Below are 72089 nucleotides of genomic sequence, written 5' to 3' on the forward strand. Positions count from 1 at the left end.
AAAATATGTGAAAAAATATTTGCTAACTACAAATAGGAGAGAAATTCTTAATATCTTTAATTGATGCATTTGGGACAGTGTAAATAGCTGATTGTATCTTGATATAGTAACGAAGTGGTGGTCTTGAAAATTGATTGAATTTTTTGTTGCTTTCTTTTTGACTTTGTTTCATTTTTATTGTTCATAAATTAGGCGAGACAAGTGGTTTCACTTATCGCCTTCTTCTGCTTTATCCGGAACTCTGATTATAGATATAAATTTTTTTTGTAATACAATGTAATAGTCCGAATAAAGTTATTATTATTATTATTATTATAAAATTTCCCTTTAAAGTGAGGGTTTCAAATCTCTGATGGAAATATCCAATGATATAATATCTATCCTCGCCTTATAGCCACCATAAGAATGCCATTTCTTTTAATCGTTGCCCCAGAAGGAAAATCCGTACAAAGGGAACAATAACATACGAAATGGTAAAAAAAAACTGATTTGTTCGAACTCGGTCTGCGTGCGAGTTAAGCGAATATACGCTAAATAAACATAATTCACACATACACTACTCATCAATAAATTGAAAGGGGAAAAGGAGCGTAACAACCCCCCACTTGCCAAAAAAAAAAAAAAATTGTTCATAAAAAGGAACAAAATAAAATGGTCCAAAAATCGGACGATCACACTATAGGTAATTTTTTTTTTCGCTGACATAATTAAAACATTTTAACTATTCATGACATTCCACATTCGACACCGGTTTCAAATCCTTAACATTCCACGTTCCCTGGTACTCATCATTGTCATCGCTCAATTCATATGTCCATGGAGAAACTTTTTTTCTAATTTTGAAGGGACCTAAATATTTAGGAGCAAACTTAGCGGTGAAATACTGTAAAGCGTCGGACAAAACATAGTTCTTTCGATAGACATACTGTCCAACGGCGTAGCCAATATCACGTCTCCGTAAATTATAATATTTCGAACTTCGTTCGGAAGATCGATTCATGTACTCTCGAATGTCTTTAAACAATTTTGAAAATTCTTGAACACGTGATAGCAATTTATCGGGAATCTTAATTTCCACCTGGGTACCGGATTCCGGAGAGAAGCAATGACTTTCCCCATTCAGGTGCATTTCCGAACCAAAATTCACGAAGTATGGGGAATTTTTAATGGTTTCATGGGGAGACGAACGAATAGCGCATGCAGCTTTCTGGAGGTAATTATCCCAGTTCCTATGATTATCGTTAACGTAACAGGATATTATGTTTTTCATTACTTTATTCACGCTTTCTGTATGGTTAGCTTGAGGGTGGTAATGAGAAGTATATTTAATTTGAACTCCGTACGACGAAATGAACTCGGAAAACTTTCTACTCTTGAATTGTGGTCCGTTGTCCACTACCAGAGATTTTGGGACGCCAAACAACATGAAAACTTGGTTTTCTATTCTCTCCATTATATTCTCCGTAGTAGTGGTCCTGAGAGGAAAGAACAAAGGAAATTTTGAAAAATAATCACAGACCACCAGTACAAACTTATACCCACGAAGTGATCTAGGTAATGGCCCAACAATATCCGCAGAAATTAGTTCCCAAGGTTTATTCACATAATTCCTAGTGACCATCAAACCCGCAGGCGCCTTCTGAATACCTTTATATTTCTGACAAACCTGACATGCTCTTATATAAGAAGACACGTCTGCTCGCAATTTTGGCCACTAAAATCTTTGTTATTTTTCCTTCAGTTTTATTCAAACCCAAATGACCAGATTCGGTATCATCATGATACAAGGATATGATTTTCCTACGGTCATATTTCGGAACGACCATCTTCCAATATTCACTATCATCGTAAGTCAACTGTGGATATTTTACCTTGCAATATTTGAACAATTTTTTATCGAATACCTTCCAGCTAGGATAACAAGAAGCTTTAAGTTCGACACGAGATATCATACTAGCGTACCATTTGTCGAGTGTACTACTTCCGATAGTTTTCGTCTCAGCATTTTCCGTAGACAATGTATCTACTAATGGTCTTACATTTCCACGAAATAGTACACTACTGATATCCTTTTCTACAGCCCTACTTAAAAAATCCGGAACAACATTCTCTTCACCAGGCCTATGAACTATTTCAAACTCATATTGAGTAAGGGCAACAGCCCACCTTGCTAAACGACCTCTCGGATCTTTGAGATTATGAAGCCACAAAAGACTACTATGATCAGTAATTACCGTCACTTTTGAACCCTCGATATAAGGTCTAAATTTATCAACGCTAAAACAAACTGCCAAACACTCTAATTCTGTGGTAGTAAAAATTCTTTCATTGCGTGAAAAAGATCTCGATTGAAATTTATTCTGGGGGGATTTTGCATCTCTTCATAAACTTTTTAGGGTTTTCACTCCCAATCTCTGAAACAAAATCAATTAAAAATGAAATCAACGATTTGCTCCTGCGTAAATTCTTGCACTAATTTGCTCCTGACAAATTTGTGCACCCTAAAAAGTTTATGAAGAGATGCAAAATCCGAAACGTTACAAAGAATTATGTATAATTTCAACGTTATTTATTTTGAGTTCATTGTCAGGCAACAATTTTTTCTAGTTAATTTGCTCCTGACAAATTAGTGCAAGAATTTACGCAGGAGCAAATCGTTGATTTCATCTTTAATTGATTTTGTTTCAGAGATTGGGAGTGAAAACCCTAAAAAGTTTATGAAGAGTGACAAAGATCTGCTGGCGTAAGCTATTACCCTATCGCCGTCAGGATATTTTTGACTTAAAACGCCACCCAAACCAAAACATGAAGCATCGCATTGAACGACGAACGGTTAATCAAAATTCGGACAAGCTAATATAGGGGCAGTTACAAGGGCATGTTTGATGACCTGAAATGAGCTTTCGCACTCTTCAGTCCACTTGAATATACTATTTTTCTTGAGGAGATTATTCAAAGGAGCAGATATATGGGCAAAATTTGGTATAAAGCGGCGATACCAACTCAGCATTCCCAATAAACTACGGAGCTCTTTAACTGAAATCGGTCGGGAAATATTTACTATAGCTGAAACCTTCTCAGGGTCATCTCGCATACCGTTTCTGTTCACTATATAACCCAAATATTTTATCTCAAACTTACAAAATTCACATTTGGAGTGATTTATCGACAAACCCGCCTGTAATATCCTAGATAAGCAGATTCAGAATCCTGAGATGTTCTTCGAAACTTTCAGTAAAGATAACAATGTCATCGAGATAAGGAAAACAATATTCAGTTAATTCCCCGGTTATTATTTTGTCAATGATTATCTGCCACGTTGCAGGGCTGTTACAAAGACCAAAAGGAAGGCGATTAAAATGAAATAGTCCCCTATTAGGTACGGTAAAGGCTGTATATTTTTTTGAAGTGGATTCCATCGGTATATTCCAGAAAGCGCTTTTTATATCAATTGTTGAGAGATAATTTGCATTTCTCAATTTATCGAGTATTGTAGTGATTCTGGGCAAGGGGTATGCATCTTTTACGGTGACTCTATTTAGGCGTCTATAATCAACGCAAAATCTATAGCTGTTATCCGATTTCTTTACAAGAATGATTGGGGAAGATCAAGGGCTGTCTGAAGGTTCAACTATATTATCTTTTAGCATTTGATCTAATTCGGAATCGATCTGCTTCTGTACTGGAGGGGATACGGGGTAGTATCTTTGTTTAATGTGCGTTTCATCAGTTAGACGAATCCTATGGTGAACCAGATTCGTTAAGCCGATTTCCGATCTAGTATGACTGAATACCTTCTCCAGCATTTCATCGAGTCTTACTCGTTCATCCTCAGAGAGAGAGGTTTGAGTCAATATATTATCTACGCATATATCTGATGCAAAATTCCATTCTTTAGATCGTAAGTTAGGAACAATTCCCATTTTCCGCCAAAAATCAGCTCCAAGAATGAGCAAATGGGTAAGCGATGGTACTACTAAAATATCTACCAGAACTGTGCGATCACAAACCTGAATAGGCACCGATACATAACCTAACACATGACACTGGGTGCCATTAGTGACAGTACAATGATTTCCCGAATATTTATTTATTTATTTTATTTATTTATTTATTAACGGTACATGACCTTTCAGTTAAGAAAAAAAAATTCAAATCAATCCATCAAAACACAAAAGAGAATTGACGTAGAGTAAATTCAAGTATACATACATATAAATATATACATCAAAACAGAAAGAAGACAATAGAGCAACAACTCAAATGTATCCAAAATATCACAGTCTTATCAGGTACTTCAAATCTCTTCTCAACCTCGAAATGGAATCATGAAATATATCAACTCCTAAGGAGTCCACGACATTAGCGTTTCTCATCATCCTCGAAACCGGAGAATTTAAACAATAATTATTCCTCGACTGTGCGAGTCGAAACAAATCAAACCTTCGGATGGGTCTAGGAGGAACATACAGACTGAATTGCGATAACAAGTCAGGGGAGTACAAAATACCTTGAAAGAGCTTAGCAATTAATATCACATTCGCATGAAACCTCCTCGTTCTCAAAGAGGACAGTCCAAGACGGTCGCGCATTCGACTAGCTGAGAAAGTATAGACCTAGAAAGTACCCATTCTAACAGCAGCACACCTGACAAACCTGTTCTGAACCCTCTCCAGCAAAGAAACATCGATCGATAAGTATGGAGACCACACGACAGAAGAGAACTCCAACATAGGTCTAACTAAAGATATATAAAGATGTTGCAGAGTCTCGACGTTGAATTCCCTAGCATTTCTAATAACGAATCCCAAAGTCCTGAGAGATGACGCAGAAATGGCCTGAATATGTGCCCTAAAAGACAATGTGCTATCATATGAAACACCCAGATCCTTGAAAACAAACACTCTATCTATATTTTTACCACCTATACAATAATCGACCATGATGGGGCGCTCCAGGCGGGATATTGTCATGAACTTACATTTATCGACGTTGATGGCCAGACAATTGGCAGCACACCAATCCTCAACTGCCTTTAAGTCCGATCTCAATCTCTCAACGTCGGATAACTATTTTACTGAAAAGAAAAGCTTCAAATCATCCGCAAAGAGCAAGAACTTAACAAATCGGATGATAAGACTTAGGTCATTGATAAAAATAAAAAATAACAATGGGCCTAGGAGACTACCCTGGGGGACTCCCGAAGTTACCGGTATCGAAAATGATCATGTTCCGCCTACTTTAACGGTTTGGTATCTGCCTGAGAGATAAGACATCAACCACCGACATAAGTTATCATGGAGACCAAACATCCTAAGCTTTCTACCAAGAATTTTATGGGACACACTATCGAACGCCTTCGCTAGATCAGTGTAAACAACTTCGACCTGTCCATGATCCTCCAAAGCCTCAAGAACAAACTGAGTGAAAACCAGAAGATTTGTCTCAACGCTTCTACCCCGGAAAAAACCATGCTGTTCAGGAATAATTCTATCATATATTCTCGATTTTATTTGCTCATGAATTATTGATTCAAATAACTTAGGGATCTCGCTGAGTATCGTTATTGGTCTATAATTGGAAACATCCTCCTTGGATCCCGATTTAAAAATAGGCTTGATAAATCCAGTCTTCCAAATATCCGGAAAAACGCCATCATTTAAGGACTTATTGAACAATATTTGAAGTGGGAGAGCAATGAATTCCTTCTACTTCTTTAAAAACAAAACCGGAATGTTATCAGGTCCGGGACCCTTGTTTACGTCAAGAGATTCGATACCGCGCAACACCTGTTCAACATCGTGTTATCCTTATCACGAAATGCATCAGTGGCGTCGCAGGAGATGATGTCGTTATGCTGTTTATAAGTAGATTGGAAAAATCTTGCGAAAGCATCAACTATCTCGCTCTCATTACGACATTCGTCGCCCTCGTACAACATAACATTGGGTAAACAATTATCCCTTTTTCTGGCATTCACAAAATTCCAGAATTTTTTAGGATCTCTTTTAATAGATATTTCGGTTTCCCTGATGAAACTGCTATAACATTCATTAGTCATCATTGCACACTGTGACCTGAGGCTACTAAATTGAAGATAATCATCCCAGGCATTAGATATTTTATAAATTTTGTGAGCAATTTTTTTTTCTGAAAACAAGATCTTTCAGTTCCCTCGAAAACCATTTGGGAAAATATGACTTCAGAGGTAAAATAAGCCTCTTCAAGATTTCCCAACCCGGGCCGCCTACTATCGTAGAGGATGCTCCAGAATCTAGTAAACCTAAAAACTTTATATCATAAATCGATACCTCCAAATATGGTCTCTCATCACTCCCAGCACTTTCCAGTATATAATCTAATATAAGGGACGTCTTATCCGAGTCAGAAGCCGCTAGTCGACCATCTAGTGCTCCGGCCTGGCGTTTCCCCGAAACTTTGAACGATCCCTTGAACAGGAAGGACATGTGAGAACAGTATAGTCAGGCTTATTACAACGATAACATCTCTTTCTTTTAGGAGCTTTGCAAACATTCGCCCTGTGACCTATTTGTCCGCAATTATAACATTTGAGCTGTGATTCCACAGAGTCCACATATGATCTAGAAAGGTTATTCGAAAATGAAGTAAACGGTTCGCTATATTCCGCTTCTACCGCTGTTAAATCTGGCTCTAACAAATGAGAAACCCTACGTGAGGGAGGGGGCTTGAACGACTCTACAGACGCTTTACACGATTTCAGTTTTCTACCATACTTAAGTAATTCATCTATAGAATTTATATCCATTAAACCCAACTGGGTCTGGTAAAAGGGTGCTATGTTACTTAATAATACTTTTAGACGCAATTGCTCCGAAAGAGGAACTGTCAGGCGATTGAACAAATTTGTCATGACAGCTACATACATTCCTATAGTCTCATCAGGAGATTGAGTGCGGTTTTTGATCTCGTCAAACAACTTGTCATTATAATCAACTGGTTGAAATTCCTCACGCAATAATTTCACCAAAGCAGACCAGCCTTTGACACGACTTCTCGAAGCACGATACCAAACTAAAACTTTACCCGAAAACAAGTCTATAGCAGAGTTGAACAATTCTTCATGAGTCACATTTCTCACTATCCTCAAATCCTCAACACGTTTCAAAAAAGCACTAAGAGAATATGAGCCTCTCTCTCCAGTGAACTTCAAATTCCACTGAGAAACTGGAATCTTTTTGATTTTCCCTGTACTGACGACATTTGAAGAATGTGAAAGGTTATGTGGAAGAGCATCGACATCTGATTCAGTATCGGATGAAAACACCTCCGAATTACTACTTGAAAGTGAAACTTGAGCGATTCCCAGACCTAAACTATGTTCTGATATCAAGAGTGAACGGTTATACTGTTTAACTTTCTTGACTTAACTTTTGATTCATCATTTGAGGCTAGTTTCATATTATTCAGTCTTTCGAGAGCAAAATTTATCTTTTTTTCTTAATTGAATCATCATTTCCATTGAAAGAATCCAGCAAAGTGTCAATATCTGATACCGTTGACTCTAAAGCTATCTTATCTGTTTCGAAGGAATAGGGATATTCTGGATATTTTACTGAAACATCGGATTTTCGTTCCAACCTGAAAAGATTTCGTAATGTCTGTCTCATTAATTTGACCGTCTCGACATCTGTTAACCCCTTAAAGCAAGCAAATACTGTAGCCGAAAGACGATTTATCTCCAATTTGGGTGGAGCCATGATAAATAAAACGTATATCTATGTGAATTTATATGACAAAAACAAGTTGAGCAAAAAAAAAAGAAATGTGTATGGACTTAGATCTGATCGCAGATGAGTTCGAACAATATCAGCAAAAAAAAAATAAAACGTATAAATCGAGAGAAAGAAAACGAGTAATAATATAAAAGTACCTTAAGAGAAATCCCAAATTCCTAACTCTAACATTTGATTAATCCAAATAATCAATATTTACACCTCCACGATATCATATAAATACAATGTTCAGATATTGTTTAAAGAGCAACATTCAATTATTTAAGCAACAGAAAAAAATTTCCTTCATGAAAATTCAATACACCTTTGTGAAAATCTAATTTCTCAATATAACAAGAAAATTTGAAAAAGAGGGCCCCACGTTGGGCGCCAAATTTTGTTACGTAAAAAAAAAAAATTACTTAATTAATTTTGGATCGATGTAACTTATCCAACCCAATTTTCGTTGAGGTGTATAACACGATGATCCTCTGCTTTAATTACGGCCAATCAATAATAAAATAGCAGGATTTGGAATTAGGAGTACAAAAGAAAAAACCCTAAAATATAATACAAAAACAATAATTAGAATATTCCTTCTGGAGAATGATATTTGTCTTACCCTTGTTGGTGAGTGGGGTTGACGTAAAGGTAACGGGAAATTTATATCAAAAATCCTCGATTAACGAGTTCAGCAAAAAAAATGACGATGCCTTATTATGAAATTTCCCTTTAAGGTGAGAGTTTCCAATCCCCGAAGGAAATATCCAATGATATAATATCTATCCTCGCCTTATAGCTACCATAAGAATGACATTTCTTTTAATCGTTGCCCCAGAAGGAAAATCCGTACAAAGGGAACAATAACATACCAAATGGTAAAAAATAACTGATTTTTTCGAACTCGGGCTGCGTGCGAGTTAAGCGAATATACGCTAGATAAAAATAATTCACACATACACTACTCATCAATAAATTGAAAGGGGAAAAGGAGCGTAACAAGTTACTCGGCAAGTAATACCCCATTGAAGACTCGATTATTTGTATTCATTTTTATGAACGTAATAAATAATTATTCTTGACAGTAGTACGGAACAGTCCAAGTCGTTTTCAAGGTACTGAAATTGTATATTGGAGCAGAGGAAGCGATTGGCTAAAATTCATTCATGAAGATAGATTGTCCTCCTAAGAAACCCATGTCTCTCGGCTTGCATATATTTATTACTGGGCGCTATCCATTTTGATTATATTTCAGTGGTAACAATAATAGCATTTTGTCAAAATAAGCACTTTCAATAAACTCAAAAATGTCTCAATTTTGTACATTTTTTTCACCCTAAATTGCACGATACAACAATACTCTCAATCAACCTGATGCAACTAATAAACTCGGAAGTAGTGAGTCATTCATTCTCCAGCCATATGTTTGTAAAATGATAATTGTTTTACAATTGTATTTTGTAATTGAATTGATATTTTTGGAGTAACAAATAATTTAGTTTTCCAGTAATATTGTGTATGTTCACCTTTTGAGAAAGAGGAGAGATAAAAACGTTTGGAATGCATGTGGCATGTGTAGTTGTGAAGGTGATTTTTCATTTCGATTGCGATTAAAGCGTTATTGTTCTTGAATGATTATTTCGTTTCCAATAAGATTAACTATATAGATCGAAAAATATAAGAATATCGAATTATTAAGATTGTAAATTTAAAATTCATAATATAGAAAAGCTTACTGATGCTCTTGTAGTAAGAAACGATAATTTTTCTTATGATCTTTTATTAGGGTTAGACGTTATTAAGGATTTCAAACTAATTCAAGATGACAAATTAAATATTTTACAGAAAAATCCCGAGAATGATAAGATAGAACAGGTAGCAAATCAACAATACAATGATTCAATTTCTCATTTAACAAAAAAAAATATATAACTCTAGAAAATCCCAAAAATACATTAAGTAATGATTGTAAAGATTTAGAATTTAAGATGAATTTCAGTCAATGTATAGATAAAATAGAGGAAGATTTTAAACATTCAAATGAAAATAAGAAAGAACAGATTTCAGAGATGATTAAAATGCAAGATAAAGCATTCGCTGAACATACGTTCGATGTGGGTTTAGTTAAAGATTACGAAGCGCATATTAAGTTGTCCAAAACTAAGTTTATTTCAAAAAAGCTGAAAATTTATAGGCAGGTTAATCAGTTGCTGGCTAATGATTTAATAGAAAAATCTTCTTCTCCTTATGCGGCTCCGGTTACTTCAGCTTATAAGAAAAATGATAATGAACGGACTCGCTTTGTAATTGATTTTCGAGATTTAAATTCAATTTTGATACCAGAGTCCCAACCATTTCCTAGAATACGGGATAATATAGTAAAAGCAGGTAATTGTAAGTTTTATTCAGTTTTAGATATCAGTTCGGCATTTTGGACGATCGCTATTCGTGAGAAGGATTCGTTATAAGACCGCTTTCGTAACACAGTCTGGACATTTTCAATGGAAGAGGTTACCCTCTGGGTTGAAAGTGTCGCCGGCAATATTTCAACGGATATTATCGAGTATATCGCGTCGCCATGGATTGACGGATTGTTGCTTAAATTATATTTATGATATACTTATTTTTCCGAAAACTTTCAAAGAACATTTGGATCATTTGGAAAAATTACTGAGAGCAATAGAAAAGGAAGACTTCAAACTAAATTTGAGTAAATATCACTTTGTGCAACCATTTGTTAAATATTTAGGTCATAGCATAAGCTATAATTCAGTTCGACCTTGCAACGATAACAAAATCGATTCGGGAGTTCCCACAACCCAAGAATAAAAAGAACATAAGACATTTTTTGGGTAAAATAAATTTTTAATATAAATATATTCGTGATCATACCAGCCAGTTGGAATCATTTCACAATTTGTCAAGGAAAGGAGTGAGCTTTAAGTGGGATGAGCGATATCAATATACTTTTGAATTTATGGAAGATTATTTGTGTAAAAGTCCGGTCCTGGGAATCTTTGATCAAAATAGAGATACTTATATTTTTACGGATGCCAGTGCCTTTGGTATGCGGGCGGTTCTCAAGCAGAAACAAGATTCTGGCGAATTGAAACCGATAGCTTACTTTTCGAAAAGGTTCAATCCGTCACAAGCTAAGAAGAAGGCCATATATTTGGAGTGTTTGGCTATAAGGGAGGCGATTAAGTTTTGGCAATATTGGTTGATAGGTATTATTTTCAAGGTTATAACGGACCACAAACCGTTAGAAAATTTGAGGGTTAAAGCCAGGACAGATGAGGAGCTGGGCGATTTGATATATTATCTCTCTCAATATAACTTTACGATTGAATATTCACCAGGAGAAGCAAATCAAGCAGCTGATGCTTCATCGCGCAATCCAGTGTTGGAATCCGTTGATAATTCGGATGATATACTTCAAACGGTTAATTTAGTGACAGTTGAAGATATCAAGTCAGATCAAAAGAGCATGAGTTTGAAAAAAAATATAGCACACTCAAGAAGAAGAATGGCCATATATACAAAAAATTGCGAAATAAAGAAAGACTATTTATATCACAAGCGTTTGCACTTATTAATTTTAAAGAAATTCATTTACAGTATGGTCATATTGGACCGACACATATTTCATTGGCCTCATTTTGGCCTTTTTACTATTGTTACAACTCAGATAGTCTAATAAAGGACCTCTGTAGAAGTTGTGAAATATGTAGGAAAAATAAAACACGGAAATGTCAAACTTTGGGTTTGTTATCTCAGTTAGGTTCAGCTAGGGAACCTTACGAAATAATGTCTCTAGATACAATAGGTGGTTTCTTCGCTTATGGATCCTCGAAAAAGTATTTACATTTATTAGTGGATCACGTCACCAGCTTCGCTTTTACGTATAGTTCGAAGGGGCAACGAAGTAGAGATATAATTAAATTAATACAGCCAATTGCAGAAGATAATCAGATTAGGATTTTGCTGGTGGATCGATATCCGGCCGTTAATTCTAAAGTTTTCAAAAATTTCTTAAAAAAGTATAACATCATTTTGGTGTTGACTGCTGTGGATTGTACATCATCAGATGGATTGAATGAACGTTCAAACCAAACTTTAGTTAATAGAATACGGACAGAATACGGTGTAAGATAAATGAACTTCCAGGTCGTTCATGCTCAGCGATTGCTTCAGAATGCTCTGAAGAGTATAATGATACTACTCATAGTCAGCAGAAATTGAGTCGGTATCGTGGCAATATATTGCCATTATTTAATTCTTACAAATTGCTACAGTTTCGAGGAACGATTGTCCTCTTCTTCAGGCTAAAAAAAAACAAAACAATGAACATACAGACTTCATCGAGTGCGAAGGGAGGAGGCAACCTACCAACATATAATGAAATTAAGAAAAATAACGACATCAGCGGTATAACGAGAACAGATAGGGCATGACTCTACTCTAACCTAAAAAAACGGTGCAGAAGTCATATGTGCTATGGACGGCCACAGAAAATCCTATCAACAATAGTCACAGAATAAACTACAACTAAAGATTACAAAATACAGTTTCGTGAACAAGCCAATGGATGTGATCTCACTCAACAGCGTAGAGATCACAAACAAACAGTCACAGGATAAAAAAGAGAAACATATATTACACTGAGAAAAAAAAAGCATTGTGGCAATTAAAAAATTTAATAAATATAGCCTCAAGTAGCCAAGTTAATAGAACCAACTAAATAATTGTCATTGATCCGAAATAATTGAGACAATTAATTTTTTTAGTTGTATCAATTCAATTTTTTTTAATTATATGTATCATTCCATTACTTTGTTACAATTAATTTAGTTTAGTTGAATTTATCAAAACAGTTTGATTATGAGAACTTTTCTTAGTCTTGCATCAATCAATTCATTCAGTCAACACAATAAAATCCCTTATTTGCATCGAAGAACTCATTCAATTATCACAATAGAACCCAGTATTACCCCAATGCAATTTGTTGCGTTTTTTTCCCTTGCACCAAATAATTCATTGAATTATCGAAATAAAATTTTTTATTTGCACTGAACAACTCAATTAATTATTACTATAAAACCCAGTATTACCCCAATGCAATTCGTTGTGTTTGTGATAGAGTAAACAAAAAAATAAATTTATCAAAAATTTATTTATTTTTATATATATATATATATATATATATATCAAATGTTCATAAAACTTAAAACATCCTCCAAAAAATAACCTATAATATAATATACATATAGTAATATATGCTGTTTTCAACAAAAAAAATACATATGGTATAATAATGACTAGCTGTCTTAAACATAACATAATATTTGGTGTGAGAATGTATATAATTTGAAAGGTGAAAGTTTCGCAAACATACAGCAAAGGTGAAATTGATTAAACTTAAACCATCCTCCAAAAAACAACCTATAATATAACATAGATATAATATATGCTGTTTTCAACAACAACAAAAATGTTTATGAGCTGAGCTAAAAAAACTGGATCTGTTTGTTTGGTACAATCAGAAAGAACAATATCCAATATTTGTCTCAAAAGGAAATATAATTCCCAACAAGCATTACCAGGAAGAATTAGATCACCAAACATTACTCCAAAATACAAAATAAAAGTTTTCATTTCCGAATGTGACATTCTGATTTTTTTAGATGTCAAATTATTGCGAGTTATGAGTGGTGGCTTATTAGAATTATCCTTACCATAAGAAAAATGTTTGATACGATCATTCATAACATCAAAATCGAGTATTTTATCAGTAATGATTAACTTATATACATAATATCTCAATAATATCGAAAAGTCCTATGCCTTCAAAAATATCATGTGCTATATCAACACAAAAATTTTTAGTCACATGAAATGAAGAAATGGAATTGAAAATACAAGATTCCTTGATGCCTGTTTGAGAAACATTCCCTGTCAAATCCATGTTATAGTTTTCTACAGTTCGTATTTTGCTAAAATCCTCTTCAAGCAATATTTCCGATTCTTGTCGTGAACACTTACAAAACCTACAGAAATAATTGGCACGAAAACTTTCTACAAAGCCAGACAAAGTATTGAGAGCCAAATTATCTCCAATAATTAACGCAAGTTCAATGAAAACTCTTTTATTTGTGTTTCCTATTTGAATTTCAAACCCTTCTTTCGACAATTTTTGTAACTCTGATATTAATCTAGAAAAAATTTTGTCTGTTCCAAATTCCTTCAAATCGGAAGTATGGAAGAGCTGACACAAAAATATGTTTTCGAGATGGCTCTTGAAGAAGACTGGAATGCAAGGTATGGAATAATAAATACAACCCAACTTGTGAATACCACTATGGGATCCTAAGGGGTTTCCAGTCTCATAGTCATCATAGTATAGAAATAAAGGCAGCACTAATTCATTTTTTTCATGCAAATCTAGTTTCTCCCTCCAATATTTGGTTTGAACAATATTTTGTATATCAGCATCATTCAGTAAAGATTGTAAGTATTGCGTAACGACATGAAGAACGTCAGGAATTTGAAAAAATTTTTTTAAAACTTTAGAGATCGGTATGAACTGACTTGTGTTATTTTTACGAGTAATTTGATCATGAAATGTTTCTAAACGTTCTCCAACAATGATTTCCTCTGGAATAACAAAGTATCCTGATGCTTCCAGAGTCTTGAACCTGAGATGTTCTGAATCTAAATTTTCAAAAATATTATCCAACACATGGAAGAAGCTTGAAATTTCTTGTTTCAGATCAAATTTTGCCAAATAATTCTTGAAAATTGATAAAGGTTCCAAAAGCATTTCTTTCATAAGTCTGATGATAGTTTGAACATGTTTTCTGTTTAATGATTTGTCTGCATAAAGATTAGCAATGAAGAGTAGCACATTACGATCAATGGAATCCTTGAACAAATCAAAATGATATTCATTATGTGAATTGTTAGAGATATTTTCATCAGTTGGTGGAATAGTTTCGTTCTGTTCAATCTGTTGGGGATTGATATTTTCATTAATGCACTGAGTTTCATTTTTAACCAGATTCGAATCTGCAAGGTTTACTATATGTTTACTATTAACATGTTGTCTGAATGATTTGAGAGAAGAGAATATTCTGAAACAATCAATTTCACCACACCTTATCTGGCTATAATCATGACATCGATGCTCTAATTTCAAGTGGAGCATCAAAACCTTCAAACTACTGAGAGATATTCTGCAGAAACCACAAGTCAACATTTAGCAAATTAAGTCAAACTTTCACCTTTCAATTATATAACCTGATTTTTGAGATCAATTAAAACAGTCTTATTCAAAAAAAAAAGCAGTATCTATGTTCACAACTAGCACTTACATTAAATGATGTTTAATATCAGATAAGACACTAGATGTGCTTGAGTTTTTCTCCTTACAAGGAGTATCAAACACCAACTCCTGCACCAAGTTCCAAACGCTCTTTCCTTCTGGAGGATATTCAAGATTTAATGTCTGGTATAGTTTATAAAGAAGCTCTATGCAACGAGTACAATTCTGAACATCAATTTTGTATTTTTTGCCATAACAATGGATGAAGAATGTAATCTCCTCCAACACAACAACAGCATAAGCAAAGGGCTGTAAGGGAAGGTCACCCTTATCTAAAAACAATTTCCTTCTTTTAATCCGCTCCTCTAATTCTTCATCATCCTGAAAAACAAAAAAGCAAAGAAAACTGTAGCAGTCATGTCCAATATTCAAGCATAATGATATACAAGTATGAAGAAGTTTATATAGGTACCTTCACAACACAAAAAATGCTATCTTGCACCTCTGTTCTGGATGGCCTCCAGTGGAAGTTTTTTCCCTTAATATTAGATGGGGAAAACAAATAGGCCAGATGACTGAACGCTTGTGTCTGTGGATCTGTGAATATTGAAATACAAGTTGATTGTTTCATAAAATAGAATGATAAAATACAAGTCAATTTTAGGTAAAAAAAAATCAATATCTGTATAGGAAAAAGTTAAACAAACCTAGTTCATGGGAGTTGAATTCCTTAGCTACCGCTATTCTTCTAATTTCTAACTCCCTTAAAATTGCTGGAAAAACCTTAGGCCACTGAGAATAAATGATATCCACTCTTCCTGGGTTATCCCTATTGAAATCAGTTTCGAGCTAAAAATAAGACAACTTGATTAATCTCAATATGAATGTAATATGTAATTGAAAATAAAATAATCGAATCAATTTCAAGATGAAAATAAGAGAATTTCTGTAATCAAAATATGAAAGTAAAATTTTATTGGTAATAAAATAAAATGCTCACCAAATTTAGAAAATAATCCTTATCTGAACATTTAATATCGTTGAACAGGGTTTGAATTTCACACTCAGAATAAATGGATTTTCTTATGTCAAATGTGGCTTCCCAATTTATCAACAAGTCATGGTAAGGTTCAGAATGCGTTTTCAGGAATACCAAGCACTGTTGTTCTTCAACTGTGAATGATTCAGACTCCACTTCTGGAGTTGATATTTTTTCTTTGTTTATCAACCTCAGTTGAGCTTTTATGTTGAGGTACCTATACCACAATTTTCCTCGGGCTGGTTGTTTCCTTAGACTGTCCCTTTTGGAACTGTATGGTATATAATATGTGTTTTTATCTTCTCCCACAAACAGTTCTTGTATAGACTCTGCAATTTCAATCAGCTTCTCGGTTTTCAATCTGTAAACAAAATTGAAACGTTAGCACAGAACACGAGAATATTATTTTTTAATACTAACTCCACTCTTTGCTTCGATCGAAGACATTCGTTAATTAACTCGTCTATTATCAAATTCACTAATTTCTGTCTATAGTCTATCCAAATCCGAGAGGCCAGCGTAAACAAACTGACTAACGCGTGATCTTATTTAAGGTACTCCTCTTATTGGTCAAAGCTTCAGGAACGCCATGTTTGCAGGTGGGAGTAATGCAGTACCGCATTACGTTTGATTCATTGATTGTATGCGAATTGTTGTGCAGAACTGCAGAGCTCATTCATTGCTTTTTCTTTCGTAAATTGGTTTATAGTTGTAGCAAGTTATTCAAGTAACAAGCATTTAAGATAATGTCAAGTACTGATACTGCTGAGGAATCGCGTGTTGACTTAAGTCCTCCAAAAAAGAGACGTCTGAAACGACACTTCAGTGCGGAGATAAAAGATATGATTTTGAATACTTATAAAATTGAGATTATTCAAAATGCAGGAATGTGTTTAAAGGACGTAGAACTCCGAGTTGCTGAGAGACTTGGCATTGGAGCTCGAAGTGTTAGGAGAATTATTTCCGAATACATAAATTCCGGTGTTCTATCACAGCCGGCAACAAATCAAAATCGGACCACCAAATGGGAGTCCTTATCAGATTTCGATAAAAATGTAATACGGCGAAAAGTTCACGAGTTTTTCTTCAGAAATGAACACCCGACTATAGAGAAAGTATAAAAAATAGTTAATGAAGACTCGAACTTGCCAAATTTTAAGAAGAGTACCTTCTCTATAATATTGAAAAAACTTAATTTCAAATATGGACGTCGCTAACGCAACAGTTTTTTAATGAACCGTGACGACATTAAATGTTGGAGAAGAAACTATCTCACGAAAATTAGGACCTTCCGTGATGAAAAGAGGAAGACTTACTGCTTGGATGAAACTTGGGTAAATACCGGTCATACTAAATCCAAAGTGTGGACCGATGAAACAGTTACATCTTCTCGGCAAGCGTTACTTGCTGGATTATCTACTGGATTAAAAATCCGTCTGGGAAGGTCTTGAATTTTGAGTTTAACCCTTTGGTTTCATAAAGCTTGATCAGAGAATCAACGATCGAGTGACGGATGAACGTCAATTAGTTTTCAGTCGATAAGTTGGTCATAAGCATTCTGAATATCATTCTTTCACCAAATAATTATCTATACACGCCCATTTGATGATTCTCAACTGCTACTCCTCCAATATATTCGGAAATATGAAAGTTTCAATGATTTCCTTCGGGAAATCGAATGCCAAATCGTTGATCGAGCAATCAAAGTTTTGTGAAACTTGATGTAAGTACCTTTTTGGTGGAAAACAATTTCAACATTCTTTTTCAAATGAAGTGAATATATTTTTCCAGGCAAAGGGCAAAGAATTATAGTGTGTCATATTGGCAGTGACACTGGTTTTTTAACTGGAGGACTCTGGACTTTCCAATCCAAAAAAACTGGTGACTACCATGAAGAAATGGATGGTCAGTCCTTCGAAAAGTGGTCGAGGGTATAGTTCCTAAATTGGAGGAAAATTCTATAGTAGTTTTAGATAATGCTCCTTACCATTCAAGGAAAATGGAAAAAATTCCTAATTCACAATTCAGAAAGAGTGATATCCAACAATGGTTGAGGGAGAAAAATATTGATTTCACCCCTGACCTCATAAAAGCGCAATAGTTGGAGATAGTCAGGCAGAACAAAGAAAACTTTGAAAAATACATTGTGGATGAAACCGCAAAGGCCCAAAATATTACTGTACTTAGATTACCGCCCTACCACTGCGAACTGAACCCTATTGAATTGATTTGGGCCGATGTCAAGAATTTTGTGGCAGATAAAAACACCACATTTAAAATGGCTGACGTCCAAAATCTTTTTCAAGAGGCTCTCTCACGGGTTACTTCCGAAAGATGGAGAAAGTGCGTGAAACATGTCAAACAAAAAGTTGAGGTAGACATGTGGAAACTGGATAATATTATGGATGATATAACACCAGTCATCGTCAACTTAGAGGAAAGTTCTGCATCTTCTGACGACACTACGGGGTAGTCACTTTTACAAAAAAAATATTGTTACACATTTATATACATAGTATTTATTAAAGTGGGAACTTTAGATTAATTGTTCATTACTCAGACTCGTAGATAAGCATACACATTTTTCACCGGAACTGGAACACTCAAAAAGTTTTAAAATATAACGCTCTCGGAATTCAATTTATTAGTACACCTCTGCGTTATCACGTTCTTGACGCGTGATCACTTCATGCTGCAATGTTTACCGCTGGCCTCTTGGATTTGGATATACTATAGAGTCATTGGTCAGTTTCTGTTTTTTCGCCAATAATATTCTACCTTCAGTAGAACTGCGCAATAAATCTTCCAAAGACTAGAAAGGAAAAAGAGAAAAAATGGTTTTGAAATATGAAATTTCTGACAGCTTTATAAAATCCAAGGTTTCAATAATCATGTTTGTTTAAGTAGAGTAATTAAACAATATATACCATGTAATTGATGAATAATGAGGAGCTCGGTCGCTTGGTTTTCGATTCTCTCATTATAGGTGTTAAATTAGGACAGGCGTTTTCATTAGATTGCTCCTCACTATTTAAAATAGCATCTAATTCTGGAATGAAACATCTGGAGTCATTGGATACATCACTTGAATAGTACGGAGTACCCAAGTCAGATATTGTGACTGTACGAGCAGTGGATGTTGAGTTTGAGGCTGTTTCTAATGACTGAAGAAATATTAGGATTTAGAAAATATTCCAGAATGCTGAAGATCATTATATACTCACATCAATTATAATATCTGATTTTAAAGCGTCTTCGATAACTTTTTTGTTCTTATATTGTTCATATTTTGAACGAAAAATGAGGAAACTTCCTTTTTTCGGAATAAGTTCCTTCATAGTTTGCTCATCGAGCAAATCGAAGGCAGTATCATCAATACCTTCATCTGTAAAAAAATCACTTTTGAAGAACTTCGATTACCACTCACTAATCAGAAGAAAATCCAATCATATAAAAGAAATAAAGAATCTTGAACTTCTACAAATAAAAAACCAAGTATATAGCTAATTAATGAAATATATCCCTTATCGTGAGATTTGATACAACACCGGAAAATATTTTGGACAAAAACCGCCAAAAACCATACCCATATGATACCCATGCACCTGTTAAAATAGATATACAGTGAACTTACCTTCAAATAATTGGATGAGGTATTCCAATCCCCAAGATTTCAAAATACTTTTGAATTTTTCACTCATTACCACTCACAGTTTGTCTATACACTTGCTTTTATATTTACACGTACCAAAGATAAACCTCTTTGCGTACCGCGTGCGTATCTGATTAAAATCTAGATTATTCTGGCGGGACTGGCGGGAGTATCAAGTGGACCGTTGCGTGCGAACAGGGGGGATGGTCTAATGAAACCGTTTATTTGGAGGAAATTTTTCGTTTCATTATTGTAACCATTGGTTTCATAGTACGAAAAGTAATACGTATTGTAGGAATGAACCTATTCGTTCTGAGTAAATGACCAAGTATATTTTTCAGGTTCTAATTACCACAACGAAACAGATGATTAGGCACTACTGCGTAAAGTTTTTTGCAATAATTAACTGATGGAAAAAAAATGGATGTCTTGACCGAACTATTCAAAATTTTAGGTTCAATGAAACATCTAATCGAACAGAAAAAACAATTTAATGGTCACAATGCGAAGCCTCTAAATAACAGACTTCAATTGAAATATTTTTTCTCAGTGTAGACACCACTGTTATGTTCGTCAACAACTATCCATTCTAAATTTTAATTTTATTGATGGGATGGCAATATGTATTACTTAAATTGTCTATGTCACTTCTAAAATTAACAGAATTATCAAACTTTTTTATACAAACCATCTCAGATATCATCCTCTTTCTATAGTCTCTTTCTCTATCTAAAATGCAAACGTTCTCTCAAAATCAAAATTATGACCTGTGGCAAGATGGTGTTCTACCAAGGCAGTTTTATTGTTGGATAGGTTCCTTATTGAACTTTTATGATTGGACAATCTTTAGGTGTTGTTTTGTGGTGCCTATGTAGCAGCCATCACAATTGTTACAATTTATTTTATATACCAAATTTGATTCTAGTGCTTTCGGCGTCTTAGACTTAAGTTTCGAAAAACAAATATTTCCCAAAGTATTCTTGGAATATGTGACAAACTTAAAATTATCTAGGTTTAAAATTGACATCAATCTGCTAGATAGACCAGGAATTAGTGGTATCTTCACATAATGAAAGTTGTCTCTAGTTTCATTAGGTTGATTTATATTGTCATTGATGCATTTGTTGACTAATCTTCTGGGGAAATTATTCTTAACTGATTCTGATCTGCTGTCAACACTCTCAAATTGTCTCTTCTAAAAACGGGATCACTTAATCTTGCAACCCTCCTAACTCTCTCTTTTATCACATTTGGTGCAAAGGATGTAGAGAATGAAAATTTATAGTCCGGTTTGTACTTGTGGGCTTTTTATATAAGTTAGTCCTAATTTGACCATCATTGGGATCTCTTATGAGTAGTACGTCCAGAAATGGTAAGGAGAATGAGTCTTCATCCTCTAGTTCACAAGTGAACTTCAAATGTGGGTCAATAGCATTGAAAACATCAAGAACACGGTTGATTGAACTCTTCATTATCACGGCAAAAACATCGTCCACATACGAGCACAAGATTAAAAGGTCTATACCAGATATTCTTACCACCTCACACAGAACATAATCCATCACCATATCTGCATATTTGGGTGAGCTGGGCGATCCCATTGAGCATCCTGAAACCTGTTCGTAGAATTGGTCCAAGAACATCACACAGCCACTATCGAAACTGACTTCACCAGTTCCAAAAAGTTATTGAGGTCCAACTGAGTAAAAGGCTGTATATTATCCCAGTTATCCAAGATAAGTTGCTCAACAAGAGGCTGTTTTATGTTCGTAAACAGACTTTCCGCATCAAACGAGACAAGACAATAGTCTTGTGGTACTGATATGTCTTTCAGTTTTTCTATAAGTTCTGCTGAATTTCTAATATCGTATGAAAAAGTTGGAGTCAACTGGTTGAGGATCTTTAGTTGTAGTTTATTCTGTGACTATTGTTGATAGGATTTTCTGTGGCCGTCATAGTACATATGACTTCTGCACCGTTTTTTAGGTTAGAGTAGAGTCATGCCCTATCTGTTCTCGTTATACCGCTGATGTCGTTATTTTTCTTAATTTCATTATATGTAGGTTGGTTGGCTCCTCCCTTTCGCACTCGATGAATTCTGTATGTTCATTGTTTTTTTTTTTAGCCTGAAGAAGAGGACAATCGTTCCTCGAAACTGTAGCAATTTGTAAGAATTGAATAATAAATATATTGCCACGATACCGACTCAATTTCTGCTGATTCTCGTTTTTTGGCAACTAAAGGTATTTCATTGACTACTCATAGTGTAACAAATTTCTCTCCAAGATATTCACTGAGGCGTGTTCAATCACATATAATTCTATTGCCTCTATGTACTAAATCTGATTTAGCTATACCTAGATAGAGAATTAGCGTATCAAAATTCTAAAAGAAGTCATAATAGGAATGAGTAGCGGATTGATAAGAACAGGAAAAGTGTAGAACTTAATATCGGTGATGAGGTGTATGAAGAATTAGGAAATAGAGGTAAATTAGATATATTACATTATGTCTAATGTAATATATACAGTAGATTTAGGTCGTAGAAATAAGTCAGAGTATGTACATATCAATAAATTAGCTCCTTACTCCCGACCCTGAAGGGGGGGAGATGTAAAATGATAATTGTTTTGCAATTATGTTTTGTGATTGAATTGATATTTTTTGGAGTAACAAATAATTTGGTTTTCCAGTAATATTCCGTATGTTCACCTTTTGAGGAAGAGGGGAGATAAAAAATGCAGATAAAATAACTTCCACGTCTTTTCAAGTTATAAATTTTTATTGACAATGAATGTCACTTCAACTTCAAACTCAAATAAATAGCGATCTAAATACCACATTCTAACACTCCCCCTGGATCGTTGATCCCCATATTTTTCAAATGGTTTTTCATCAAAATCAAAGGTATAGTCTTCGTCAATAGATCAGCGACGTTTGACTTAGATTCAGTAGACTTCAGATGAAATATTTTATTTTCTATCAGGTCTCTTACGTAGAACATCCTCAGATCTATATGTTTGGATTTCTCCGAAGTTGCCAGTTTTATTGCTCCTTGATTATCAATATTCATGTGACATCTTCAAAATATTCAGTTTGAGAAATTTCCTCAACCAACTTCTGCAAAAACACAAACTCTTTGGCTGGCTTCATTTAGTGCAACAAATTCTGACTCTACGGTGCTTAATGCTACTTAATGCTGCTTTCGACTGGTCCAGCTCACAGCTCCTCCTGCTAATATGAAAACATATCCACTATATGATTTCCTGTCCACTTCGTTCGCACACAGTCTGCATCACAAAAAACTTCAATTTTCTTTCCAGTCTTACAATACTCTAATCCATAATGCATTGTTCCCTTTAAATATCTAAGAATATGTTTCATTCCTTTCCAATGTTGGACATTTGATTTGTGATTTAATTGACTCATAAATGTCGCTGCGAATGCTAGATCTGGCCTATTTGAGATGGACAGATATAAGATGCTTCCAATGATTCTTTGAAACATGGCCTTTTCATAATCATCTAACATATCTTCGTCATTTTCACACGATTTATTCTTTTCTCCAATTGGTGAAGGAGTAGATACCTTTCTACATTCTAACATGTTCATTTCCTTCAGTATTTCAAAAACGTACATTGTTTGGTCCAGTCTGATATTATCCCCTCGTTTAGATACTCTCATGAATAAAACATGCTTGACTTCACCAAGATCTTTTACTGCAAACCGTTCATTGAATTTCTTCTTCACACATTCTACTTCTGCACTGGTCCCAAATAATATTCAGTAATAGCTAGTGGCCAAGAGGACTCATTAGAGCTCTTCATCCCTCTAATGAGGGATTCTTTAATAATTTTATTTGATGACAAATGCCCACATTAACATTTAAATATCTGGAGAATATAAGGGAGAATATAAGGGGTACTTCATATGAATAGCCTTGATAAAGACCAGAAATAAAGGTTGAAACGTCGGCAACACATAAAGGATTTTATTTCCCCAGTCCTCTTGGCCACTAGCTATTACTGAATATTTCGAGAAGTTAGGACACGAATAGTGTTGAATGATTCCCAAATAATAATATATCATCGACGTACGTAGTAATAATTATATTGTTATTTTTATGTTGATAATGAACAGACGTATCAGCGATAGACCTTACAAAATTTTGGTTTCTGATGAAAAAATCCACATTCCACGTTCCACATCAGTCCTGACTGATGAAGCCCATATAAACTCTTTTTCAGCTTGCAAACTAATTTATCATGTTTGATTTCTTCCTTTGAAGGTAAATCGACAAATTTTCAATTCAGGCTATAGAAAACTACTTCATTGCCTTTCGGCATCTCCATATAAACTTCTTCATTCAGGTCGGCTAAGAGATAAGCTGCTGTAATATCGATATGGTGAATTGTCCAATCTCTATTTGCTGCTATTGCAAACAACGTTCTCATCGTCTTTTTCTGTACCACTGGAGAATAGGTTTGATCAAAATCTTTGCCTGGCATCTGAGCTACCAGTCTGGCACGATACCTTTCAATTTCTTCATTCTCATTATATTTTGTCCTGAATACCCATTTTGTTCGGATGATCTTCCTACTTCCTTGGTTCTTCACGATACTCCAAGTGTTCTTGTTAATAAGATTTTCAAATTCATCCACCATAGCTTTCTTCCAGAATTCTCTCTTTTCCCCATTCAACGCTCTACTTACATTCGTTGGATCTATTTCTCTTTTCTCTCTATTTGCCATTTGACAACTTATGCCTACTATGTCTTTGTCCACATTCGTCTGATAATAATAATAATAATAAGGGCTCTTGACGATCTTGAAGATTCACAAGGTGGATGCCAATATTGTCAAGTTCCTGAAAACCGCCATGTCAACCTGGCGTACTAGTCTCAAATGAAAGCAGCAGATTGCTCCATTACAACAGGATCTATTTCGATAAGACGCAGAATTTTCCAAGGAGATTCGCTGAGTCCTCTGTGGTTCTGCAGGGCCCTGAATCCCTTGTCTCATAGATTTAATTCTACGAACTACGGATTTTCCATCAAGAGCGGCAGTAGAACTATGATGAAACTGAATCATCTCCTTTACATGGACGATTGGAAACTCTTCGCATCTACTAAAAAACAAATGCAACAGATGCTGAAAATGGTGGAAGAATTCTCGGAAGACATCAAAATGAAGTTTGGATTGGAAAAATGTCGACTGCTGAACATAACGAGAGGGAAAATAGAAGATGGTTCGTTCAATCTCAAGGATGGCGCAGAAGTTCAAGCATTAAAGGAAAGAGACACATACAGTCCCTGGCCAGTTTTTTAGACGTACTGAGGATTTTTTTTTATATTTACTGGTATTACCCGAGGAAAAAGCAGAATATTTGAATTTCATTTGCACAGAATGTCAGTTTTATCTACGACTCTCATTAAATTGTTCTATTTGGCATTTATTTTTGATGTTGTAGTATTAGTACTCAAGTGTGAATCAGTACTATGTCTTGCATTCTGCAGGTTCGACGTTATGTCGATAATCCACATATGAAATCATTATACTCGCATGCAGCAAACCGAACAATTTTGCATTGATAGTATGAAGCTCTCATAGCTACACAGGGTGGCTCAGCAAAATATTAGAATTTCATGTTTAATCATCAATAAATCAATATTTTTTATTGAATGTGATATATTCAGGTCGATTCTGTTTGGAAATAGTAATATGGTTATAGAAAAGATATTGCTATCACAGCAAAGTTTGAAAAAGTGGTATTTTAATCATTGATTTTGAGCAATATGATCTGTCAATTCCTAGAAGATCTTGTTATTTCAGTTTGCTATATCAGCAACATCATTTAAGTACTTGCTATTTCATAACAAAGTTGAAAATGGCAGTGAATCTCTTGTTTTTCCATTTCTTTCAAGCGTTAGAAATTTAGGAAGTAGGCAAGTAATTATAAACATGCTTCGTTTTAGTAACTTTTTGGAAACCTTCACTTGAACTTTTCATTTATAGCGAAAATATTCGACATATTAGTGACACCAGTAATTCATTTGAATTGCCTGATGAAAAGTTTCTGGAACTGTTTCGCTTGAATAAGGAAAGAAGAGTTGAATGGATTGGTTGAGGAACCCACTAGTAAAAATACAGTTCCTTTTTACCTACAAGTGGGTGAAAATCCATAGAGAATTTCTAGGAGATTGATTATCAAATCAATTCCATCTGATGGAACACAGTTCAACCGAAAACTCACAATCCAAATACCGCAAAAAACATTAAAGCAGAGAGTATCAATTGATGATACTCTTTGATTAAACATAACTTATTCTTCTTTTCAATAGAACAATTATAGAATTACGTGCTCTTTTCTATGAAATGAGAATCTTACCCTTCAAAACAGTGTTGTCAGCTCAAACATTCGATTATTTTTCAACAATATTGCTATGGCCAAAAGTCATAACTAATCTTGCGTAAAACGGTGAAACAGAATATTCGTTCGCTCAGTCATATTGCTATATTTTATAATTATAACGATGTTGTAGATTTAGCAATGTTATAACAAGATGCGAACAGAATCGACCTGATTATATGTGAAAACCATTTACAGATGAAGTATATGTAACATATACATTCAATTTAATAATTCAACATTGAGATTTTGCATCGAATCAATGCGTCTAATAATATGGCCAGGGACTGTACAAGTATCTAGGCATAAAACAGGCAAGAAAAATCAATCAGATCCAGATGAAGAAGGAAATAACGGAGGAGTTCACCCGAAGATTGAGAAGGATAATGGGAACTGGTCTTAACAGCAAGAATCTGATAAAAGCGATTAACACCTACGCTTGCTCGGCTCTGATCTATTCATTCGGTATCATCTCTTGGACGACCACCGATTTAGCAGCTTCACAGAGAAAAAATAAGAACGATGCTGATTAAACACAATAAAGATCACCCCAAAAGCTCAATAGAACGGACAGAGCTGCCACGACATATTGGGGGTAGAGGAATTGTTGATGGACAATTTCCTGACAATATTTCGTGAGAACTCCATCGAGAAGTTTGTGCTCCTGATAGTTCTACGCCGTTAAAGCTACAACAGGATCACTTGGAAAACGTCGAACATACTGCAGAAAGTAAAATGCAGAAACTGATTGGCAAACCTTCGCATGGAAGGCACCAGAACGAGGTCAACCATAATAACATCAACATAACTGCGTCTACTCGCTTCGACGTCTCGCTCTCGACTGATACTCTTTTCGGTACACTTGGTGTCCAATCCTATGAAGCCCGTCCCTACGACGTAGGTTATAGTGACTTTGCTGGGCAAAGGCTAGTGCCAATCCGGTTCGGACAAATTCAAAAGTCTCAGCAGAACGGTTCAGATCATTAACATGGTAAGCAACTTACGGTTCGGTATCCGGTTAGGTGTGATCCTTTCGATCCTTGTTAGCAATCTCGGTAGGAAATGTGGCGTTCGGTGAACGCATTTCCCCATCAAAATTCAAGAATGCTGGGCGATCTGCGGTTGACTCGTGTTTTGAGGCGGAATTTACTCCATTTTCATCGGAAGCCTGAACCACCACTTTGGACAGCTTTTCTCATGGGTCCAAATTCCATCCATTTTCACAAGGTTCTTCCACCACATAGGAATGATTCCTTGTCGGCTTCTGCTGGGGAACCTTGTATCGGTGACACTTGCTACATTTTCAGACATATTGGGCAATTTCTCGGAACATTCCTGGCCAATAGTAGCTGCGGGCTATACGAAATTTTGTTTCTGCTATTCCCAAGTGTCCAGCAGTTGGTCGGTCCGGTCAGTCGTGGTTCTCGAGAGGTACTTCTCTTCGGTCATCTTTCAGCATACATAACTTCCAGGGATTTCCCAGTTCAGGCTCTATAAAATCATCGGAATCGCAAAAATGGCGATATAATTTTCCTGATACAATCCTCTAGTCGGGAAACGCTGGATTCGGCAGTGACGGTAACGATAACAATGACGGTAACTGATTCTGCTTTTCCTGTGTCATGAGCTGGTCCTTTAGTAATTCAGTTTCATTACAGCCGCCTTCATGCAGCCGCTTCACTGCTGATGAAGGACCTGGTTGATCCGGTGTCCTTCCGCAAAACCGGGAAAGGGGTTGTGTGTAACTGACAGATATCCGGTTTTGAGAAGTTCCTCGGTAACGGACACTGACAATCTCTGGACATTACATTCTTACAACATCGAGAGAAGAAAAGTATCGGTTGCGATGTACACTGTGTTCGGAGATGGCCCTTACCACCACATCTCCAGCACTAGGGTTCGGTTGGCATTAGGACGGTATTCTTCGGTTCATCTTGTCTCTGACGTGCTGTAGAGTTTTGAACAAGTTTCAGTTTTTCGGACGGTTCGGACAGTGTGCTGGGGTGCATTCCGATCGGTTGGACGTTCGGTGAGGGATTTTGGAAGGTAAGATGCGGTTTGTTGATGAGACCTTTTTGTATTTGTGGCGAAGCATAGTTAGCAGTTTGCCATTTGACCAATTCGAAAACGTTTCCTTTTCGGAGCAGTTCATCTATCGTTGAAGTTGGTTGGGAGTCCGGGGCGGTTTGTAATTCTGGCAGTAAACGTCGTCTGATGATATTCACCTGCTCTTCCTCGGTCGGTCGCTTCACGGTCAGTTTCTGAAACAGATTTTGCATTCGAGTTACATACAACAAGAGTCGTTCTTCGGTTCTTTGAGTGCGTTTCTTGATTTCCTCTAGTAGAATGTCCTCGTAATCAGGAGGAAGAAAGGCCTCTCGGAGTTGGTCCTTGAAATCTGTCCAGTCGCTGAATGTACCTCTCCGGGGAATGTACTAGTCTATAACATCCTTACGTAACAGTTCGTATTTTGACTCGAACAACTGTTTGTGGCTCACCCTTCTAGCCTCCGCAAGATACTCAGCTTCCTCCAGGAATGAGGTCACGCTGGTTGACCCATCGAATATCAGGCTCCATTTCCATACAGGAACGGTAGAAACGATGGAATAGTCTTGGCGGTCTTGCTGCGACCTGTCACCATGGGGTGTCGGTCATGATATGTCACCATCTTCTCCCAAGTTCAACAAGTCTGCCTCTCCAACGGTTGTTGAACATGAAATCAAGTCTGGACCAAGCCTAGATTAGATGTCCGGTAGTTCCTGGTCAATCAGCGACGGTGCGCTGGCGGATTTCCTGGAACACCACCCAACCACTGAGTATTCTCCAGCAATCTCATAGCCACCCTCAGAAAGTGCTCCAGCTCGGTCTTCCTATGAAGCAGACTGGTAGCTTCCGGGGATAGACTTCTCAGTCGGCCTTGAACGTTCAGTAGCCAGCTTCTAATGCGCTGCAACTCATTGTCTCCATTATCAATATCAAACTCACATATCTCTCTCATTAAGCTGCACAATTTGGCACCACAAAAACCAATTTCCGGTGCCTGGTCAATGTCATCTTTTGGTATGAACGATAATTCGGAATGGATGGCCCTTCTCAGGTGAGCTCTCTTTTCCTGAACGGTGTGTCCTACGGCGCAGCCTTTAACTCCTATGTCAGTTCGTCGCTTTTCAGTCAATTTCACGGCACCAAGCAATCAGAAGAGTTATTTACTATATGCACATTATGGGCATATACAAGAAACAAAGAACGGCTAGCAATTTGCCAGTGTAGAGTTTTATGATTCGATAAGAAATGAAAAGAAACGGTACGGACGGTTACGGTAACATCAACTACTCACAGAACAGCAGAAGTCCCTGCTCGGGCGCCAGATGTGATAGACTTTTTCGTACTCTGGCCGCTTCTTACCTTTGCTCGGGTGCCAGTGGGGCAATCTCTAAAACCCCTCATCTTTCACAGAATCTCTCAAGAATTAGAGAGCCCGGGTAGACTCGAGTATCAGTGGAGAAGGGTATTGATGAAGACTAGGGAGGTATCGCCTTCTTAGTGTCTGCTTTTCAACGGTCTTTAGGCGATAAAAAGAGTACTTTCCTCTTCTAACTAAACTCCTAGATGAAACTGATTTAAAAAATATACACTCACTGGCAAAATAATTGGCAACAAAATAGATGTTCAACTATTTATTTCTATTGGATTAAACAATATACAAAAAATATACAGTTACAATAAAATCATGAATGTCAACGGGTGGGCCTAGTCGGCGTAGGACGGTTTGTAAAATAATTACAAGTTAATTCAGCACGGTCACTCCAATAAAAAGGAAATAAAATTCAGAAAAATGTAAATGGTTTCGGAAAATACACGGAATCAAGGCGAGTCAAAATTTAATGAACTTCAGAGAAATATAAAAGGTATCGGAAAATAAACTGAATTAAGTCAAGTCAAAATTCAAAAGCCTACAGTAACTCCACCTCTCGGTAGAAATCGGTACGGACGTACACCAGTCGGTTACCTTCGGTCTCTCTCTCTCTCGCTTTCTCAGTAACTTCAAGATGGCTGACTGTCAAATAGCAACCACAGAGTCCGGCGGTGACGGTGTATGACGGTCACAGAAATCCATCTCTATGGTCGATGGATCCAACCTATAACCTATAATTTAAACTGTTAGAAATAGGGACGAAATGATGAAAAAATGAAGTATCGGTGAAGTAAGGGAGCCCAACGTCCTCCTGGAACCCAAATACCACCCTACGGTAACGGAAAGAAATCTATATCGAGGGAATAGCTAGATTAAGTTACGATTAATTCAGATTTTCAGCCAAGCAAAAAGTCTAGACAGGATATTACTCTACAAAGGTGCAATAAAGCAGAAATAAATGTCACCAATTACTTGCCTTGGAGTTTATAATCTCGTTAGTTCGGAAAACAGATTCTCACTGTCGTCACTCACTCACCTATCGATCTCAATTCCTACTGATCTTGACCGGCACCGGGCCTCGAAGAAGTACCCCTCTCCTCGGAAAAACTGTCCCCACCATGGGTTACTCATTTACCCATTGGATATACTCAAATTGTTCGGTCAATCAACTGGTTGGGAAAGACACAGAAATAATTGAAGAGAAGGAAAAACGGAACAAGTTGAAAGACCGTTTTTCGAGTCAAAATGACAGAAAAAGTACGTTTGAACGGAAAGACTTATAAAATATATGAATTGTGAAAACAAAAGACATACGGTTTTCGCTACAAATATGGGACTGATCGATGGGAAACGATGACATAATATCAATCGGTAAATCCCCCTTATGATAATATAACGGTTTTCTTCGAAAATATTGCGATTGTTAGGTCCTATAAAGAAAATATCGGTGAAGAAATTTCCTTTTGTGGCGGAGCTAAAACTGCCTCTTCACACTATAAAGAAATAATGAATAAAAATGTTGTGTTACAAAAAACTTGCTTGTTTGTAGTATCAATATTTATGAATCAAGCTATGAAGAGGAGCTGCTTCATAGATACGTACTGACCGAGGTACTGACATTATGGTTTCAGAAATATAAAAATTTCACACTGTAAAAATAAATAAACTTATCATTGTATCTGAAAAGACGTTGGACCTAATAATCTGATATTTTTCAAAACTCCAAATGAATACACTCTTGGTACACTTTCAAGTCATATTTCACTGCAAAATATCAGCCGATAGGTAAATAATAAATTGATGAATTTGGATGTTCTTGTGTTATATTATATTAATCACTCAAATCAACTTTCATTTTTAGGTTATTTAAGCAACGGAAGGCCCCTAACGTGTGTGGCATGGACAACTTTCACTTCCCGTGACCTTTTAAATACGCTCAAAATACCTTCGAAGACGTTCATCACATTTATGATGACCCTTGAAGACCACTATGTCAAAGACAATCCATTCCATAATTCTCTGCACGCTGCGGATGTAACGCAAGGTAAGTTCAATCCAGTTTTGTCCCGTAATTGGAGCATTATTGGATATGACTCTCCAGTTGTTGCACTTTCCACACATTGGTTTTCGATTAGATAAGGATAAGGAAATCAAGAAATTATTCTTATTGGTTGGGACAAAATCACTAAGATCGGAGAAATGTTGTTGTTGGTTATCAAACCTTCTTTTATAATTATAACATAATAAACTCGAAGACTAATAAATATTAAACATAAACATTGGTGAAACAAGCGGTTAAGGGTTACGGCTAATGATTATCAGTGAACCCCTTCAACACTATCGGAAGACAGGATAGAGTACCGAATTTTGAAGATTGTAAAGAAAAATGAATAGTAGCTGCTAACTTCTGGAATACTATGCCGTTATCCCAAAGTCCTTAAGTCCCTTCGAAATTTTCACCCAGTTTAAAACAAAGTTAAGACGTTTATTCATAAAAAGTAGACACTTGGACCCACCGAAAACTTTCTACACACAATGGTTCGCCTGATTCCTCATCTGGAATAATGAGATGATTGAAGACGGTTATTAGCTGAATTCTTTTTATGAATATATAAAAGAATAATAGTACGGGAGGTGGCGTCACTTTTGAACTAGTGATGGATCATCTTTTTTTTGTGTTGCAGGGGGAAAATTTGCAAGACAGACGAGCAAACCTCTCCTGAGGGAAAACAAGTGTGGGGATCTCTTCTTAATTGATCTCTTGGTCTCCTTCGGTGAATTCGCATTCTCCTTTTGTCTTCCTCTGGGTCGTAGTGCACTAGGCTTCGAATAATTTCTCTGCTTTTCTGTTCATGAATTCCGTTATGGTTTCCCATATTAGGTCCCTATAAATCCGTCTATTCCTGACAAACCAAGGTGCATCTATTGCACATCGTAGCAGCTTGTTTTCAGTTGCCTGAATTCTTTTGATGTGGCTCTTTGCCGCGGAACCCTAGGCAACTGAACCATAAGTCAGTTGAAGCCTAGCAACGGCTTTGATTATATTCAATTTTGTCTCTTTCGACATGTGGCTTCTTCCTATTAGAGGGTAGAGTCTATTCATCGCTGCTTTCCTTTTTTCGATTGCTTGTTTGATATGACTTTTCCAAGTAAGTCCTTTGTCAAGCGTTATTCCTAAATATTGGCTTCATTTTTTCAGTCGTTTTCTTCGCCGTCAACTTCTAGATTCGTTGTGGATCGCAGTCTTCTCTTCTATAGTAATATTACTTGGCTCTTTTGTCCATTGAGCTTGATTTTCCACTTTATGCACCAGTCATTTGTTTCGTCAATCGTTTCTTGTAGAACTCGTTCTATTACTTCTGGGTTGCGGTGTCGAGTTGCTATGCCTGTGTAGTCAGCATGAAAACGTCAGCATGGTTCTTGGATTCTTCGGAATATCGTGAATGTATATTTGGAAAGAAGTGGCCCAAGTACTGACCCTTGGGGTACTCCAGCCTCTATATCTCTTGTTGTGGTGCATTCTCCTTCCACTTTCACGTAAAATCTTCTATTTTTGAGATAATTCCGGATCAACTTGCATATTTTGATCGATTATCCAGCACATCTCATCTTGTATATTAATCCTTAATGCCATACTCTGTCGAATGCTCTGGCGACGTCTAGTAAAAGAAGACCTGTAGCTTGTTTATTTTGGAATCTTTCTGTAATGTATTCTGTAAGCCTTAATAATTGTTGCTCTGTTGAATGCTCTCTTCTGAATCCGAACTGTTCTGGTGGTATTAGTTTCAGATTTTCGGTTTCCTCATTTAGCCTCGTGGCTATAATTCTTTCTACTTCTTTTCCTAACGCCGACAGTAGACTTATCGGTCTATAGTTTTGTGGGAACTTCTTCTCTTTGAATGGTTTATTGAACACTATGACTTCCGCTGTTTTTCATTTTTCTGGGTAGTATTCTGTCCTCATAATTCCATTCGCGATATTTGTTAGAGCGGCTATACCTTTTCTTTGTAATTTCTTCAACATAACATTCGTTATTTTATCGCTTCCGGGAGCTTTTCCCTTCTTCAAACTTCTAATTTCCCTGATTTCATTTGGCGATGTTGGTTTGTCTATTTTAGCAGCCGCTGGTAATTCATCCATTTCTCCATCATTTTCTTCAACCAGAACTTCCAGATCTTCATTATCGTCGTCTATCCTTTAATTTATTCTCGATTCTCGTTCGATCGAGTCCGCCAATGCATCTGCCTTATCAGTATTGGTATACGCCATCCCCCTTTCTAACGAACATTGAAGGTTTTCCGCCATTTTGAATTTTTTTTCCGGAGTTCTTCATCTTGTCTGATTTGAGCACTCAAAAATACTCCGATGTGACCAGAAACCGTTACTTTGAGGATTATACAAAACTTAGCACACTCATTAGAATAATGCTCAAATACGACGTTGAACACCCATTTTCTCGCTTATGTGTCGAAAACGGGGTATATGTCATAAGGCAAAAGTGATTCTCCCGGTGTCATTTACCCACTATATATGTTTGTCCAGTTTATGATGAAACACCCTCTATAAACAAGTAATTAATATGTACACTCGATAAATAATCGTCAGCCGGCACGATGCCATTGGAATATGCGTCAGTCGAACTGCATAATGTGCAGCGCGCCAAAGGAAGCCCTTGACTTTGGAAGCCTGACTGACGCATAATCCACTACAGTAAACGTGACTGACGTCCATTTTTAGGTTCAATTTGATCAATAATTTTGATCAATAATCATTCTTCAAAATTCCAAGTGAAAATCGGCCACTTCAGATTTTTCCGACCACCATGTTTCCACCATCGGGAAAGTGATAAACGCCCATTTTCACTCATAATCATGAATAATTTACATTAGCACAATGTTTTACGTGAAGATCAATCACTTTTTTTTTTAGATTTTTCCGGCGAGTTTCACCGCCTCCCACGCCCACGCCCACCACGGTCGCGCGGACTGACTTTCGATTTCGAGTACAGTAATAGTGTAACTCTCTAATTAATCACTTTCGAGTTGGAGATAAATCACTAATAAAAAAGTGACACCACCTCGTGGACTATAAGTAAGTTAAAGCTGTACTACGACGCGAGCGAAGCTATGGGTGATTTCTGCGTAATTTCGTCATTTCGTGAATAAAGCTGGGTTTCAATTGAAACACTGTGCAGAACAATTAACAATAATATTGAATGAATATCAACTGCCATAGACGATGAAAAACTCTGCGTGTACAACCTCCACTACCTTGGCGAATGTTTTTCTGGTATCAACTAAACATCATTCCATAATATATATGGATTATTGTGATGACGTCACAAGGTTAGGTATAGAACGGTATCACTTCATCTGTTGTACGCAATTGACACTTTGCAGCTATTCATGAAAGTGGTTTTTATGACGGATATTAAAAGTGTATCACCTTGTAGCTTAACATATTAATTTAGGTGCGAAGGTGTGGAAAATGAATTGATTTCACGAATTCAATTGATACGAAATTCCTTTATTACCATAGAAATCATAATATATATACTCACTCTAGAATGCTAATCCAAGTAGTAAGAAATGCGGCGAAAAATTGACAGTTGTCGTTAAAGCGAATGCGCGACATTAATTCATTTCAACTCGAACTTTCCTACTCAGTCGAATTGTTTATTTGGTATAAATGAAAAATAAACATATTTCATTCGTTAAAAAAACTTATTTTTCGATTCATACAGGACTTCTTTTCGGTATTGAACACATGCATGGATGACTAATTGTGTTTATATATGCCTTGTTAGAAAATCAGTACAATGATGTTGCAGGTTTGAATGAAAATATATCAGGATCTCGGAGGTAAGGTGTGTCGAGTGCAAATCTGAATTTGTCGGTAGAGGTATTATTGAGTGTTCATTGAATGTTTGACCAAACCGTGAATTGGCAGAAGATTGGAGTTTTATAGCGAATTCCATGGTAACAACTGGTGCTTACTAAATATTTGGAACTCACAACAAAAATTCCAGAAGATCTAAACTTAATATCACCAATGCAATTCGATATTATCGCAGATTCCATTAGATGAGCAGGTACCTAAACATTGAGTGCATATTATAAACCCGTGCAACAATTTTGAAATATCCTGATCTAGTGCAATACTACTATATACCATTAATGGAATTCGCTATCAGTGGAACTCGATAATTTATTCAAGTTTTGAGTTTTTTGTTTGCATTTATTATTTTTAATATAATAAACAAATACACAAGTACATTTCAGAAAATGCGACTTAAAACTCCTTACCTCCGAGCAGGTCGTGCAACATTGAAAAATCAAATGACTGAAAGAAAACGCGTTGTTGTCCGACATACCTTCGTTACATGAATTGTTCCCTCTTCATAAGATTCGATCGACAGAATATACAGAAGCTCGGCAACGTTCTGCTAGAAAATAAACTAATGATGCGCATTCGTATTAACGACCACTGCCAATTTTTTGCCGCATTTCTTACTACTGGATTAGCATTCTTCTGTAATAATATACAGGGTCTTTCACGAGGAAGCTCACCCATATTTATACGGGAAACTACTGAACGTATTTTCATGAAATGATGACAAAATCGTGAAAAATCAAATTTTTCAAATTAGAACCCCATTTTTTTATGGCAGATATTGAATCTACGTTAAAAAATAATGTGAGTGTATGCATCACACCCTTGCCCTAAAGTGGATATTTTCTGAGTTATTCACAAAAAACTGTTTTTCGTCTTGAATTTTCAGCTATTTCTTTTCCCTTCACGCCAAAAAGATGAAATTTTCAGGAACTGTTACTTTTTTTTTTTCAATTCAATTCAATTCAATTTAATTCCACATAAACACCTTAAAGGTAAATTACAAATGCAGAACAGAGACAATACAGAGAAAATATTCTAACCTACAATAGTATAGTTTCCAATTCATTAATGGTAGTATTGAAAATATCCACATCAAATTTTGTTACAATTTCATTGCACACATGCATCATTCAATTTACAGGAGATAAGTGTCCAGGTATTACATCAAATCAAATCAAATCAAATCAATTTATTCATCATATAAACATATAAACAATTAAAGTGTTCTATTGGCAACTGAATTCACACTAGAAATGAATGAATCCATATCTGTGTCGTGAACCCTTTACCATCAAATTATAAGGATGCAAAAATAGAATGGAGCAAATGAGGAGCCCAGAGACCGCCCCCAGAGAGCCGGACGAAAAAGAGTCCCGCCAGTAGATCACACGAAAAAAAATAACTGTTCAAAATAGTAGTATTTTTTATTAGTTCTTATTATGTAGATGGCATTATATTCAAAAATGTACCATAGTTCTCCTGGATGTATTTTTTGGTTAGTTTACTGAACTTTCGTTTGTTATTATTCAATGATTTTATGGTGTTAGGAAGTTTATCATAAAACTTAGGTGCAAAATATGTTACAGTCCGTTGCGTATGTGACTTGATGTACAGATGGGTTCTTAAAAGATTAGATCTAGTGGTGTAGTACGTGGGTTTTTTTGGTAATAGGTGTTGTATTTTGGGCAAATAATTGATGCAGGCATGAACATATAGAGCCTTAACTGGAAGTACATCAGCCAATTCGAATAATCTGTCAGTTGAGAAGGTTCGGGGTTTGTTATGTATTATTTTAAGTATAAATTTCTGAGTGGTCACTACGCTTTGTAAAGAGTTATTGAATCCTCCCCCCCAAACAATCAAACAGTATCTCAGAATGGATTCTACTAGTGAGATGTATACCATCTTTAATAGTTTCTTGTTAAGAATATCTCTGAGTTGATATAGTCTGTATACTAATTTTCTCATTCTCTTATTGATGAAGTTGCAATGAAGATTCCATCTGAGATGTCTGTCTAAGATAATACCCAAATATTTAATACTGTCGACACTCTCTAAGGGCTCGCATGTACAGTCAGAATTCATACAATCTTCACTGTGAATTTTCAAGGTCATATTTTGGGGTATGTCGACGGCGGATATTGAGAATGTAATGTATTTTGTTTTTAGAATATTTATACTAAGAAGGTTGTAGTTGAACCAACTATACAGATTTCTAATACCATGTTCAGCCTTCCCAAATACCTCCTGCCAAGTGGACCCTGAGAACGATAAGACCGTATCATCAGCGTAGGCAATTATTTTAGCACTTTTTAGTATTGATCCAATATCGTTAATATAGATTAAAAACAGTGTAGGACCAAGGACAGTACCCTGTGGGATACCCATTGGGGTAATTCTCTCGTGACTATAAGTATTTTCGATTTTTACTCTTTGTGTCCTGTTGGATAAGTAATTTTTGAAAAGAAGATTCACATTTCCCCTTATTCCCAGATACTCCATTTTTTCCAATAATTTGTCATGAGGAACGGTATCGAAAGCCTTAGCTAAATCGATAAATACTGATAAGATCTTCTTATTTGCGTTAAAACACGTATTTATTTCATTTGTTAGATTAAATATGGCGTCTTCTGTGCTTAAATTTGATCTGAATCCATACTGATTATTAAAGATTACATTATTTTTTTCGAGAAAGTTCATAACGCGTTTTTTCAAGCATTTTTCGAATAATTTGGCAAAGTTATTGATGAGTGCAATGGGTCTATAGTTTTGTAAAGATTGTTTATCTCCTGACTTATGTATAGGTATGATATCAGATGTTTTCCAGTCTAGGGGAATTTCGTTTTTAACAAAAATTAGATTAATTATATATTTGAGAGGTTCTACTAAATATGTATGTATCTTTTTTATGAGTTTGGCGTCAATTCCATCATCCCCAGGTGAGGAATCATTCTTCAGGGTAGCTATTAGTAGTATAAGTTCTTTTGAGCTCACTGGTGCCAGGAAAAGTGTTTTTGGATTAGTTATGTTAGTTGTGTATATTTTTTTTGTTTTCTTGACCTTTTCCTGCATTTTACCTCCTATAGTGGAAAAGAAATCGTTGAATGAGCCAGCAATGTCAGTTGGATGAGTCAATACTTCATTTTTTTCATTGATAATACTATTTATTTTGCTTTTAGATTTTGTGACATTGACCGCCTCATTCATTATTTTCCAAATTTTTTTAGAGTCTTTCTTTGCTGATTTAATTTTGTTAGAGTAATAATTATTTTTTGTTAGTTTTAGTAATTTATTGAGAAAGTTCCTGTAATCAATATATTGAAGTTTCTTTTCTTCTGAGTAATTTCTATTTAAATCTAATTTCATTTTATCCCTTTTACGAATACTATGTATTAATCCAAGAGTTATCCACGGTTTAAGTTTCTTATTTTTGTTGTTTATACGTGTTTTCTGTTCACAATTGCCAATGTGACTCATCAAAATAAACTTAAATTCCCGATAACATTCCTCCACATCATCTTTCTCATATACTTTTAACCATCCCTCCTCCCTCAGTAATTCCAACAATTTCCTGTCATCGATTTTCTTAATTTCATCCGTTCTAATGCCACTACCAATTTTTTCATTTAAGTTGAGTTCTAATCCCACTGGAAAATGATCAGACATTGAAAATTTAAAAACAAAGGGACGAAGACTAATTTTTTTACTAATACTCTTCTGTGTTCTGATCATTATATGGTCGAGTAGAGTTTTTGTTGTTGCTGTGACTCTAGTAGGCTTGTTAATATAAGAAATGAACCCACATGATCCCATTTCATTTAAATAGAGGCTTGCCATTTTATCGTTTCCCTCCAAAATATCAATGTTTAAGTCACCAATAACTACCTCTACATCATTGTAATTAAGTTCGCTTAAATATATTTCCATTTCTTCTATGAATACTTTCATTTTAGTTGCTGGAGGTCTGTAAATAGCCGTCAGTCCAAGAGAAAATTCATTAATTTTAATTTCTATACGAATAGGAATTGTTTGACTCAGCTGTACATAAACAACACTTGGATTCAGATTGTTTCGAATATAAACTATTGTTCCATCGTTTTTATTGAATAGTGAGTTGTTATAAAATGTATCATACCCAGGTATAGTGAATAGATTAATGTTAGTAGTTTCGATGTTAAAGGTTTCCGAGAGAACTATTATGTGTATTTTTTCTAAATTTATGCTGTCCAAGTGAACTAACAGTTCATTGAAATGTTTGTGAATACTTCTTATGTTGAAATGCATTATACCCAGCCGCGTATGGCCCCCAACAAAACACTCCCCCGCCCCAAGCTCCCCGACCACCGCCATATCCGGGACCTCATCAAGCTCCACCGTCTCTAACACATTCATGAGACAGATACAAAAATTAGTGACTCTCACATGCCCTCCGATCAAGTAAAAAATTTGAAAAGATTCACTTCATAAAGTGCATAATATATACAAATACATACTACATACTATTTTATTTTTCAAACAAAGATTATGATTTCAATAATTCAGAGAAAGAATAATATGAATGACTCAGTAAAAAAGAAATTCATTTTAATGATGTTACATTTTTTCTCTCTACGCCATTCTCACTTTTAATGTATATATTTCCGTTGCGCGTGAATACTTGTTTTTTATCCTCGCATTTCCGTTGAAGCGATCGATATAACTCAAGGCGATTTTTTGTTAAGTCTTCAACTATTCCAATTTTGGTTCCACTCAAACGTCCACAATTTTTCATTATTGTTAGTTTTGTTTGATAACGTTCGAAGCGAACAATCACTGGACGCGGCTTTTCCTTTTTCACACCAACTCTATAACACCTCGCAATGTCAGTTTTGTTGAGTGTTACCTTCATGTTGTCCTTGAATAGTTTAAGTAAATTCTCCAATAATTTTTCCTCTTGATTTTCCATCAAATTGAAGATACATACATTGTTGATTTTCTCCGCTTGCATAAGATTATCCATCCTTCTGTTTATCAATTCGATTTTATCCGAGTTATCGTTGACTGCCGACTGTATCACATCTAGTTTTTCGTTGATCTTGATAAGAAGTTTGTTTATAAATTCGTCGTCACTTAGGATTTCTATAATGGATTCCTTAATTGCTGCCTTTATATCTGTGGTGTTTTTAGGAGCCATTTTTCAATGTAGGTGTAGGTATTCTACAAATGTTTACAACCCAGGAATCTGGGATTCGTTGGCACTTGTAATTTTTATAATAATTCAAATTTTAACAGGAGCGATGTGTTCACGGTCTACTCTCTGAAAAGGTTCCTTGTTTAAAATTCTCAAATTCAATTTGGGAACCTTAAAATTAATAAATTTCACAAAATCACAATCTTGGTAGCTCACATTATTCAGAACTTTGAACATAAAGGTCACAGCCTTGAATTTACGCCTATTATCTAGTGAAATCATACTGAAATCCTTCATCATGTTTTGGTACGATATTCTAAATGGATATTCATTATATTTTATCAGGTGTAAATAGCGCAGAAACCTTTTCTGAACTTTCTCAATTTTGTCTATGTTAGTGACTGTGAACGGCATCCAAACTACCGAGGCATATTCAAGATGAGGTCTTACGAGGGCATTGTACAGCAGAGGGATAGTTGAACAATTAAAATCTTTCGCATTTCTGAAGACCAATCCCAACATTCTATATGCCCTTGCGGTTGATAATTCAAAGTGGCTATTGAACTTTAGATTCGGCTGAAACATGACACCTAAATCTTTGGTTTTCGATTTGCGATCAATTATTTGTGAACCGATTGTATAATTGAATTGTATCGGATTCATTTTCCGTGTGTAGCTAACAACATGACACTTTTTGATATTCAAAGACATCTTGTTCATCTTAAACCATCGCTCTACTTCATCTAGGTCTTTCTGCAAAAGGCAGCAATCTGCCTGAAAAGCTTGAAATCGTCCGCGAACAATAAAGCCACACAGAAATACAGGTGAGCAGGAAGATCATTCATAAAGATCGAAAAAAGCAGTGGACCGAGTATGCTTCCTTGAGGTACATCTGATATCTGCAATAGATCGAGAATATGCACCTCCAATCTTGACGAACTGCTGTCTCTGCCTCAAATATGAGTCAACGAAACTACAGGCATTTTTCGAGAACTGTCCTGCAGCCAGCTTCCTAATAAGAATTGCATGGCTAACCCTATCCAACGCTTTCTCGCAATCAGTATATACTGTGTCGAGCTGATGACCACTTTCAATTGCTTCCGCTGCTAATTCAGTAAAACTACAAAGATTGCTTACCGTCGATTTTCCCCTAGAAAAACCATGCTGAATCGGATTAATCTTGAGATGTGAATTTTGTATTATATCTTGATATATTATCCTTTCAAATATCTTGGACAAAGCATTCGCGATGTTTATGGGTCGGTAATTCTCGACTTGACATATTTCCCCCGACTTATAAATGGGTGTTATTACCGATGTTTTTAGAATATCGGGAAAAGTATTCTTTGATATTGACAAATTGAAAATATGAAGCAGTGGATCTATCAGATAATCAATGCACCCCTTATAAATATAAGAAGGAATATTATCTGGGCCTAAGGTTTTTTTTGGCTTCAACTTTTTGACACTTTCTCTCAGAGCGTCCTCTGTTATTAAGGAGAAACTGAAAGTTCCCCAATCGGACACTGTGTCGTAGCAATCAGAATCCAAAGTGTAAATTGATTCAAAGAACTGAGCAAAGGCATTCGATATGCTTTCCGCGTTATTGAGATACTCTTGTCTGAATGTCATCATTGATGATACCTTATTCTCAGATTTTTTCTTTTTCATAAATGACCAAAAAGTGGAAGGATCATTCTTGAAATTCATTTCTAATTGTTTTTTATATTCAACATATTCAAGCTTCGTTTGTTGCTTAATATTCTTCCTCAACTCCGTAAATTCAACACCTATATGTTTCCTTTTATGAAGTCTATTTTTTTTTCATTATGTTTTGTTTCAAATCAGCAAAAACCATATTGGAAATTTACGTCTTGCACTGACTGAATTACTTCTTTTGAATTTGGGAATAGCTTGGTCCAATATATTGTACATTATATCATAAAAAAGGTTTATACTCTTGTTAACATCATCACATCGAACTACATCTGACCAATCACACTGTGACATAAGATTATAGAGGAGTATGTAATCACCTCTTGAATAGTTATAACTAAATTCATTGTCATATCCACTATTTGACCTATAATGTGAATAATCGACGGAAAATTCGAGTGCTGGATGATATCTATCCTCGTTTACAACAGTACATTGGGATTTAATCACAGTAGACACTGACATGTTCGACAAAATCAAATCCAATCTGCGACCCATGAAATTCACTACATCGTTATGTTGTTTCAAGTCGAACAAGTTCAGAAAGTTATTGTAGTACATTAAAGTCACCGAAAATTAATAAATCATCGTCATCCAATAGCATTCTATCAAACATACTAAAATAATTATCGTGTATATCATACTCTGAGTTAGGCGGAAAATAGACAACAGATATGTAACATTTATAATTTCTTGATATTGATTTAACCAGTATACATTCAGCTTCAGTATCCGCCTTGATAACCTCGAATCTTATATCACTTTTAAGTGCAAGAAGAACACCTCCACCCCTAGTTTGACACGTATCTCTGTCTTTTCGAACCACCACATATCGATCATCAAAAAGTTCCTCACTAAACACACCCGCATTCAGCCACGTCTCAGTCAAAGCGATTAAATCAAAATCAGACGCTAGTATAGTCGTCTGAAAGCGCTACTTAAACCATGTTTTAGATTTTACTACCCTAATATGCAAGAGAAAAAAGTTACAGGTTGTTCCTAAATAGATGGCGAATTTTGATTCGAATTTGTATCGGAAACCTTTTTATTTCAATTAATCGGCCATCGGTTTTCTCTCCAGTGATAAATAAATAATTCCTTATGAACCATATGCAAAAACTTACCATGTTTTACATTCTTTTTTTTTTAATGATAGATATCATTAATTACATCTGCCAAATTCCTCTTTATTCAGTAGCATTTTGTGTTTACTATTAATTTGGTGATAATTCGTATTAAGTTCTAAAATCGATCACTATGCCTAATTTTACCACTGAAGATTATTTAAATCTCATTCTACTTCATGGAGAATGTAATAAAGTTGTAGATAGAACGATTCGACTGTTAATTGAGAGGTTTCCTGACCGACCCAGACCAACGAGAGATACCATTAACAAAACCATGACAAACTTGAGAAATGTCGGATCTTTCGTTAAGAAAACTATACACAGAGAAAAAAGTGTAGTAGAAGATGAGAACAACGAAATTACAGTTCTTGCATATTTTCGTGTGAATCCTCAAAATTCTCTCAAAGATGCCGAGATTGATCTGGGATTATCTCAATCGAGTGTTTGGAGAATATAAAAAAAACATAAAATGGACCCATATAAATTCAATAGGCGTACAGCATTTGAAGGAAACTGATTTCGTCAGGAGAACAGAGTTTTGCGAAGCCATGATCATTCGATTTCAAGAGAATGAAAACTTTTTGGACTGTATAATTTGGACAGATGAATCTGAATTCACAAAGAATGGTTCTTTCAATAGGCATAACAGTCATTATTGGGATGAAGAGAACAACCACCACTTCAGACAATGGAACTTTCAAGAGACCTGGAGTTTCAATGTTTTTTGCGCCATCAAAAATAATGCAATTCTCGATGTTCACATTTATGATGGAACTGGTAAGATAGAACACTACACATGTTTGCATTATTTAAAGAATGTTCTCCCTTAGGAGATAGATATTCTGACATATTGACTCAAATAATTGAGCCGCTAGTACAGAACCATAATGACTTATGGTATCAACAAGATGGCGCGCCTCCACACAATTCACTCAATGTGTCAAATATCCTCTACAGGCTATTTGAAGATCGATGGTTGGCGAACAATGGTCCACATCTTTGGCCACCACGTTCTCCCGATTTAACTCCGTTAGACTATTATGTTTAGGGTAGGATAAAAAATATTGTCTACTCAACTCCCCTGACTGATAAAGAGGACTGCATAGAACGAATCAGAAATGCGTTCAGGTTTGTTTAGATTTTTAGATTGATAGTTTTGAAACTCAATTTGGTTTTTAAACACTTTTGCAGATCTCTTCCTCCCGATGAAATAAGAAGGGCAACGCACGAAGCATTCCTGAGACATATAAATTTATAAATAAATGTCTAGAAATTAACGGTCAAAACTTTGAGCATCTTCTCTAGTTATAACTGCGAGAGTTTGCCATGGTTCTCCTAATAGTAACTTGAAGTCGGTTTCAAGAAGATGTGAAAAATCTACAGCATGGTTCAAATAACAGTTCCTGAAAATTTCATCTTTTTGGCGTGAAGGGAAAAGAAATAGCTGAAAATTCAAGACGAAAAACAGTTTTTTGTGAATAACTCAGAAAATATCCACTTTAGGGCAAGGGTGTGATGCATACACTAACATTATTTTTTAACGTAGATTCAATATCTGCCATAAAAAAATGAGGTTTTCTTTGAAAAAATTGATTTTTCACGATTTTGTCATCCCTAACTTTGAAAGCGATTTTTTCACCCCCTGTATCATGAATCGCGATTTCGATTTTCAAAGTGGATACATCAATCTTACATCTTGGAAAATCCCAAAAATGAAAATTTTCCACACAAAAACTTCGAAGTTTTTCTTGTTTCAGCGGAGCTCTATTTTCGATTTTTTTTTTCGAATTTTCCCGCGCAGAGAGAATTTTCCAACCAAAACTGAAAAATGTTACATCAAAATAACTTGAAATTTTCTAAGGAATCTATTTCTGCAATAAAAAAATGGTGTTCTAATTTGAAAAACGGAAGTTGACGTCATTTCCGGAAAAACCGGAGGTGCTCATGCCTTGAAAATATTTTAGATTCCATCAGCATCGTGAAATACTTATAAGTGCTGAATTTCATGAAAATACGTTCAGTAGTTTCCCGTATAAATATGGGTGAGGTTCCTCGTGAAAGACCCTATATAATTTGATTTCTATGTTTATTACTCCAAATCGAGAACAATGACATCACTTAACAATAATGAATATTAATATGTTATTTTTTAGGTAAAATATTTAACCTTATTATAATGATCAGGATTTCTGTCAAATACTTATTCTCGACATTTTATTCATGTAATACAGTTTTAATTGGATGAATTAATGCTCAATGTGAATTTTTTCAAATTTCCTATAAATTTCGAGAAACGAAATAAAAATCCGCCGTATCTAATAACTTCTAGCTTTGGCTTCAATGGAATTTGACTGAAAATTTAAAAATCGAACATTGCATATGTTCGAAAGTGATTGAACTGTTGACTCTTGCAACACGAAATTTGATTTTCTTTGAAAATACATTATGCAGTAATTTTAACTCCATGGGTGCAGCTCAACTCCCACTATCGGAATGATGAACAAGCACCATGTGACAATATACAGGTGGAGCAACACATCCGTATAAAATAATGTGTGTCGAGTGTTTTTTCCATGATTCCATTTTGTCGCATCCAATTCACATTTTAATTTCGGTATTATTTTCGTTCATCGAGGCTTATAGTGTCAAAGTTTTACCAACCAATCTATAGCGTTTCAATGAAAAGCAGATATGCTTTGTCCTTAATCAATAGCTTAATTCTTTTTGACCTAATTTTCTTTCAGGAACTCATGTTTTATTGAATACTCCAGCTTTGGAGTCGGTCTTCACACCCCTCGAAATAACCGCAGCCCTGTTCGCGGCCTGCATTCACGATGTTGACCATCCCGGCTTGACGAACCAATTCTTGATCAATTCCAGCAGCGAGTTGGCGTTGATGTATAACGACGAATCCGTGTTGGAGAACCACCATTTGGCAGTGGCTTTCAAATTATTGCAGAACGATGGATGTGATATATTCTGTAACATGACAAAGAAGCAGAGACAGACCCTGCGTAAAATGGTTATAGACATGGTGCTGAGCACAGATATGTCCAAGCACATGAGTCTGCTTGCTGATTTAAAAACGATGGTCGAGACCAAAAAAGTCGCTGGGTCCGGGGTAAGGAAATATTCTCCCAAGTGTTCACATATCGAATGATGTCACAAATTTCTCTGTAAGAAATATCATTATTCATTTTTATTCAGGTTTTGTTGCTGGACAACTACACTGACCGTATTCAAGTATTAGAAAATCTAGTCCATTGTGCTGATCTGAGTAATCCTACGAAACCATTGTCGTTGTATAAACAGTGGGTCGAACGACTTATGGAAGAATTTTTTCAACAGGGCGATAAAGAAAGGGAAGCCAAAATGGATATAAGTCCCATGTGCGATAGGTACTCGGCAACGATTGAAAAATCGCAGGTAGGTTTATATTATAAAATATACAGGATTGGTCATAAGTCTGAAATATAATTAACATATTTGTTTTACCAATAAGCTCAAAATGAAAGCGCTGAAACCCGTCAATGGATGTTAAATTCTCTGGAAATAAACCACATATTTTTCTAATGCATCCCCGTCAAGGGAAAATATACCTAAAAGCGTGAGTATGGATTCTTGCCACCATGAATGAAAATAAAATCTGAGTTAGAAGCGAAGAATTCTTTACTCGTTATGAATAATTCGCTTCAATGGTAGCGTCCAGTATTCAAGCGTTGATGGCTGCGTGAGAACGGAAGTGGAGTTTTCGATATGGAACGCGATAATATTGATATGGAAATTTTCATCGATGAAGGGATATAAATATTTCAATACAAAAAGAAGTAGTTCTGTACAGTTTACAACACTCTAGTTCGAGCGCCTATCCGGGCGCATCGGAAGAATGAAATATTAAGTTCATAAGTACCTCACATTATTGGAGCGACAATTCCTTCGGAATTGTAATTTCCATTGATATTTCAAATATGTATTTGTGCAACAAGTTGGAAAAAGCACTATTTTTCGTATTTAGGAAATGTTTCCAACTTGTTTCACACACTTTTTTTCAAATTTTGAATGGGATGTGAATATGTGAAATAGAGAATTCTGTTGTGGGATATGAAATCTCCCGAACAAGTATTCCAATTTATACATACCTACTAAAAATACATGTTGGAAAGAAATTGCTGAAATATTTTCTGGATGAAGTAATTCAAACTAGAAAAAAAACAAACACTCTGGAAACCGAAAATTTAATAGGGAAACTCGCGTTTTGACGCGTACCTACACAAACGCTACATGTGGACGCAACATGAAATAAAGGTGGAAATACATTAATAAAACGCGACGCGAGTTGACGCGTCTGGTGCGGGTGAATTGTACGCGCGTGGCGTCGCATCGGGTATTCATAGTATGATTCTGGTCTATAGAAAACAATACATTTGATTCGACTCAACACGCATCACGTTTCATCGGGTCTCGTCGCGTTTGAATAATGTGTTTCCGATGTGTTTTCTCTCTCTGTTTTAGTCTTTATTTTCAATTAATAGGTTTATATCCTGTCGAAGGTCGATTTCTTCTTAAAATATGGTGAAAATGAAAATCTGTCGTCAGTGTCAATACATATTTTTTCAATATATTTTTTTTTGGAAACCTTGGAAACATCCATTCATGAATACTTTATAGTTGAAATGAACAACATCTTTTGATTCTATGAAAAATACAATAATTCTCATGCCTAGTAATTAATCTGGGAAATGGGCCATTACTTCTTAATATCTCAAACAATAAGTTTTGCAACATGTCTTCGATAAATGGTGTTGTTGGAGTTTCTAAAACATCCACTGGTCGTATTTTTCCATCCCTTGCTGGGTAGACGTTGATAACAACAGCCTTCTGCCATGAATTCCTAGGCCCATCTGGATCCACCATTATAACAACGTCTCCCAGTTGTAGCCTCTTTCTCCATTCTCTCTATACCATTAACTGCTTCTGATCAACGTAGGTAAATATTCTCTTGACCATTTGGATCAAAACATATCGGCTAACCTTTGTGCAGCTCTCCAAGAAGACATCAAATTCAAGTCTTTTTCTACAGTTTTGGTGAATGATGGTGAATAATATGGGAGGTCTTGATTCCAAGGGAATCAAGAAACGGTATGGTGTCAAACTTTCTGCATCGTCCGAATCGAGTGATACACGAGTCTGTGATGTTTATTTTGATTTGACTTTGAAAAATTAGACTTTCTAGTTTTTAATATTTTATTTTTATAATCTTCAAGAAAGAATGTTCTTCACATTCGACAATTGACGACTTAACCTAATCTTTTTCTCAACGCTACGCTCACTCTAATCTGACTGTCCACAGCACCGGTCACATCGGTTACTCTTGTCTACTCGAATTTTCCGGTAACTGAACCTCATTGTCTTCTTCTGTGACGAGCACATTAACTGATTAGGTTTGTTTATTGGTTGCTCCGATAAATCCTTGAATTTTGTTGTTATAACTTGATGTCGAAAATTGGAAGATATACCAGTTTGATGCTTTTGATGTAGTGAATACGAAAATCTGAACTATATTTGTGGTAAATATTAAGAACAATAAATAAAAAGGAATATCGGGAATGTGGACCTTTATTTCTGCCAAAGCTACAAAATAGTTGCCGACGTTTCGAGGACCTGTATATCCTCTTTTTCAAGGCTGTAAAATCAATTGAGTTTCAGGTACATAATCATCAAGGAAATAATCTAGGCATTACCAATATTCTGATATTTATTTATTTATTTATTTATTTATTTATTTATTTATTTATTTATTGCACATTTAGGATACAAACAGTAAAAAGATTACCAACAAAGTATCCACTTAAAGATATTGAAAGTTCGAGTTCACCGAGCAAAACAACTCGTCGAAATCAAGGAAAAAAAAAAAAAACAAAAACTTCTCTCTCACAAACCCGATACAAAAAAATTTTTCAAGGTTTTTTTAAATCTAACAAAATTGTCTGAGAAGATATCCATGCCATCATCCAGTTCAAGACCGTTAAAAGTAGCCTGAAAGCGTCGCATCGGAGAGTGCTGCCCTGTGTTTGTTCTTCGATATTTAATGTTGAAGAGAGCTTTATCTCGAAGATCACGACCTGGTACATTCAGATTAACCCTACTAAGCAGAAAGGGCGAATCAATCCGAGTGTGTATAATCTTATAAAGCATACAAAGTTCCTGCACCGTCCTACTATCCTTCGAAGATAAAATGCGAAATTTTTTTCTTATAGGTGTATAATCCCTGTTCTCTATGGTAGTATGAGTTTTGAACGCTAGAAATTTTAAGAATTTATTCTGAACACTTTGAACCCTTTTTATGTGAACTTCGTATATTGGGCTCCAGATAGCGGACGCAAAAGAAAGTTTACTGTGAATAAAAGCATAGTACAGACCGATGAAAACCCTAGGATCTTTAAAATCTTTGCAACTTCTGTTAATAAATCCGACCATTTTGTTTGACGCACTAATGATCTTGTTTATGTGTGGTCGGAATGACCATTTTTCATCAAGCGTCACACCCAAATCAACGATTTCATTGACGTATTTCAGCTTTACATTATCGATTTTATATTCGTATATAATTTTTTGAATTTTCTGAATTTTCTTAGTGAATGAAATATGAAAACATTTCGACGGGTTCAGAACTAAATTATTCTGTTTGCAATATTGTACTAGTCTTTCAAGGTCCTCTTGAATTTTCTGACAGTCCTCTAATGATCGAACGCTTCGAAAGATCTTCAAGTCGTCCGCGTAAAGAAGTATACAACAGTGTCTGAAGCAACCCTTGATGTTGTTTATATAAATCAGGAAAAAAAGAGGACCCAGATGGCTACCCTGAGGAACGCCAGATGTAATAAAGAAAGGTTCAGATCTGTGGCCACCAATCGAAACAAAGCTCACCCTTCCCGTTAAATAGGATTTACACCATTCTATCAGTGAATCGGGTAAGCCAACCTCAGCAAGTCTTTTCAATAATTTTACGTGACTGATCTTATCGAATGCTTTACTAAAGTCTGTATATATCGTGTCCATCTGACCCTGGTTGTCTATCTGTTCTATTATATGCTCAGAGAATGAAAGAAGATTAGTTTCTAAGGATCGTCCAGGAAAGAACCCGTGCTGCTGTTCTATAATATGATATGTTAAATGCAGTCAAAGAATACTACACAAAGGAACATCTAGCCAAATTAAAGCAATATAATATCAAAAATAGCACGTGCACATTAAAGCTGTTAAATTATAAAACCATAACCTCACAAACTTACAAAAATACTGCGCAGTGGACAAAACCACTGAGCCGTCAGTAGACTACACAGAACTAAACAAAAGAAAAAAGAGAAGAACACTCATGGGCTTAATTATTCTTCTGAAATACTATATTAAAAATTATATTCAACAAAATTACATTTCACTACTTCACCTATTATCATCCTGTCATGTTATATCTAGTAAAAAGTCATACACTAAACTAAGGTTCTTAACATCTTCCCTAAAGTTTACAGAGTTGTTCATTTTTATGTAAAGCATCTCACTAATATTACGTTTGCAAGTAAACTTTTCTCTGTCGAGAACTGTGATATTCTTAAAATCAAATTGATGTTTCTCCTTTAATGCATGGTTAGTAAGGGCTGTCTTGTCTATGTTGCGTGCACTTTTTAGATCTGTTTGATGTTGTTTTATTCTTTCCTTCACATACTGTTTGGTCTGTCCTATGTAACATTTTTCACAGTCCAGGCAGGGGATCTTATATACTACCTCTGTTTGCAATTCTTAGGGGGTCGGATCTTTGAGACGAGTGAAAAACTTTTTTGTTGTATTCAAGTTATAAAACGCACACAGACAATTATATTCATTGAAAATCTTTTTTATCTTATAAGAGAGGTCTGGTATAAATGGAAATTTAAAATATCTCTTACTACTCATCTCAAGGTCCAACCCAACATCAGGATTATTCACCGCACTAGTTAAATGTTCAACAACTCTTTTTATGATCTTATTAATGAAGTATATTGGATAATTATTGTCTATTAGGATTTTTTTAACCACTCTTAAATTTTCGCCATGGAAACTGGAGTCGCTAAGGGTTAAGGATTTTTTTACTAAATTATAGGCTACATTTGTTTTTTGGGGTACACTGTGGTTACTATGATAGTTCAGTAAGCGATTGGAGTTTGCTGGCTTATAGTACCACTTAGACAACAGTCTATTATTTTCATTGATGATAGTAACGTCAAGGAATGACAGACACATTTGGTTCTCCATTTCCATGGTGAACTTAATTGAAGAGTGGTATGAATTGGGTAATTGTAGTAGGAAATTGCAACTATTCTTAGGTATTAAAGCGATGGTATCGTCTACATATAGTCTAAGCAGGGGAACAGCAAATGGAATTTGGTCAACTACAAACTCAAATAAATCATTCATTACAAGATTTACAAATGATGGGCTGGCTGGGTCACCCATTATTGTGCCATATATTTGCCTGAAGTAGGTACCATTGAATGCAAAATAACCACTATCAAAGACTATTTCAACCAATGTTATAAACACATCTTTATCTAAATATGTGAAATTGGATATATACCTCCACCGCTTTCTAATTACTCTAATAATCAACTCTTTTGGTACATTTGTGAATAAGGATACAACATCGAATGATACAAGAATATAACCTTCAGGTACCACGATATTCTGTATCACTTCAACCAATTCATGAGAATTTCTGATATTAAAGGTCGAAGTCGACAAGACTTGTGAGAGAATAAGGTGTAAGAACTTACCAATGTTGTATCCTGGTGAATTAATACTACTTACTATAGGTCTAAGACATACATTGGGCTCATGTACCTTTCTCTGACAATATAGTTTTGGTGTGGCACTGTTATGTCTAAATAACAATTTATAATCACTCTGGGTGATACTTGAGTTGTCCTTCATTCCTTGACGTTACTATCATCAATGAAAATAATAGACGATGAAAGTATTGTAACCAGTCCGGCCCTTGCGGTCGGACCTTTCGAGAACCAGGGCGGTCGCTTCCTTCTGGAAGAATCGCGAAAGGTTCGCGAAGGTACCTGAATGTTTCCGGCGCCTATATAAGCCCAGCGGAGGAGCAGGTAGGAAGTACAAGTACAGTAACAGTGCAAGCGACTAGTGCAAATAAACAAGAGTGAAAATAAATAGTAGTGTAATAGTTAGTTTGTGAGTTATATGTGTATTGAGTGTAAATAAATAATTTTAATAAGTTGGACGTTTTAATCAAGCGAAGAAAACGTTACATTGGTGTCAAGTGTGCGGTTCAACATCGCTCGAATTAAATAAATAATTTTGGATATTTGGAGTTCATGCCAGTGACCACAAGACTGCAGAACGCGATGGAGACTCAAGCGGTAATGGACTTTTTGAGAAAATTAAATGAGAAAATGGACGAGAATTCTTGTAAGTTGGAAGAAAATTCTCGAAAATTGAATGAGAAAATGGACGAGAACTCTTGTAAATTGAATGAAAAAATGGACCAGATTAAGGAAAATTGTAATGATGTGGTGAGTCGACTAACAGATAAATTGGATGAGAAACTGGAAACCATAAATGAAAAATTTGATAAAGTAGACGAAAAGTTTGATATAGTGAACGAAAAATTTGGCGAAGTTGATAAAAAGTTTGACAAGGTTTATGATGAAGTTAATGGAAAATTTGAAGAGATGGCAGGATTAATTGAACATCATGCCAAATTGATAGATTCCTTGAAAAGAATGTCAAACAGAACAGATATTCTGGCTTCAACACCCTACAGCACAGCGAAAGCGGAAAATGACGGCGAAGGTAGTAGAATGAAGATCAAGCCTCCAATTTTTGATGGAAAAATACCCTGGTCGACATATCAAAAACAGTTTGAAGCTGCTGCGCTGGCGAACAATTGGACCGACAACGAAAAAGCCACTGCATTAATTATAGCTCTACGAGGAGAGGCACTCAACATTCTACAGACGATCCCGGAGAGTCAACAAGCCTGTTACGAAGTTCTTACATCGAAACTTCAGATGAGATATGGCGATGCTCATCTGCAACAAGTATACCATGCACAAATAAAGAACCGAGTGCAGAAAACAGGGGAAAATCTCCAGGAGTTTGAAGCTGATGTGGCGAGATTAGTCAGGCTGGCTTATCCATCTGCTCCAGATAGCTTCCTGGAACAGCTATCAATCCAGACATTCGTGGATGGGATAAAGGATGGTGAAATACAACAAGCCCTGAGACTAGCACGCCCTAAAACCGTAGATGATGCCTTAGCCCAAGCTTTGGAAATCGAAGCAGCGAAGCAAGCGTCGCATAGGGGACACCTTCGTGTCAGACAAGTCCAAGAAACAGACCGATCTATTGAGGACATTGTCAGAGAAGAAATCCGCAGAATATCACAAGTTAGGAAAAAGGATGCTGTGTGCTGGAACTGCAACAAAAGTGGGCATTTCAAGCGAAACTGTCCAGAATTGGAAAAAGAGTCACAGCAGGGAAACTAAAAGGGGTCGGTGATAAGGGGCATAAATCGACCCAAGCCAAAAATGCCCCCGAAGTGATTATCCGAGGAATAATGTCTAAGGATTTATCAAGCATAATTATCCCTGGAAAGATAAATGATCGAAATGTGAAAATACTGGTAGACACTGGCTCGACCAAAACCATTGTGCGTCCAGAAATTGCTGAAGGACTCAAGACTCGCCCAGTTAGGATCAAACTCCGAACTGCGTCTGGACAAGAAATACCGACTTATGGATCGATCGTCTCCACTATTGAATTGGGAAACACAACAATTAGCCACGAAGTTCTGGTAGCTGGAATCACGGAAGAAGTTATTCTGGGATTGGACCTTGTTAAGAAGCTTGGATGCCAATTGGATATGAAGAGTGATGTACTTCGGCTAGGAAGTGAAGAGATTCCATTCAATGATGTGGAGGACAAGATATATCGGATTCGACTGACCGAGGACATCACGTTGCCAGGGCGAACTGAAGGCATAGTGACTGGTAGATGTGACGACGTAACGAGGAGTGGCTGCGTGAGAGTAATTGAGCCCTGTGACGATACAACATTAGCTAAAGGACTATTACTTGGGAAGACCTTGGTAAGGATAAGAGACAGCATTCCCATCCAACTGCTCAATGTCAACATGTTTCCAGTCACCCTGAAGAAGGATACCTTGATTGGACGTGGTGTACCAGTGTACCATATTTCGGGTGGGATAAGTACTGCAGAAATCTCAAAGTCACAAAGGAATTCTGAAGAACTGGTGTCCCTCCTCACTTCAAAGTGTCAGGAGCTCGACCGATACCAACTACTCGAAGTGAGAAAATTGGTTCAAACCTTCTCCGACGTTTTTGCCACTGACGGAAGAGCAGGGAAGACCGATGTTGTGCAGCATAAAATCAATACGGGTGATGCACAACCTATCCGACAGCATCCTAGACGTCTCCCTCTGGCAAAAAGAGAAGAAGCTGAAAGAATTATTGAAGACATGGCGAGAGAAGGTGTAATTGAACCCTCCGATAGCCCCTGGACATCGCCCGTTGTATTAGTGAAGAAGAAGGATGGAACCACTAGATTCTGCGTAGACTACAGGCAGCTCAATCAGGCCACGAAAAAGGACAGCTATCCCTTACCGAGAATTGACGATACCCTGGACACACTCTCGGGATCACGTTGGTTTTCCACCTTGGATCTGAAGAGTGGGTATTGGCAGGTTGGCTTGGATCCAAAAGACAAAGAAAAGACTGCCTTCAGCATTGGAACGGGTCTGTGGCAGTTTAAAGTTATGCCTTTCGGTCTATGCAATGCTCCTGCCACATTTGAACGTCTGATGGAGACAATATTGAGAGGGCTCTCCTGGAAAACTTGTCTGGTGTATCTGGATGATGTGATAGTAGTGGGAAAATCATTCCAAGATCACTTACGCAACCTATCCGAGGTTTTCCAGCGACTTCGTGATGCCAACCTAAAGCTAAGTCCTAAAAAATGTAATCTGTTTCGAACAGAAGTGAAATATTTAGGACACGTAGTTTCACGGGGAGGTGTGAAAGTTGACCCGGATAAGATCAACGCAGTGCAGGAATGGCCTATACCGAAAGACAAAAGTGAGTTGCGGAGTTTCTTAGGCCTTTGCACTTATTATAGAAGATTTGTATCTGGTTTTGCCAACGTTGCCAAGCCGCTGACGAAATTGACGGAAGACGGACAGGAGTACATATGGTCCGATGATTGCACTGAAGCCTTCGAACGATTGAAAAAGGCTCTGGTTACGCAAGGGCTGAAGGTAAATTTGTGCTCGACACCGACGCCAGTAATACAGCCATTGGCGGCGTTCTATCGCAAGTCCAGGATGGACAGGAAAGAGTCATCGGGTACTTCAGCATGTGTTGTCCAAACCAGAACGGAATTATTGCGTGACCAGGAGAGAACTTTTAGCAGTCATCAAGTCCGTAGAACATTTCTACAAATATTTGTACGGAAGGAAATTCTTACTAAGAACGGACCATGCTGCTTTGAAATGGCTCCTGAGTTTTAAGAACCCGGAAGGACAAGTGGCTAGATGGATTGAGAGGCTGCAAGAGTATGACTTTGACACTGAACACAGAGCGGGGACTAACCATCGCAATGCAGACGCGTTATCAAGAAGACCTTGTCCTGAGAATTGCAGCCATTGTTCGCGCCTGGAAGAAAAGATCGATTTAAGGCGGACCACCGTAATCGAGGACGACTGGCTACCTGAAGAAATTCAAAGAGCACAAGAGGAAGATAACGACTTGAAAGTAATCCTGAGTTGGAAGAAAAGCGATAGACGACCTACTTGGGAAGAGGTATCCAGACTGAGCCAGAATGTAAAGTCGTATTGGGCACAATGGGAAACATTGAAGATTGATGGAGGTCTTCTGAAACGTTGCTGGGAAAATGAAGATGGAACTGAGCAGAGACTTCAGTTGGTTGTGCCAAAGAGCCGTGTGACAGACATTCTGACCAGACTACATAATGGAACTTCAGATGGACATTTCGGGATAACCAAGACGTTGGAAAAAGTCAGGCAGCGATTTTATTGGCCAAATTGTAAGAGGGACGTTAAAGATTGGTGTAGAAGATGCAAGGTTTGCGCTGCTGCTAACGGACCTTATGGTAGAGGAAAAGCACCAATGAAGCAATATAACATCGGATCTCCCATGGAACGAGTAGCTATCGACATCGCTGGCCCCTTTCCCGAAACAGACCATGGAAACAAGTACATTTTGGTAGCGATGGACTATTTCACGAAATGGGTGGAAGCCTACGGTATTCCTAATCAAGAGGCAAGTACGGTGGCTGATAAATTGGTCAGAGAATTCTTCTGCAGATTTGGAATACCTCTGGAGCTACATTGTGATCAAGGCCGAAATTTTGAGTCGAAGTTATTCCAAGAAGTATGCAGCAAATTGGGGATTCATAAAACAAGGACTACACCTCTTCATCCACAATCAGACGGCATGGTCGAACGAATGAATCGGACCATGGGAAAACATCTGGCCAAAGTAGTTTCTGATCACCAGCGGGATTGGGATGAATATTTACATCTATTCACCATGGCATATAGATCTTCGGTTCAAGAATCTACCAAGGAAACTCCATCCAGTTTAATGTTCGGCCGAGAAATAAGACTGCCTTGCGACTTAGAGTTTGGATGTAAGCCTGGAGAAGACGTAGCTGGGGAGGACTACGTTAGTAAATTAAGGAACAAGCTGGATTACATTCATGGCAAGGTGCGCAATCAAATGCAGCAAGCAAGTGACCGAATGAAAATGCGCTACGACATCAAGGCTATTGAAGGTGGATTCACCGCTGGAGATCTGGTGTGGCTACATAATCCACAAAGGAGGAAAGGTTTTTCACCAAAGCTGCAGAGGCAGTGGGAGGGACCGTATGAAGTAATCAAGAGGATAAATGATGTAGTTTACCGGATAAGGAAGCTCCCCAGAGGAAAACCAAAGGTTGTCCATTTCAACCGATTAGCCCCGTACGCGCAGGACAAAGAAGAGGTACGTCTTGTGGAAGTCCCGATGCAAGGTAGCAGCGATTACCAGAAGTTTATGGATCGTTATGGTGAGACACGCGTTGCACGGTTCGGCGCTACACAGGAAGTACATCAAGATCTCTTTACCGTGTCTGAGGAATACTCTCTCGCTCATTGCGTAGCGGAGGACCTTCGTATGAGCAAAGGAATAGCCAGAGTATTCAGAAATAAATTTGGACGTCAGGAACAACTATTGCGACAGCAGCCCAGAATCGGAAAAGTTTTGAAATTGAAGGCTGAAGGTCGGTTCATTTACTACCTAGTCACCAAGCGACATTCCTATCAGAAGCCAACCTATCAGAATCTATGGACGGCACTGCATAGCTTGAAAGAAGACCTTCAACGCTTTGGAGTTAGGAAATTAGCTGTTCCCAAGCTCGGTTGTGGATTGGACCAGCTGAATTGGCGAGTTGTGCGAAGCATGCTGGAGGTGGTATTTCAGGGGACTGGTATACGGATCCTGGTGTGCAGTTTCAACCCAAAGCAGGCCAGGGAGCCTGGAAAAACTGTGGAGTGCTACTTCCATCAGAATGGCTACTGTAGGAATGGTGATGACTGCAAGTTTCGCCACGGTCCTCGGAGAAATTCACTAAATCTGTTCTGGGACAGAACAGGCTTAAGGAGGGGACAGTGTAACCAGTCCGGCCCTTGCGGTCGGACCTTTCGAGAACCAGGGCGGTCGCTTCCTTCTGGAAGAATCGCGAAAGGTTCGCGAAGGTACCTGAATGTTTCCGGCGCCTATATAAGCCCAGCGGAGGAGCAGGTAGGAAGTACAAGTACAGTAACAGTGCAAGCGACTAGTGCAAATAAACAAGAGTGAAAATAAATAGTAGTGTAATAGTTAGTTTGTGAGTTATATGTGTATTGAGTGTAAATAAATAATTTTAATAAGTTGGACGTTTTAATCAAGCGAAGAAAACGTTACAGTATTGTAGCGGGTTGCTAGGACAGGTGTAGCAAGTAAGTATATACTAGGAGTTCACCTAACGTTTCGCCAACTTTATTTTGGCTTCATCAGAGGCTGAAAATACGGAATTGTTGACAGCTTGTCAAAAAAAATCAATTTTGGTGAAATATAGCAATCCAATCACAAAAACATGGTGTATTTTAATTGTCAGGGATTCCTTAATAATAAGAATAAAATCGTTCATTTCATTCAACTATTAGGATTTTTTTAACCACTCTTAAATTTTCGGCATGGAAACTGGAGTCTTTAAGGGTTAAGGATTTTTTTACTAAATTATAGGCTACATTTGTTTTTTGGGGTACACTGTGGTTACTATGATAGTTCAGTAAGCGATTGGAGTTTGCTGGCTTATAGTACCACTTAGACAACAGTCTATTATTTTCCGTCTGTATGTTTCGCGTCCCCAATATTATGATGAAAGTATTGTAGCGGGTTGCTAGGACAGGTGTAGCAGGTAAGTATATACTAGGAGTTCACCTAACGTTTCGCCAACTTTATTTTGGCTTCATCAGAGGCTGAAAATACGGAAATTACAAATTTGCAGAAGTTTAACATGTACAACATTAAAATTTAAGTCATTAAAGCATACAATATTAAAATACACGACAACACAACGGTATTACAAGGTTTTATTGGGAAACACTTACAGTCTCTTATTTTTCACCTTTGTCTGTAAGTGTTTCCCAATAAAACCTTGTAATACCGTTGTGCCTGTGAAGATGTTATTTTGATACAATTGTGTAATTGTGTTGTCGTGTATTTTGATATTGTATGCTTTAATGACTTAAATTTTAATGTTTTACATGTTAAACTTCTGCAAATTTGTAATTTCCGTATTTTCAGCCTCTGATGAAGCCAAAATAAAGTTGGCGAAACGTTAGGTGAACTCCTAGTATATACTTACCTGCTACACCTGTCCTAGCAACCCGCTACAATACTTTCATCATAATATTGGGGACGCGAAACATACAGACGGAAAATAATAGACTGTTGTCTAAGTGGTACTATAAGCCAGCAAACTCCAATCGCTTACTGAACTATCATAGTAACCACAGTGTACCCCAAAAAACAAATGTAGCCTATAATTCAGTAAAAAAATCCTTAACCCTTAAAGACTCCAGTTTCCATGCCGAAAATTTAAGAGTGGTTAAAAAAATCCTAATAGACAATAATTATCCAATATACTTCATTAATAAGATCATAAAAAGAGTTGTTGAACATTTAACTAGTGCTGTGAATAATCTTGATGTTGGGTTGGACCTTGAGATGAGTAGTAAGAGATATTTTAAATTTCCATTTACACCAGACCTCTCTTATAAGATAAAAAAGATTTTCAATGAATATAATTGTCTGTGTGCGTTTTATAACTTGAATACAACAATAAAGTTTTTCACTCGTCTCAAAGATCCGACCCCCTCAGAATTGCAAACAGAGGTAGTATATAAGATCCCCTGCCTGGACTGTGAAAAATGTTACATAGGACAGACCAAACAGTATGTGAAGGAAAGAATGAAACAACATCAAACAGATCTAAAAAGTGCACGCAACATAGACAAGACAGCCCTTACTAACCATGCATTAAAGGAGAAACATCAATTTGATTTTAATAATATCACAGTTCTCGACAGAGAAAAGTTTACTTGCAAACGTAATATTAGTGAGATGCTTTACATAAAAATGAACAACTCTGTAAACTTTAGGGAAGATGTTAAGAACCTTAGTTTAGTGTATGACTTTTTACTAGATATAACATGACAGGATGATAATAGGTGAAGTAGTGAAATGTAATTTTGTTGAATATAATTTTTAATATAGTATTTCAGAAGAATAATTAAGCCCATGAGTGTTCTTCTCTTTTTTCTTTTGTTTAGTTCGAATCGATCCAATAGTTCCTTAGGAATTGAAATGATATTTTGCCGATTCGACTACTGAAATATTCATTCCTATCAGAACTATCGATCTAAAATTCAACATGTGCATCTCAATTCGAAAACTATGTGCAGTTTCAAGATTTGAGTCGAATTGGTTCAACAGTTTTTGAGGAATTGATATCACACTCTGCCGAATAGACCACTGAAATCTCAATTCCTATCAGAACTATCGAACTGAAATTCAACATATGCATCTCATTTCGAAAACTATGTGCAGTTCCAAGATTTGGTTCGAATGGATCCAACAGTTTTCAAGGAATTGATATCACACTTTGCCGAATTGACCACTGAAATCTCAATTCCTATCTGAACTATCGAACTGAAATTCAACATGTGCATCTCAATCCGAAAACTATGTGCAGTTTCAAGATTTGGTTCGAATTGATCCGATAGTTCCTCAGGAATTGAAATGATATTTTGTCGAATCGACTTCAGAAATCTCCATTCCTATTAGAACTATCGATCTGAAATTCAACATGTGCATCTCATTTCGAGAACTATGTGCAGTTTCAAGATTTGGTTCGAATCGATCCAATAGTTCCTTAGGAATTGAAATGATATTTTGCCGAATCGACTACTGAAATCTTCATTCGTATCAGAAATATCGAACTGAAATTCAACATATGCATCTCATTTCGAAAACTTTGTGCAGTTTCAAGATTTGGTTCGAATTGATCCAACAGTTTTCAAGGAATTGATATCACACTTTGATAGGAATTGAGATTTCAGTGGTCTATTCGGCAAAGTGTGATATCAATTCCTCAAAAACTGTTGGACCAATTCACCAATTCCTATCAGGACTATCGAACTGAAATTCAACGTGTGCATCTCATTTCGAAAACTATGTGCAATTTCAAGATTTGGTTCGAATTGATCCAACAGTTTTCGAGGAATTGATATCACACTTTGCCGAATTGACCACTGAAATGTCAATTCCTATCTGCACTATCGAACTGAAATTCAACATGTGCATCTCAATTCGAAAACCATGTGCAGTTTCAAGATTTGGTTCGAATTGATCCAACAGTTTTCGAGGAATCGATATCACACTTTGCCGAATTGACCACTGAAATCTAAATTCCTATCTGAACTATCCAACTGAAATTCAACATGTGCATCTCAATTCGAAAACTATGTGCAGTTTCAAGATTTGGTTCGAATCGATCCAATAGTTCCTTAGGAATTGAAAGGATATTTTGCCGAATCGACTACTGAAATATTCATTCCTATCAGAACTATCGATCTGAAATTCAACATGTGCAGTTTCAAGATTTGAGTCGAATTGGTTCAACAGTTTTTGAGGAATTGATATCACACTCTGCCGAATAGACCACTGAAATCTCAATTCCTATAAGAACTATCGAACTGAAATTCAACATATGCATCTCATTTCGAAAATTATGTGCAGTTTCAAGATTTGGTTCGAATGGATCCAACAGTTTTCAAGGAATTGATATCACACTTTGCCGAATAGACCACTGAATTCTGAATTCCTATCTGAACTATCGAACTGAAATTCAACATGTGCATCTCAATTCGAAAACCATGTGCAGTTTCAAGATTTGGTTCGAATTGATCCAACAGTTTTCGAGGAATCGATGTCACACTTTGCCGAATTGACCCCTGAAATCTCAATTCCTATCTGAACTATTGAACTGAAATTCAACATGAGCATCTCAATTCGAAAACTATGTGCAGTTTCAAGATATGGCTCGAATCGATCCAACAGTTTTCGAGGAATCGATATCACACTTTGCCGAATTGACCTCTGAAATCTCAATTCCTATCTGAACTATCGAACTGAAATTCAACATGTGCATCCCAATCCGAAAACTATGTGCAGTTTCAAGATTTGGTTCGAATTGATCCAATAGTTCCTTAGGATTTGAAATAATATTTTGTCGAATCGACAACTGAAATCTCCATTCCTATCAGAACTATTGATCTGAAATTCAACATGTGCATCTTAATTCGAAAACTATGTGCAGTTCCAAGATTTGGTTCGAATTGATCCAACAGTTTTCGTGGATTTGATATCACAATTTGTCGAATTGACCACTGAAATCTCAATTCCTATCTGAACTATCGAACTGAAATTCAACATGTGCATCTCAATTCGAAAACTATGTGCAGTTTCCATATTTGGTTCGAATCGATCCAATAGTTCCTTAGGAATTGAAATGATATTTTGCCGAATCGACTACTGAAATCTTCATTCCTATCAGAACTATCGATCTGAAATTCAACATGTGCAACTCAATTCGAAAACTATGTGCAGTTTCAAGATTTGAGTCGAATTGGTTCAACAGTTTTTGAGGAATTGATATCACACTTTGCCGATTAGACCACTGAAATCTCAAGTCCTTTCAGAACTATCGAACTGAAATTCAACATATGCAACTCATTTCGAAAACTATGTGCAGTTTCAAGATTTGGTTCGAATGGATCCAACAGTTTTCAAGGAATTGATATCACACTTTGCCGAATTGACCACTGAAATCTCAATTCCTATCTGAACTATCGAACTGAAATTCAACATGTGCATCTCAATTCGAAAACTATGTGCAGTTTCAAGATTTGGTTCGAATCGATCCAATAGTTCCTTAGGAATTGAAATGATATTTTGCCGAATCGACTACTGAAATATTCATTCCTATCAGAACTATCGATCTAAAATTCAACATGTGCATCTCAATTCGAAAACTATATGCAGTTTCAAGATTTGAGTCGAATTGGTTCAACAGTTTTTGAGGAATTGATATCACACTCTGCCGAATAGACCACTGAAATCTCAATTCCTATCAGAACTATCGAACTGAAATTCAACATATGCATCTCATTTCGAAAACTATGTGCAGTTTCAAGATTTGGTTTGAATGGATCCAACAGTTTTCAAGGAATTGATATCACACTTTGCCGAATTGACCACTGAAATCTCAATTCCTATCTGAACTATCGAACTGAAATTCAACATGTGCATCTCAATCCGAAAACTATGTGCAGTTTCAAGATTTGGTTCGAATTGATCCGATAGTTCCTTAGGAATTGAAATGATATTTTGTCGAATCGACTTCAGAAATCTCCATTCCTATTAGAACTATCGATCTGAAATTCAGCATGTGCATCTCATTTCGAGAACTATGTGCAGTTTCAAGATTTGGTTCGAATCGATCCAATAGTTCCTTAGGAATTGAAATGATATTTTGCCGAATCGACTACTGAAATATTCATTCGTATCAGAAATATCGAACTGAAATTCAACATATGCATCTCATTTCGAAAACTTTGTGCAGTTTCAAGATTTGGTTCGAATTGATCCAACAGTTTTCAAGGAATTGATATCACACTTTGATAGGAATTGAGATTTCAGTGGTCTATTCGGCAAAGTGTGATATCAATTCCTCAAAAACTGTTGGACCAATTCACCAATTCCTATCAGGACTATCGAACTGAAATTCAACGTGTGCATCTCATTTCGAAAACTATGTGCAATTTCAAGATTTGGTTCGAATTGATCCAACAGTTTTCGAGGAATTGATATCACACTTTGCCGAATTGACCACTGAAATGTCAATTCCTATCTGCACTATCGAACTGAAATTCAACATGTGTATCTCAATTCGAAAACCATGTGCAGTTACAAGATTTGGTTCGAATTGATCCAACAGTTTTCGAGGAATCGATATCACACTTTGCCGAATTGACCACTGAAATCTAAATTCCTATCTGAACTATCGAACTGAAATTCAACATGTGCATCTCAATTCGAAAACTATGTGCAGTTTCAAGATTTGGTTCGAATCGATCCAATAGTTCCTTAGGAATTGAAATGATATTTTGCCGAATCGACTACTGAAATATTCATTCCTATCAGAACTATCGATCTGAAATTCAACATGTGCAGTTTCAAGATTTGAGTCGAATTGGTTCAACAGTTTTTGAGGAATTGATATCACACTCTGCCGAATAGACCACTGAAATCTCAATTCCTTTAAGAACTATCGAACTGAAATTCAACATATGCATCTCATTTCGAAAATTATGTGCAGTTTCAAGATTTGGTTCGAATGGATCCAACAGTTTTCAAGGAATTGATATCACACTTTGCCGAATAGACCACTGAATTCTGAATTCCTATCTGAACTATCGAACTGAAATTCAACATGTGCATCTCAATTCGAAAACCATGTGCAGTTTCAAGATTTGGTTCGAATTGATCCAACAGTTTTCGAGGAATCGATATCACACTTTGCCGAATTGACCACTGAAATCTCAATTCCTATCTGAACTATTGAACTGAAATTCAACATGAGCATCTCAATTCGAAAACTATGTGCAGTTTCAAGATTTGGCTCGAATCGATCCAACAGTTTTCGAGGAATCGATATCACACTTTGCCGAATTGACCACTGAAATCTCAATTCCTATCTGAACTATCGAACTGAAATTCAACATGTGCATCTCAATCCGAAAACTATGTGCAGTTTCAAGATTTGGTTCGAATTGATCCAATAGTTCCTTAGGATTTGAAATAATATTTTGTCGAATCGACAACTGAAATCTCCATTCCTATCAGAACTATTGATCTGAAATTCAACATGTGCATCTTAATTCGAAAACTATGTGCAGTTCCAAGATTTGGTTCGAATTGATCCAACAGTTTTCGTGGATTTGATATCACAATTTGCCGAATTGACCACTGAAATCTCAATTCCTATCTGAACTATCGAACTGAAATTCAACATGTGCATCTCAATTCGAAAACTATGTGCAGTTTCAAGATTTGGTTCGAATCGATCCAATAGTTCCTTAGGAATTGAAATGATATTTTGCCGAATCGACTACTGAAATCTTCATTCCTATCAGAACTATCGATCTGAAATTCAACATGTGCATCTCAATTCGAAAACTATGTGCAGTTTCAAGATTTGGTTCGAATTGATCCAATAGTTCCTTAGGAATTGAAATAATATTTTGTCGAATCGACTACTGAAATCTCCATTCCTATCAGAACTATCGATCTGAAATTCAACATGTGCATCTCAATTCGAAAACTATGTGCAGTTTCAAGATTTGGTTCGAATTGATCCAATAGTTCCTTAGGAATTGAAATAATATTTTGTCGAATCGACAACGGAAATCTCCATTCCTTTCAGAACTATTGATCTGAAATTCAACATGTGCATCTCAATTCGAAAACTATGTGCAGTTTCAAGATTTGGTTCGAATGGATCCAACAGTTTTCAAGGAATTGATATCACACTTTGCCGAATTGACCACTGAAATCTCAATTCCTATCTGAACTATCGAACTGAAATTCAACATGTGCATCTCAATCCGAAAACTATGTGCAGTTTCAAGATTTGGTTCGAATTGATCCAATAGTTCCTTAGGAATTGAAATGATATTTTGTCGAATCGACTTCAGAAATCTCCATTCCTATTAGAACTATCGATCTGAAATTCAACATGTGCATCTCATTTCGAGAACTATGTGCAGTTTCAAGATTTGGTTCGAATCGATCCAATAGTTCCTTAGGAATTGAAATGATATTTTGCCGAATCGACTACTGAAATCTTCATTCCTATCAGAAATATCGAACTGAAATTCAACATATGCATCTCATTTCGAAAACTTTGTGCAGTTTCAAGATTTGGTTCGAATTGATCCAACAGTTTTCAAGGAATTGATATCACACTTTGATAGGAATTGAGATTTCAGTGGTCTATTCGGCAAAGTGTGATATCAATTCCTCAAAAACTGTTGGACCAATTCACCAATTCACCTATCAGGACTATCGAACTGAAATTCAACATGTGCATCTCATTTCGAAAACTATGTGCAATTTCAAGATTTGGTTCGAATTGATCCAACAGTTTTCGAGGAATTGATATCACATTTTGCCGAATTGACCACTGAAATGTCAATTCCTATCTGAACTATCGAACTGAAATTCAACATGTGCATCTCAATTCGAAAACCATGTGCAGTTTCAAGATTTGGTTCGAATTGATCCAACAGTTTTCGAGGAATCGATATCACACTTTGCCGAATTGACCACTGAAATCTCAATTCCTATCTGAACTATCGAACTGAAATTCAACATGTGCATCTCAATTCGAAAACTATGTGCAATTTCAAGATTTGGTTCGAATCGATTCAATAGTTCCTTAGGAATTGAAATGATATTTTGCCGAATCGACTACTGAAATATTCATTCCTATCAGAACTATCGATCTGAAATTCAACATGTGCAGTTTCAAGATTTGAGTCGAATTGGTTCAACAGTTTTTGAGGAATTGATATCACTGCCGAATAGACCACTGAAATCTCAATTCCTATAAGAACTATCGAACTGAAATTCAACATATGCATCTCATTTCGAAAATTATGTGCAGTTTCAAGATTTGGTTCGAATGGATCCAACAGTTTTCAAGGAATTGATATCACACTTTGCCGAATAGACCACTGAATTCTGAATTCCTATCTGAACTATCGAACTGAAATTCAACATATGCATCTCAATTCGAAAACCATGTGCAGTTTCAAGATTTGGTTCGAATTGATCCAACAGTTTTCGAGGAATCGATATCACACTTTGCCGAATAGACCACTGAAATCTCAATTCCTATCTGCTCTATCGAACTGAAATTCAACATGTGCATCTCAATTCGAAAACTATGTGCAGTTTCAAGATTTGGTTCGAATTGATCCAACAGTTTTCGAGGAATCGATATCACACTTTGCCGAATTGACCACTGAAATCTCAATTCCTATCTGAACTATCGAACTGAAATTCAACATGTGCATCTCAATCCGAAAACTATGTGCAGTTTCAAGATTTGGTTCGAATTGATCCAATAGTTCCTTAGGAATTGAAATGATATTTTGTCGAATCGACTTCAGAAATCTCCATTCCTATTAGAACTATCGATCTGAAATTCAACATGTGCATCTCATTTCGAAAACTATGTGCAGTTTCAAGATTTGGTTCGAATCGATCCAATAGTTCCTTAGGAATTGAAATGATATTTTGCCGAATCGACCACTGAAATCTCAATTCCTATCTGAACTATCGAACTGAAATTCAACATATGCATCTCATTTCGAAAACTATGTGCAGTTTCAAGATTTGGTTCGAATTGATCCAACAGTTTTCAAGGAATTGATATCACACTTTGATAGGAATTGAGATTTCAGTGGTCTATTCGGCAAAGTGTGATATCAATTCCTCAAAAACTGTTGGACCAATTCACCAATTCCTATCAGGACTATCGAACTGAAATTCAACATGTGCATCTCATTTCGAAAACTATGTGCAATTTCAAGATTTGGTTCGAATTGATCCAACAGTTTTCGAGGAATTGATATCACACTTTGCCGAATTGACCACTGAAATGTCAATTCCTATCTGAACTATCGAACTGAAATTCAACATGTGCATCTCAATTCGAAAACCATGTGCAGTTTCAAGATTTGGTTCGAATTGATCCAACAGTTTTCAGGGAATTGATATCACACTTTGATAGGAATTGAGATTTCAGTGGTCTATTCGGCAAAGTATGATATCAATTCCTCAAAAACTGTTGGACCAATTCACCAATTCCTATCAGGACTATCGAACTGAAATTCAACATGTGCATCTCATTTCGAAAACTATGTGCAATTTCAAGATTTGGTTCGAATTGATCCAACAGTTTTCGAGGAATTGATATCACACTTTGCCGAATTGACCACTGAAATCTCAATTCCTATCTGAACTATCGAACTGAAATTCAACATGTGCATCTCAATTCGAAAACCATGTGCAGTTTCAAGATTTGGTTCGAATTGATCCAATAGTTCCTTAGGATTTGAAATAATATTTTGTCGAATCGACAACTGAAATCTCCATTCCTATCAGAACTATTGATCTGAAATTCAACATGTGCATCTCAATTCGAAAACTATGTGCAGTTCCAAGATTTGGTTCGAATTGATCCAACAGTTTTCGAGGATTTTATATCACAATTTGCCGAATTGACCACTGAAATCTCAATTCCTATCTGAACTATCGAACTGAAATTCAACATGTGCATCTCAATTCGAAAACCATGTGCAGTTTCAAGATTTGGTTCGAATTGATCCAACAGTTTTCGAGGAATTGATATCACACTTTGCCGAATTGACCACTGAAATGTCAATTCCTATCTGAACTATCGAACTGAAATTCAACATGTGCATCTAAATTCGAAAACCATGTGCAGTTTCAAGATTTGGTTCGAATTGATCCAACAGTTTTCGAGGAATCGATATCACACTTTGCCGAATTGACCACTGAAATCTCAATTCCTATCTGAACTATCGAACTGAAATTCAACATGTGCATCTCAATTCGAAAACTATGTGCAGTTTCAAGATTTGGTTCGAATCGATCCAATAGTTCCTTAGGAATTGAAATGATATTTTGCCGAATCGACTACTGAAATATTCATTCCTATCAGAACTATCGATCTGAAATTCAACATGTGCAGTTTCAAGATTTGAGTCGAATTGGTTCAACAGTTTTTGAGGAATTGATATCACACTCTGCCGAATAGACCACTGAAATCTCAATTCCTATAAGAACTATCGAACTGAAATTCAACATATGCATCTCATTTCGAAAATTATGTGCAGTTTCAAGATTTGGTTCGAATGGATCCAACAGTTTTCAAGGAATTGATATCACACTTTGCCGAATTGACCACTGAAATCTCAATTCCTATCTGAACTATCGAACTGAAATTCAACATGTTCATCTCAATCCGAAAACTATGTGCAGTTTCAAGATTTGGTTCGAATTGATCCAACAGTTTTCAAGGAATTGATATCACACTTTGATAGGAATTGAGATTTCAGTGGTCTATTCGGCAAAGTGTGATATCAATTCCTCAAAAACTGTTGGATCAATTCACCAATTCCTATCAGGACTATCGAACTGAAATTCAACATGTGCATCTCATTTCGAAAACTATGTGCAATTTCAAGATTTGGTTCGAATTGATCCAACAGTTTTCGAGGAATTGATATCACACTTTGCCGAATTGACCACTGAAATGTCAATTCCTATCTGAACTATCGAACTGAAATTCAACATGTGCATCTCAATTCGAAAACCATGTGCAGTTTCAAGATTTGGTTCGAATTGATCCAACAGTTTTCAGGGAATTGATATCACACTTTGATAGGAATTGAGATTTCAGTGGTCTATTCGGCAAAGTATGATATCAATTCCTCAAAAACTGTTGGACCAATTCACCAATTCCTATCAGGACTATCGAACTGAAATTCAACATGTGCATCTCATTTCGAAAACTATGTGCAATTTCAAGATTTGGTTCGAATTGATCCAACAGTTTTCGAGGAATTGATATCACACTTTGCCGAATTGACCACTGAAATCTCAATTCCTATCTGAACTATCGAACTGAAATTCAACATGTGCATCTCAATTCGAAAACCATGTGCATTTTCAAGATTTGGTTCGAATTGATCCAATAGTTCCTTAGGATTTGAAATAATATTTTGTCGAATCGACAACTGAAAACTCCATTCCTATCAGAACTATTGATCTGAAATTCAACATGTGCATCTCAATTCGAAAACTATGTGCAGTTCCAAGATTTGGTTCGAATTGATCCAACAGTTTTCGAGGATTTTATATCACAATTTGCCGAATTGACCACTGAAATCTCAATTCCTATCTGAACTATCGAACTGAAATTCAACATGTGCATCTCAATTCGAAAACTATGTGCAGTTTCAAGATTTGGTTCGAATTGATCCAATAGTTCCTTAGGAATTGAAATAATATTTTGTCGAATCGACTACTGAAATCTCCATTCCTATCAGAACTATCGATCTGAAATTCAACATGTGCATCTCAATTCGAAAATTATGTGCGGTTCCAAGATTTGGTTCGAATCGATCCAACAGTTTTCGAGGAATTGATATCACACTTTGCCGAATTGACCACTGAAATCTCAATTCCTATCTGAACTATCGAACTGAAATTCAACATGTGCATCTCAATTCGAAAACTATGTGCAGTTTCAAGATTTGGTTCGAATCGATCCAATAGTTCCTTAGGAATTGAAATGATATTTTGCCGAATCGACTACTGAAATCTTCATTCCTATCAGAACTATCGAACTGAAATTCAACATGTGCATCTAAATTCGAAAACCATGTGCAGTTTCAAGATTTGGTTCGAATTGATCCAACAGTTTTCGAGGAATCGATATCACACTTTGCCGAATTGACCACTGAAATCTCAATTCCTATCTGAACTATCGAACTGAAATTCAACATGTGCATCTCAATTCGAAAACTATGTGCAGTTTCAAGATTTGGTTCGAATCGATCCAATAGTTCCTTAGGAATTGAAATGATATTTTGCCGAATCGACTACTGAAATATTCATTCCTATCAGAACTATCGATCTGAAATTCAACATGTGCAGTTTCAAGATTTGAGTCGAATTGGTTCAACAGTTTTTGAGGAATTGATATCACACTCTGCCGAATAGACCACTGAAATCTCAATTCCTATAAGAACTATCGAACTGAAATTCAACATATGCATCTCATTTCGAAAATTATGTGCAGTTTCAAGATTTGGTTCGAATGGATCCAACAGTTTTCAAGGAATTGATATCACACTTTGCCGAATTGACCACTGAAATCTCAATTCCTATCTGAACTATCGAGCTGAAATTCAACATGTTCATCTCAATCCGAAAACTATGTGCAGTTTCAAGATTTGGTTCGAATTGATCCAACAGTTTTCAAGGAATTGATATCACACTTTGATAGGAATTGAGATTTCAGTGGTCTATTCGGCAAAGTGTGATATCAATTCCTCAAAAACTGTTGGACCAATTCACCAATTCCTATCAGGACTATCGAACTGAAATTCAACATGTGCATCTCATTTCGAAAACTATGTGCAATTTCAAGATTTGGTTCGAATTGATCCAACAGTTTTCGAGGAATTGATATCACACTTTGCCGAATTGACCACTGAAATGTCAATTCCTATCTGAACTATCGAACTGAAATTCAACATGTGCATCTCAATTCGAAAACCATGTGCAGTTTCAAGATTTGGTTCGAATTGATCCAACAGTTTTCAGGGAATTGATATCACACTTTGATAGGAATTGAGATTTCAGTGGTCTAGAAAAGGATATCAGTAGTGTACTATTTCGTGGAAATGTAAGACCATTAGTAGATACATTGTCTACGGAAAATGCTGAGACGAAAACTATCGGAAGTAGTACACTCGACAAATGGTACGCTAGTATGATATCTCGTGTCGAACTTAAAGCTTCTTGTTATCCTAGCTGGAAGGTATTCGATAAAAAATTGTTCAAATATTGCAAGGTAAAATATCCACAGTTGACTTACGATGATAGTGAATATTGGAAGATGGTCGTTCCGAAATATGACCGTAGGAAAATCATATCCTTGTATCATGATGATACCGAATCTGGTCATTTGGGTTTGAATAAAACTGAAGGAAAAATAACAAAGATTTTAGTGGCCAAAATTGCGAGCAG

General features: G+C 36.3%; 2 protein-coding genes and 1 long non-coding RNA gene across 3 annotated transcripts; 2 read left to right on the forward strand and 1 right to left on the reverse strand.

Moving 5' to 3' along the window:
• Positions 1-12995: 12995 nt before the first annotated feature.
• On the reverse strand, positions 12996-19872 carry LOC123313636. Its single transcript, XM_044898603.1, has 10 exons — positions 19749-19872; positions 19339-19499; positions 19042-19278; positions 18849-18926; positions 16535-16605; positions 16076-16475; positions 15783-15924; positions 15548-15672; positions 15125-15456; positions 12996-13196 (listed from the first exon to the last, which is right to left on the reverse strand). The coding sequence occupies exons 1-10, from the start codon at positions 19813-19815 to the stop codon at positions 13082-13084; spliced, it is 1728 nt and encodes a 575-aa protein (XP_044754538.1). The 5' UTR covers positions 19816-19872; the 3' UTR covers positions 12996-13081.
• Positions 19873-19949: 77 nt separating this feature from the next.
• Positions 19950-20178, forward strand: LOC123313637. Its single transcript, XR_006537760.1, has 2 exons — positions 19950-20045; positions 20108-20178. It is a non-coding gene; the product is annotated as an uncharacterized LOC123313637 (long non-coding RNA).
• An 11211-nt stretch (positions 20179-31389) lies between these two features.
• Positions 31390-50436, forward strand: LOC123313999 (cAMP-specific 3',5'-cyclic phosphodiesterase-like). The gene is made up of 4 exons (XM_044899111.1): positions 31390-31633; positions 46242-46618; positions 46705-46923; positions 50332-50436. Exons 1-4 carry the CDS (start codon positions 31390-31392, stop codon positions 50434-50436), a joined length of 945 nt encoding a protein of 314 aa, XP_044755046.1.
• The last annotated feature ends 21653 nt before the right edge of the window (positions 50437-72089 follow it).

This window comes from Coccinella septempunctata, chromosome 5 (assembly GCF_907165205.1).
Source record: "Coccinella septempunctata chromosome 5, icCocSept1.1, whole genome shotgun sequence".
Classification (NCBI taxonomy): Eukaryota; Metazoa; Arthropoda; class Insecta; order Coleoptera; family Coccinellidae; genus Coccinella; species Coccinella septempunctata.

Bases quoted from the DNA above. Each gene is read 5' to 3' on its own strand.
- LOC123313636 (XM_044898603.1), bottom strand. From the start codon at position 19,815: ATGAGTGAAAAATTCAAAAGTATTTTGAAATCTTGGGGATTGGAATAC. The intron at 15,673-15,782 runs GTTTGTTTAACT...CAATATTCACAG, and splicing joins ATTCAACTCCCATGAACTAG to ATCCACAGACACAAGCGTTC. The intron at 13,197-15,124 runs GTAAGTGCTAGT...GTTATATTATAG, and splicing joins GATATTAAACATCATTTAAT to GTTGTTTTTTGGAGGATGGT.
- LOC123313999 (XM_044899111.1), top strand. From the start codon at position 31,390: ATGAATTTGGATGTTCTTGTGTTATATTATATTAATCACTCAAATCAA. The intron at 31,634-46,241 runs GTAAGTTCAATC...ATTTTCTTTCAG, and splicing joins CGCTGCGGATGTAACGCAAG to GAACTCATGTTTTATTGAAT. The intron at 46,924-50,331 runs GTAGGTTTATAT...TATATAAATCAG, and splicing joins CAACGATTGAAAAATCGCAG to GAAAAAAAGAGGACCCAGAT.